The sequence below is a fragment of the Pelophylax lessonae genome (genome assembly GCF_965119305.1).
Source record: "Pelophylax lessonae genome assembly, chromosome: 12".
Lineage (NCBI taxonomy): Eukaryota > Metazoa > Chordata > Amphibia > Anura > Ranidae > Pelophylax > Pelophylax lessonae.
In genome coordinates, this window is record NC_138779.1 from 131,405,753 (window position 1) to 131,477,841 (window position 72,089).

General features: G+C 42.7%; 1 protein-coding gene across 1 annotated transcript; it reads right to left on the reverse strand.

Moving 5' to 3' along the window:
• Positions 1-1,065: 1,065 nt before the first annotated feature.
• Positions 1,066-44,012, reverse strand: SMIM35 (small integral membrane protein 35). Its single transcript, XM_082274067.1, has 3 exons — positions 43,903-44,012; positions 35,634-35,667; positions 1,066-1,418 (listed from the first exon to the last, which is right to left on the reverse strand). The coding sequence occupies exons 1-3, from the start codon at positions 44,009-44,011 to the stop codon at positions 1,301-1,303; spliced, it is 261 nt and encodes an 86-aa protein (XP_082130193.1). The 5' UTR covers position 44,012; the 3' UTR covers positions 1,066-1,300.
• Positions 44,013-72,089: the final 28,077 nt, after the last annotated feature.

Consider the following 72,089-nt stretch of genomic DNA (forward strand, 5'->3'; position numbering starts at 1 on the left):
TTCATTAATAAACACAAGTAGGCAAAGTTTGGTAATAGTCAAAGATGCTCACCAGCCATAAATCAACATGATTGCAAAAAGTTTTGAACTTGCATGACTAATTTACAGTATTTGTAATGTCTAATACACTAAATATCTTGTTTTATTTTTTTTAAAAATGATAATGGATAATATATAAAGAAAGAAAAAAACCTTTGTGCCAATTTTCACCATTACAAAGGTAGCAAAATCACTGTAAATTCATTTTATTATTGTTAAATTTGAAGCAGATAGAAAAATCACAAAAGAATGCAGCTCTGTATTCATTAATATATTACAAAGTGTATTTTTAAAATGCAAGAAATGTAAGTACCTGAATTCTACCTAATATAGATCTATTGTAGTCCCTATAAAGCAGGGCTCAAGCGTGAAAGGGAAAAAACAGCACAAGAAGCCAATCAGTTCATTTGCTGCCAAGGAGCATGCTAATAGGAGGAGAGGGTAGCAGGACAATCACTTGGAATATACGTTCTTAGCCTATTCGACAAGTTTTAACAAGGTAAATTAGTTCATGTCCCAGACACACAATTACTCAACTTTTTCACTGTTCTACTTCTCCCTTCACTGTCCAGTAATAGGCTGGGATGGGTCCTTTAAAACCTGGGCTCAGAGGGAGTAGGTTGAATGATGCTGGCCATCAGACTGAGGACATATAGTGGCAGAAAAGAAGAACTATAAAGGGCATCTCTGCATTGAAGGGGATTATTGCGACAAAATATGTTTTTTTTTATTACGGTATCTTTTAATAAGCTAATAATCGTTTCCTATCTATCTATTTTTGGCTGGGGTTCTGCTTTGAACCACATGATACAATAAAAACAATGAGAGTCATTGATTGATAAACCCTACCCTACCATATTTACACAGAACAGAACTATTTCATACGGATTTTCCATAGATACAGTAAATAGGATAAATCATCATTCCATGTAAATTCAGTATATAAGGAATGTATAAAAAAAACAGTATCATTGACAAAGATAAGAGGTATGGGAGCAACAAAGAACTATGGTTCTTTTATATCTTGTTTATTCCTATTGTAGTCACTACATGAGAAAAAGAACAGCGGTGGACACAAGTCTTTGGCTAACGTGTGTGGTACATTCACTGTGATGACTGGAAAGGTTCATTTAAACCCTGATTTTATACAATAAATTATACTCATTGTTTGCTTAGGTGTGCCATCTTACAACCAGTCAAGAGCAGGGTTTTCATCTTTGTATGTTCTGTGCTTACAATCATTTGAAGACCATTTGTAGTATTACACCTCATTGTCTTGGAATTGAGAATAATGATATGTATGGATGGAACCGTGGGCATGCATAGAGCCACTGACTGTAAACGGAGGTCCCAACTCCACGTCCATGGACTTTAGCTGTCTGAGATAAAGAGGAAAGAACTGTTAGTACATGTCATTACATGATCACCAACACCTGATCACCAACACCTGATCACCTCACAGGGAAGAAGTCTTACTTTTAAAAATATATTTAAAATTCACATCTGGCATCAAATAACTGTTTGCAAGCAAGGATTATTACCACTTTTAAGGAGACCCCCTACTGTGTGGATATTGTGGGTGGGCTGGTTTAGTCCTTTATAATCTAGTGTACAGGGTAATGGGAAGAGGCTAGCCCTAGCACACTGCCATGTAGGCTTGAAGCCCTAGGGATTGAACTCTTCAGGATAGGCTCCATTGGAGAACCCACCTATGGGAACCTACACAGAGGAAACAGAAAAAGCTGGTCTGCAATTCTTTGGCAAGGTTGAACTTCAACTGTGCAGTGTTTAGGGATGATCGAACTTTTGAAAAGTTAGTTTCGACCAGAACACCCGAACTTCCCAAAAGTTTGGCCCGGATTTCAGAACCCCATTGAAATGAATGGGACCCGAACTTCGGTAATAAAAAACACCATTTTGAAGCCCTAAAACCCAATAAATGCCCCTAAAAAGTGCCTAGGGTTCTGGGTCATGCCCCAGGGACTATTAATCACACAAAAAAGTTCTTAAAAATTGTCATTTTTGATAGAGAGCCAATTATTGAAAAAAAAAAAAATTTTGATTTAGTGTCTGGGTGGTCTAAAAAGTGTACCTGTGAAGTTTCAGATCTGTAGCATGTCCAGAACCATAAAAAAAAAGATTGTTTGTATTATGTCACTTATAGAACAGGGATATGGCTTCACTATTTTCACACCTTGCCGGTTTTGAAGCAAGCGTTGTTTGGGGCATTTTTTGGGGGTTATTGGAGGCAGGCATAACATCAGAACTTCTGTGTAGGGGTATATATACACACACACTTATATGTATTTTACACATATATAGGTGTGAAAGTAGGAGAACCCTATACTTGCGCTAATGAAATAATTAACACCAATATGGTTACGTTCCTATCACACCTATACATGTGTATGTGTAAAATACATATAAGTATGTGTGTATATATATACCCCTATACAGAAGTTCAGATGTTATGCCTGCCTCCAAAGAACCCAAAAAAATGCCCAAAAAAACGCCAGCGCCAAAAAAAAAACGCCCAGGTGTGTTTTTGCAGCAGCCGTTTTTTTGGGCATTTGTTTGGGGTCTTTGGAGGCAGGCAAAACATCTGAACTTCTGTATAGGGGTATATATACACACACACTTACTGCATATGTATTTTACACATATATAGGTGTGATAGGAGCGTAACCATATTGGTGTTAATTATTTCATTAGCGCAAGTATAGTGTTCTGCCACTTTCACACCTATATATGTGTATGGGTATATATACATATAGGTGTGTGTGTATATATACCCTTATACAGAAGTTCAGATGTTTTGCCTGCCTCCAAAAAAATGCCCAAAAAAATGCCTGCGCCAAAAAAAAACGCCCAGGTGTGTTATTGCAGGTTTTTTTTTGGGCATTTTTTTGGGTTCTTTGGGGGCAGGCATGACATCTCAACTTCTGTATAGGGGTATATATATACACACACACTTATATGTATTTTACACATACACATATATAGGTGTGATAGGAGCGTAACCATATTGGTGTTAATTATTTCATTAGCGCAAGTATAGTGTTCTGTTACTTTCACACCTATATATGTGTATGGGTATATATACATATAAGGGGGTGTGTATATATACTCCTAAACAGAAGATGAGATGTCATGCCTGCCTCCAAAGAACCCAAAAAAATGCCCAAAAAAACCCTGCAATAACACACTTGGGCATTTTTTTGGAGGCAGGCAAAACATCTGAACTTCTGTATAGGGGTATATATACACACACACACTTATATGTATATATACCCATACACATATATAGGTGTGAAAGTAGCAGAACACTACTTGCGCTAATGAAATAATTAGCACCAATATGGTTACGCTCCTATCACACCTATATATATATATATATATATATATATATATATATATATATACATATATATGTGTATGTGTAAAATACATATAAGTGTGTGTATATATATATATATATACCCCTATACAGAAGTTCAGATGTTTTGCCTGCCTCCAAAGACCCCAAAAAATGCCCAAAAAAACGGCTGCTGCAAAAACACACCTGGGCGTTTTTTTTTGGCGCTTGCGTTTTTTTGGGCATTTTTTTGGGTTCTTTGGAGGCAGGCAAAACATCTGAACTTCTGTATAGGGGTATATATACACACACACTTATATGTATATATACCCATACACATATATAGGTGTGAAAGTAGCAGAACACTACTTGCGCTAATGAAATAATTAGCACCAATATGGTTACGCTCCTATCACACCTATATATATATATATATATATATATATATATATATATATATACATATATATGTGTATGTGTAAAATACATATAAGTGTGTGTATATATATATATATATATACCCCTATACAGAAGTTCAGATGTTTTGCCTGCCTCCAAAGACCCCAAAAAATGCCCAAAAAAACGGCTGCTGCAAAAACACACCTGGGCGTTTTTTTTTGGCGCTGGCGTTTTTTTGGGCATTTTTTTGGGTTCTTTGGAGGCAGGCAAAACATCTGAACTTCTGTATAGGGGTTTATATATACACACACACTTATATGTATTTTACACATAAACATATATAGGTGTGATAGGAGCGTAACCATATTGGTGTTAATTATTTAATTAGCGCAAGTATAGTTTTCTGCTCCTTTCACACCTATATATGTGCAGGTGTATATATACAGACATGTGTGTGTATATATACCCCAATACACAAGTTTAGATGTAATGCCTGACTCCAAACTTGTCCTCAAAAAATCCCTAAAAACGCCTGCAGCCAAAAAGCAGGCTGACCGGCGAGAAGCCATATTAGTGCACTGAATGTGACCTAAGAGAAACAATGTTTTCTCTATAGCGGTCACCCTGATATGGAAGGGTTTGGTCACCCTGCCATAGCAGTCAGTGTCAGTTCACCCTACACTACATTACGGTCACCCTGGCACTTAACACTTTCCCTACAGAAACTAAACTTTTGCATCTAACTAAAGTGGAAAATAGCATCCTAACTACACTAGATATCCCTTTCCTCACACTAATAAAAGCTAAATGACACTTCTAAAGTAAAATTAACAGAACTGCTTCCACTCTCTACCATGTCCCTGTATTACAATGCTAGGAATTTGGCAGGGGCTATCTTATATACTGGGGGGGCGTATTCACTAATGATTGGCCTAGGGACCCCCTAGTCACTCCAATCACATTCCTAGCATTCTCCTGCCCCCTTATTTGGCTTTTACTAATGGTTCTGGTCCAATCACAGGCTTTTAAAGCCCATTTCCTGGCCCATTGCATTTTGGTCGGTTATGGTTGCCGAGTTCCGAACTTTTTCAGCAAAAAGTTCTAAATTTGGCCGAACCTCGAACAGTCAATGTTCGGGTCAAACCGATGGTCAACCCGAACCGTTCGATCATCCCTAGCAGTGTTCTAATTTCGGGACTTATGAGGCGAAGGGTGTTGTGGCAACGGACTGTACATTATGTGTCTGCTACAGTAAAGCGTTAAAAGGTTAAACGTGTGGACATTCCTTATTTTTGGAGGAGGGCATCAGGCCAGGGAGAGTATGAGTGACCAAGATGGCAATGATTCTCCTCGATTCCAGTGTGTGTGCCCTTTCTTGTTTCTGTTGCAGGAAGATAGTGGGAGGGGCCCTTGGTCAACATGGTCATTGCTGGTCAGCGAATCAGAGCCCTGCTAAAATTTACTATTGTTTTTTTTTTACCCTTTTTTTTATTAAGATATGGTTATTACAAATGTCATTAAATTTTGGAGGAAGTGATATACAAAAAATTTCTTAGAGTGTCCCCAGTGCTGCTCAAAGGTCTATCGATGTTACCACCCAAGCCATAGTCCACATAGTATAGTAGGGAGGAGCTGCATATGGCTCTTCCATTAGGCATAAAAACAAGCTTTAATGTTCTGGCACTGAGGACAATCCAACCAACTCCTCTCTCTGACATGTTTCACCCCCTGCTAGGGCTTATTGATTACCCATGTTGGAGAGAGTAGCTGGGTGGAGTGTCTTCAGCAGTAATCGAACAATAAAATTTGTTTTGATGCCTAATGAAACAGCAGTGTGTAGTTCCCTATTATGCTATTGGAAGTTATATACAGTGAAGGGTGAATTTTGATGGCTTAATTAGAGGTGAATTTTGGAGACATATTTTTAGCTATTATTGCAATAATTACACAATTAACCACATTTAACTTCAATATTGGGCCCTTTCACCCCCTTTCTGCCCAGGCCAATTTTCAGCTTTCAGCGCTGTCACATTTTGAATGACAATTGTGCGGTCATGCTACGCTGTACCCATATGACATTTTTTTTCATTTTTTTCACACAAATAGAGCTTTCTTTTGGTGGTATTTAATCACCGCTGGGTTTTTTGTCTCTTACAAAAATAAAAGAAAAATACAGAAAATGTTGGGAAAAAAAAGTTTTTCTTATTTTCTGTGAGTAAATTTTGAAAATAAGTAAATTTTCTCCTTCACTGATGTGCGCTGATGAGGTGGCACTGATGGGCATTGATAGGCTGCACTGATGGGCACTGATGAGGTGGCACTTATGGGCACTGATGAGGTGGCACTGATGAGGAGGTACTAATATGCCGCACTGATGAGCACATATAGGTGGCACTGAATAGACGGCACTGATGAGCACTGATAGGCGTCATTGATCGGCACTGAAAGGAGGCACTGATAGGCACTGAGAGGTGGCATTGACCGGCGGCACTGATGGGTGACACTGATGGGCACTGATGGGCAGCAGAGATAAGCAGGCACTGATGGGCACTGACTGGCAGCACTATGGGAACTGATTGTGGGCACTGACTGTGGGCACTTATGGGCACTGTTTTTTTTTTACTTTACAGTAATCAGGGCACTGATGATCAGTGCCCTGATTACCTGTCCTAGGCTCCCCTTTGAGGAGGAGCCGCTGATCGGCTCTCCCCGCCACACACTCTGACAGTGTGAGGCAAGGAGAGCCGATAAACAGCACTTCCTCATTTACATGTAACCGGCTGTGATTGGACACAGCTGATCACATGGGTAAAGAGCCATGTCATTGGTTCTTTACCAAGATCGGGGTCGCGCCATGTCCTAGCAACACGGCGCGGCCACGATCGCTGCGCCCACACGGGCACGCGAGAGAGGCCGTTTTGGGGCGCCATCATATGATGTTTTCCCAGAACGAGAGCCGCATCGCTCCGCCGTCATTTGACAGTGGGCGGGTGGCAAGTGGTTAAAATAAAAATTTCAATATTATCTGTGTGCACTAACGCCTTTAAAAACCTAGATATTAGTTTGCAAAATGAGTAGTGACATCATCACTGTACCACACATAGCCTGCAGAAACAGCAGAACTGTAGATGGATCCCAGTAGGGCCCATCCGCTACAGGCTGCCAGCAGAAAACGACATGGGAGTGGAAATAAAACCAGTCAACAGTGATTGGTCTCCGGTAAAGGAAGCTCCTACACAGAGGCAAAGCGAAGGAACTGTTTCATGCTGGATCTGAAAGAAATACACAAAGGAAACAAAGGTTTAGAAAAAATGGCACATGCCTCTTGTCGTGACTGACCACTGGACCCAACCCGACATTTAGTTCACTCATTTACGAGGAACAAAGACTTATTTTATTGTAATAACAAAGCTATTAATTTTAATAGCAATTCAAAGAAGAACTCATTCTGGCTTTTACAGTTTAAAGTTGGCCATACACTGTTCAAATTCTCTAAAGTCAGCCATGGATGGTTGGAATCTCGGCCAGTTCAGCAGAGACCGGCTGAGATTCGAACCACCAATGGGCAGGCTGAGTGTACCCAAGTTAATCCAGTACAACCAGCATGTCAGATTTTTCATGCAATTATGATGGGGAAATCAAGCAATATTTCTTTCCTGGAACCCAAAGGAGCTGGATGGATGGTGCAATTACATTATCTATGGCCAATTTAAGTGTGTAGGCAATTGCCTACATGTTTTTATTTAGACAGTGGCTGACCCAGGCTGGGAAGGGGTTAATGCTGTACATTGCTGTTCCTGGGGTTTTTGGGCCCAGCTTATCCAGCTGGTATTATTAAGAGGAGGAAGGCTGGGGTCCAAGGATTCCCACTCAAGAGAGTCCCGGGACTACTGCAGAGGAGGACTGCTGCGTCTTGCAATCCATCGAAAGGCCCCAAGAGTCCAGAGATCTATCGGTTCCTGGAGAACACCAAATATGGACTAATACTTTGTGGAGGAATGCCTGGGAAGCCTAATAGACATAGTTAGGGGACATGCTAATGTATTTGTTCACATTGGACTGTATTGTCAAAGTATTTAAGAAAAGTTGCATCAACTGTCCTAAGCCTGTTCTGAAGTCATTCAAAGGGGTGCATGATGGTTCCTGGTATATGTAAAGAACTAGGGTCAATAAAGCACCTGTGGGGTATGAAGTAGTGCCACTACTACAAGGTTAACTCAGCAACACAAGCAGGAGGAGTAATGCTGTTGCTATGGGTAACCAAGAACTAGTGCAAGGCACATGCAGCCAGTTGTGAGGCATGGTACCTGGTTTAGGTGATGGGTCCTCTGGTAGTGAGGGGGTTGGCGACTCGGCTCCCTCTCCCAGCGGTCAGTTTCCCAAAGCAACGGGGACCAAAATTGGTTTACAGAGACCTATGGCTTGGTCACATGGTACAGGAGTGAAAGCATTAACAAGTGTATGCATGACATCAGCACTAAGTACACTGCAGGACCCCATTCTGTCACTGGGAGTGAAGTGACAGAGGTATGCTGGACTGGCAGAAAGGGCATAGGCTTAGTAGTGTCCCTCCTAAATGCAACATACATCAAGCTAAAGTGTGTAGAGACACGGGGAAAAGACATTTCACAAACTCTGTACATTTTCTACTGCACACTGTACAAGGCTCATCTCTTAGTCTGGGAACCATCATAATGTTTGAGTCTCATGTAGCAGCCTCCTAGGTAGGTTCTAGAGAGAAAGTATAGTTTTGGGTCCTGTCTGCTTACCAGAAGGACTGCAGGTAAATCTATATTGTTCTCTGCTTACCAGAGAGCAGGATCTGTTAATGAGGTCTGCTCATTGTCCTTGGGTGCAACTCGTTCTGTCTGCAGAGTGTTTCACACTGGTCCAATAGGGAGGCATATTGTACAGTGGGAGGAAACCTGACAAATGAGTGCACAGGCATTTGGTACAGCCCTGGTGATTTGACAGAGGAAAAGTGTATCTGTGCATGCTGGGATACTGTATAAAAGCCAGGAGCACATGTGCTCGGGGTCTTTCGGCAGGATAGCGGAGTCCCGGAGGGAGGGGGCGGCTGCCTCCTCCTCTGTAGAAGGGTTGTGAGACCTCAGGTGGTTGACCTGAGGGCCTAGAGAGGGCTAGTGAGGAGATGATCCCAGAGGTCCAGGGAAGCTGACTGAAAGGGGAGACACTGGAGGATCTGATTCTGCAGTACAGTGAGTACAGATCTGTGTCAAGGGACCTGACTTGAGGGGGGCCTCCCCTGCAGCTAGAAGAGTCAGTGGATGGGTGACAGTAAAGGGGATGCTAGTGAGTGTCCCAAAGATAATGTAGATTCACCAAATCAATTGCTGGAGAAAAAAGAGCAAGGAGACTAACTTTTTCCATACAAGTGGCAGTATGGATTAAACAGCTCTGCTGTTTCCACAAGCAACCCATCGAGACAAGTGAGAGTTGTCCTTATCCATTGTGAATAGTTACAGTTGAAGTATCCCACTATTCCCTTCTCCCATCCAAGTTCCAAAATAAATACTAAAAACCAATATCCCTGGACTGTTTACTGCGTGAGGAGCCATCGGGAGTAAGGAGGGATATATACTGAACAAAATTATAAATGCAACACTTGTTTTTGCCCCCATTTTTTATGAGCTGAACTCAAAGATCTAAGAAAACTGAGATTCATCCGTGAAGAGAGCACCTCTCCAAAGTGCCAGACGCCATTGAATGTGAGCATTTGCACACTCAAGTTGGTTATGACGACGAACTGCAGTCAGTTCGAGACCCCCGATGAGGACGACGAGCATGCAGATGAGCTTCCCTGAGACGGTTTCTGACAGTTTGTGCAGAAATTCTTTGGTTATGCAAACCAATTGTTGCAGCAGCTTTCCAGGTGGTTGATCTCAGACCATCTTGGAGGTGAAGATGCTGGATGTGGAGGTCCTGCGCTGGTGTGGTTACACGTGGTCTGCGGTTGTGAGGCCAGTTGGATGTACTGCCAAATTCTCTGAAACGCCTTTGGAGATGGCTTATAGTAGAGAAATGAATATTTAATTCATGGGCAACAGCTCTGGTGGACATTCCTGCAGTCAGCATGCCAACTGCACGCTCCCTCAAAACTTGCGACATCTGTGGCATTGTACTGTGTGATAAAACTGTACATTTTAGAGTGGCCTTTTATTGTAACTAGCCTAAGGCACACCTGTGCAATAATCATGCTGTCTAAACAGCATCTTGATATGCCACACCTGTGAGGTGGATGGATTATCTCAGCAAAGGAGAAGTGCTCACTAACACAGATTTAGACAGATTTGTGAATAATATTTGAAAGAAATAGGCCTGTGTACATAAAAAAGTCATAGATCTTTGAGTTCAGCTCATGAAAAATGGGGGCAAAAACAAAAGAGTTGTATTTATAATTTTGTTCAGTATATGTACCATTCCTTAAGTGACTGTATGTTGGTAATCAGAGGAGGCCTGAGAAGTCATCTTACAGCAGGCCCTACCGGGACAGTGCTACACTCACATGAACAGTGTGCCCACCTGTTCCCGGGCATTGGTGAGCGCGGTCCACGTGAAAAGATACCCCCATGTGCAGGGCAATTGGGCCCGCCCACAAGGGCGTGGCCCTGCCAGCTGCCTTTCTGTACAACATCCATCAAATGAAAAATCGAAGAAGTTGGGCGGAAAATTGTCTGCCAAACAACGTATGCATCCAGATGCAGACACTGTTTAGGTCATTTAATAATACAATTGTGACAGTGGGAGATTTGTCCATGCGCACTGTTCAGCATGGATGGAGGAATCTTGGATTTTTTTCCGTTCAGTCTATATAAATATTGCCATCCTTGGAATCAGGTTTTTAAGGCAATTACATTAGCACATTCTAGAAATGAATGGAAATAAGACTACTAATAAGAAAATAACATAGACACCGAAAGGTTAACTGTTATATGCCTACCCAAAAAATAGCAGTTTAAATAATATGACACTCAGTTTTTGGTTCTATATGAAAAAAAAAATCATATAGAGATGGAGACTTGTGGCTGATATGAAATCATTCATCATCCCAAAATAGAGTCTTAGTCAGTAGTTAAAAGTATGTTTTTTTTTTATAAATATTTTGTACCAGACTGATAGGTGTGAAGAAATGTTATACTAATATTAACATAAAAACAATTTTTCTGCAATCAGACTTCTAAAGTGTGAAACCAACAAGACAAATCTCTATAGGAATACACTACCAAATGCTATAAATACAGGATGAATCATTACATTGTTCCATGCAAGGTGTTAAGAATCACAGAAAATGTCTATGTGTGGTCAAGCTACAGTATAAATTATGTGTGTGTGTGTGTGTGTGTGTGTGTGTATATGTATATATATACAGTGCCTTGCGAAAGTATTCAGCCCCCTTGAACTTTGTGACCTTTTGCCACATTTCAGGCTTCAAACATAAAGATATAAAACTGTAAATTTTGTGAAGAATCAACAACAAGTGGGACACAATCATGAATTGGAACGAAATTTATTGGATATTTCAAACTTTGTTAACAAATAAAAAACTGAAAAATTGGGCGTGCAAAATTATTCAGCCCCTTTATTTTCAGTGCAGCAAACTCTCTCCAGAAGTTCAGTGAGGATCTCTGAATAATCCAATGATGACTTAAATGACTAATGATGATAAATAGAATCCACCTGTGAGTGTTCAATTCTCCGTATACATGCACCTGCACTGTGATAGTCTCAGAGGTCCGTTTAAAGCGCAGAGAGCATCATGAAGAACAAGGAACACACCAGGCAGGTCCAAGATACTGTTGTGGAGAAGTTTAAAGCCGGATTTGGATAAAAAAAGATTTCCCAAGCTTTAAACATCCCAAGGAGCACTGTGCAAGCGATAATATTGAAATGAAAGGAGTATCAGACCACTGCAAATCTACGAAGACCTGGCCGTCCCTCTAAACTTTCAGCTCATACAAGGAGAAGACTGATCAGAGATGCAGCCAAGAGACCCATGATCACTCTGTATGAACTGCAGAGATCTACAGCTGAGGTGGGAGACTCTGTCCATAGGACAACAATCAGTCGTATACTGCACATATCTGGCCTTTATGGAAGAGTGGATAGGAGAAAGCCATTTCTTAAAGATATCCATAAAAAGTGTTGTTTAAAGTTTGCCACAAGCCACCTGGGAGACACACCAAACATGTGGAAGAAGGTGCTCTGGTCAGATGAAACCAAAATCAAACTTTTTGGCAACAATGCAAAACGTTATGTTTGGCGTAAAAACAACACAGCTCATCACCCTGAACACACCATCCCCACTGTCAAACATGGTGGTGGCAGCATCATGGTTTGGACCTGCTTTTCTTTAGCAGGGACAGGCAAGATGGTTAAAATTGATGGGAAGATGGATGGAGCCAAATACAGGACCATTCTGGAAGAAAACCTGATGGAGTCTGCAAAAGACCTGAGACTGGGACTGAGATTTGTCTTCCAACAAGACAATGATCCAAAACATAAAGCAAAATCTACAATGGAATGGTTCACAAATAAACATATCCAGGTGTTAGAATGGCCAAGTCAAAGTCCAGACCTGAATCCAATCGAGAATCTGTGGAAATAACTGAAAACTGCTGTTCACAAATGCTCTCCATCCAACCTCACTGAGCTCGAGCTGTTTTGCAAGGAGGAATGGGCAAAAATTTCAGTCTCTTGATGTGCAAAACTGATAGAGACATACCCCAAGCGACTTACAGCTGTAATCTCAGCAAAAGGTGTCGCTACAAAGTATTAACTTAAGGGGGCTGAATAATTTTGCACGCCCAATTTTTCAGTTTTTTAGTTGTTAAAAAAGTTTATCCAATAAATTTCATTCCACTTCATGATTGTGTCCCACTTGTTGTTGATTCTTCACAAAAAATTACAGTTTTATAACTTTATGTTTGAAGCCTGAAATGAGGCAAAAGGTCGAAAAGTTCAAGGGGGCCAAATACTTTCGCAAAGCACTGTGTGTGTGTATATATATATATATAATAGATAGATAGATAGATAGATAGATAGATAGATAGATAGATAGATAGATAGATAGATAGATAGATAGATAGATAGATAGATAGATAGATAGATAGATAGATAGATAGATAGATAGATAGATATCTTTTGTACTGATAGCAACATTCTTTATAAAATGGATGTGGTAAATACAATATGGATTACAGTCTCTAATATCTTGATCAGGGCAAAAGCCTTGCGGATTTTCTTTTCCTACACACTCTTGTATTTAAACAATATTTGGTTGCATCAAATTCCATCTGTTGCACTGCCCCCGTAGGGGTCGCTGAGCATAGATTTCCCTGGATCTCCCTCTAAATTATCTTGCAGCCAGTTGCTTGGATATTTTCACACAATCAGGTGCACATTCATCTGCTCGTTATCCAATGACTAGTCTAGGGGATTTGTTTTTTTGCAAGCTGTTTTGGACCAGTGTCTCTTAACAATTTTTTGTATATTATTCGAAAATTTTTTGTATATTAGTCGAAAAAATTTTATACAAAAAATTGTTAAGAGACACTGGTCCATATTGGGAGAGAATTATCCCAATATTCCGGAATTTCATGTACCCCCATTATCATCATACAGAAAAGGCAGAACCCTACGTTATAGGTTAGTGAAGACAGATCAGTATGTTGAACCCAATCCCATTGTGACATTTCTAGGAGGGGAGGAAATCGTGAATTACAACTTAGAAAGCGTGAGGTCCAGTGGATTAATTTCTTGGAAACTTTACAATTTAGGTTAAATTCAGAACTTGATTTATATTTATTTTTATAGATATCCTTTTTTGGTCTTTAAAACAACAGTGAATGTGTCTTACGCCTTCAACAGTGACAACTATATTTAATTCCTGAACATGTGATTAATGGTGTTATTTTAATAATTAAAATGTATGTTTTTTGGAGCTATCACATTGATAAACATTCCTCCTTTTTTTACTATTAGGACAGAATATACTGGATACTACTAATTGTATGGGGGGAAGGATCCAATCCTTATTACCTTATCTCAGTCTTCTTAATCAGTGTTCCCCAACCCCCGGGCCGCGGACCGGTGCCGGTCCATGGATCAATCGGCACCGGGCCGCCCGAGGAACTTCAAATCATTTCACTGTGGCGGGCAGTGGAGGCGCAGAGCATCGCGCCCACTCGAGCCCGCCCATTGTGTGACAATAGCGAATGAAAATTTGCTATTGTTACACTGATGCTCCTCCTGGCCAATCAGGGAGCGGGTCATCCCGCTTCCTGATTGGCTGAAAGGCAAACCTCACGCCATTGGCCGAGGAGGAAGCGCCGCTGGAGGACCGAGGACTCGAGGTCGGAGACGCGGGGACTGAAGACAAGAGAAGCTGCCGTGAGGTAAGTGCACGAGGGGGGTCGGACTCAGCACTATCAGCACTAACGGAAAGAGGAGCAGCAGTGCTTTTATTAAAATGCCCTCTCATTCACCCAGGCCTATTGCACTTATTTAGGACGGTCAAGAATTCCTGGGTCGAATGTGTTTGTGCGGGTTCAGGCATAAGTGCACGGAGGGGAGGGGGGGGCGGGGGTTCTCTGCTATTGAGGAGACTCAGCACTATGGCGCGATGATCTCTGCATTGAAAGGGGGAATGCTGGGGCATCTCTGTATTGAAAGGGGAAATGCTGGGGCATCTCTGTATTGAAAGGAGGAATGCTGGGGCATCTCTGTATTGAAAGGGGTAATGCTGGGGTACCTCTGTATTGAAAGGGGGAATGCTGGGGCATATCTGTATTAAAAGGAGAACGCTGGCATCTCTGTATTGAAAGGGGAACGCTGGCATCTCTGTATTGAAAGGGGAACGCTGGCATCTCTGTATTGAAAGGGGAACGCTGGCATCTCTGCATTGAAAGGGGAACGCTGGCATCTCTGTATTGAAAGGGGAACGCTGGCATCTCTGTATTGAAAGGGGAACGCTGGCATCTCTGCATTGAAAGGGGAACGCTGGCATCTCTGTATTGAAAGGGGAACGCTGGCATCTCTGTATTGAAAGGGGAACGCTGGCATCTCTGCATTGAAAGGGGAACGCTGGCATCTCTGTTTTGAAAGGGGAACGCTGGCATCTCTGTATTGAAAGGGGAACGCTGGCATCTCTGTATTGAAAGGGGAACGCTGGCATCTTTGTATTGTAAGGGGAACGCTGGCATCTCTGTATTGAAAGGGGAACGCTGGCATCTCTGTATTGAAAGGGGAACGCTGGCATCTCTGTATTGAAAGGGGAACGCTGGCATCTCTGCATTGAAAGGGGAACGCTGGCATCTCTGTATTGAAAGGGGAACGCTGGCATCTCTGTATTGAAAGGGGAACGCTGGCATCTCTGTATTGAAAGGGGAAAGCTGGCATCTCTGTATTGAAAGGGGAAAGCTGGCATCTCTGTATTGAAAGGGGAACGCTGGCATCTCTGCATTGAAAGGGGAACGCTGGCATCTCTGTATTGAAAGGGGAACGCTGGCATCTCTGTATTGAAAGGGGGCACAGTCATGTTTTGTGATTTATATATATATATTTCACAGTTATTTTATCTGGCGCAACACTATTTTATGTTTTTATTGTTTCCGATTGTGAGCACAGTTAAGTGTATGCTGCCGGATTAGTGCACTTTATCTGATTTTTTCACGTTATTTTGATATTTTTTTGATACACTGGTCATATATTTATAACACTGATTACATTTTTGCGCTGATAGTTGTTTGATTTACATTCAGATTTAGGTGACATCTGGAGCTGAGCGGCTGCAAGCAGCAGTGGAGTGAAGAGAAAGAGAAGGTATCACTCTTCTAGCTCTTCTATCTGTTCACCGGTACTCATGTGTGTACTGATGTGTTATTGTGTCTGCTTTAACCCACAAATTAGCAAAAATTAGTATGAAACAGACATCGTTAGAAAGTTTCCTTGGGAAGAAAAAAAGGCCCAGTGAACAGACAGAAGAAGAGCCATCAACATCAAAAAAACATGCAACTTTTAACAGACAATACCATGACTCCTATTTGAAATATGGATTTATTGGGACAGGTGATTCCCACGCACCAAAACCGTTCTGCATAGTTTGCGGCGAGAAGCTCTCTAATGAGGCAATGAAACCTTCAAAACTGCTTCGCCACTTGACCGCCAAGCACCCTAACATAAAAGACAAGCCCCTTGAGTATTTTGAAAGAAAAAAACGGGAGCACGAAGCACAGAAGAAATTTATGAGGGCCACCACATCAATAAAGGAGAATGCACTGAGAGCATCATATTTGGTGGCTAACCGCATTGCTAAGGCTAAAAAGCCATTTACTATTGGTGAAGAATTGATCTTGCCCTCCACTAAAGACATTTGCCATGAACTTCTAGGAGAGGCTGCTGTGGAAAAGGTAGCACATGTGCCTTTGTCAGCTAGCACTGTGACTAGGCGCATTGAGGAAATAGCCGAAGACATTGAGGCACAATTGTTGGAGAGGATTAATACATCACCGTGGTATGCACTCCAAGTTGACGAATCTACAGATATCGACAACAAGGCACTACTACTTGTTTATGTGCAATATCTATATCAGGAGGATGTGCATGAGGATTTGTTATGTGCACTATCTTTGCCAACCAACACCACAGGAGCAGAACTGTTCAAGTCACTGGATGGTTATATATCAGGAAAACTGAAATGGTCCTTTTGTGTCAGCATATGCACAGACGGAGCTGCTGCCATGACCGAACGACTGTCTGGTTTAACTGCTCGGATTAAGGAGGTTGCACCTGAGAGTGAATCTACGCATTGTCTCATTCACAGGGAAATGCTGGCAAGCCGAAAAATGTCACCGGAATTTAACAGCGTATTGATGGATGTCGTTAAAGTTATTAACCACATCAAAGCACACGCACTTAACTCGCGCCTGTTTGAGCAGCTTTGTGAGGAGATGGACGCAGAGTACAGATGCCTTCTCTTATACACAGAAATAAGATGGTTATCCAGAGGAAAATCGCTAACCAGAGTATTTGAATTACGAGAGCCATTGCAAAGATTTCTCCCAGAAAAGAAGTCACCGCTGGTAGCACATTTCAGTGACAAGGTATGGGTCGCAAAACTGGCTTACCTGTGTGACATATTCAGCCTGCTCAATGAACTCAATCTGGGCCTTCAGGGGAAAATGACAACTGTTTTCAAGTTGTCAGACAAAGTAGCTGCATTTAAAGCCAAACTGGAGTTGTGGGGACGGCGCGTGAACAGAGGCATTTTGGACATGTTTCAGACATTAGCAGGGATTGTAGGCGAGACTGAGCTTGAACATTCATTCTGCCAGTTGGTGCACGATCACCTGTCTTTGCTTTTAAAAGAGTTTGAGCGCTACTTCCCAACCACAAAAGACCCACGAACTGGTAAGGAATGGATCCGCGACCCATTTGTCAACAAATCAGGCGAATCTAGCATGTCTGTGCAAGAAGAAGAACAACTGCTGGAGATTGCAAATGACGGTGGCCTTAAAACAACTCTGCCAGTGTTCTGGATTAAAGTCATGGCGGAATACCCTGAGATTGCCACCACAGCACTTAAATCCCTATTGCCATTTCCAACAACCTATCTGTGTAAAGCGGGGTTTTCTGCAGTGACAGCAACCAAAACAAAACAACGGAATAAACTGGACATAAGCAACACACTTCGGGTGTCATTGTCTCCTATTACCCCCAGATGGAACCGTCTCGTTGCAAAGAAACAAGCTCAGGGTTCTCATTGATTTGGCATTCTAGTGAGTTAAATAAAATAAATCACTTTATATTCATTTTTTGGTGTAGCTGTATTTTATTTTGAAGGCACGTTTAAATACAATTAAATTAAAATTATTAAATCAAAACAAGCGGGCCACGGAAAAATTATCAAACATTTACCGGTCCGCAGCGATAAAAAGGTTGGGGAGCACTGTTCTTAATGACCAATTGGAGACACCCTGTGAATTAATTAATGATTGATGACTTAGTGGATTCTTAATTGATATGAAGCATATATATGCTTTTGTATTTGTATGAAGATTTAGATGTATTTTTGTATGAGGCAGGACGTTAACCTTAGAGTCCGAAACATTGCTAAATGAAATACTCTGCCATTGTACTGGTATGTACTTTTTGTTTTTTTCCAATAAAAGAAAGAATATTTGTGCAGCAATCCCTGTGGACTTTCCTCTTTATATATATATATATATATATATATATATATATATATATATACACACACACTATATATATATATATATATATATATATATATATATACACAGTATCTCACAAAAGTGAGTACACCCCTCACGTTTTTTGGAAGTTTTTTATTATATCTTTTCATGTGACAACACTGAAGTAATGACACTTTGCTACAATGTAAACTAGTGAGTGTGCAGCTTGTATAACATTGTAAATTTGCTGTCCCCTCAAAATAACTCAACATACAGCCATTAATGTCTAAAGCGCAGGCCAAAAAAGCGAGTACACCCCTAAGTCAAAATGTCCAAATTGGGCCCAATTAGCTATTTCCCTCCTCGGTGTCGTGTGACTCGTTAGTGTTACAAGGTCTCAGGTGTGAATGGGGAGCAGGTGTGTTAAATTTGGTGTTATCACTCTCACTTTCTCATACTGGTCATGTGATGTTCAACATGACACCTCATGGCAAAGAACTCTCTGAAAAAAAAGAATTGTTGCTCTACATCAGGGATCCTCAAACTACGGCCCTCCAGCTGTTGCGGAACTACACGTCCCATGAGGCATTGTAAAACTCTGACATTCACAGACATGACTAGGCATGATGGGAATTGTAGTTCCCAAACAACTGGAGGGCCATAGTTTGAAGACCCCCTGCTCTACATAATGATGGCCTAGGCTATAGGAAGATTGCCAAATCCCTGAAACTGAGCTGCAGCACGGTGGCCAAGACCATACAGCGGTTTAACAGGACAGGTTCCACTCAGAACAGGCCTTGCCATGGTCGACCAAAGAGGTTGAATGCACGTGCTCAGCGTCATATCCAGAGGTTGTTTTTTGAAAATAGACATACGAGTGCTGCCAGCATTGCTGCAGAGGTTGAAGAGGTGGGGGGGGGGGGGGTCAGCGTGTCAGTGCTCAGACCATGCGCCGCACACTGCATCAAATTGGTTTGCATGGCTGTCGTCCCAGAAGGAAGCCTCTTCAAAACGTGATGCACAAGAAAGCCCGCAAACAGTTTGCTGAAGACAAGCAGACTAAGAACATGGCTTACTGGAACCATGTCCTGTGGTCTGATGAGACCAAGATAAACTTATTTGGTACAGATGGTGTCAAGCATGTGTAGCGGCAACCAGGTGATGATTACAAAGACAAGTGTGTCTTGCCTACAGTTAAGCATGGTGGTGGGAGTGTCATGGTCTGGGGCTGCATGAGTGCTGCCAGCACAAGGGAGCTACAGTTCATTGAGGGAACCATGAATGCCAACATGTACTGTGACATTCTGAAGCAAAGCATGATCCCCTCCCTTCAGAGACTGGGCCACAGGGCAATATTCCAACATGATAACAACCACAAACACACCTCCAAGACAACCACTGCCTTGCTAAAGAAACTGAGGGTAAAGATGATGAACCCTATTGAGCATCTGTGGGGCATCCTCAAACGGAAGGTGGAGCATCGCAAGGTCTCTAACATCCACCAGCTCCGTGATGTCGTCATGGAGGAGGAGTGGAAGAGGACTCCGGGGGCAACCTGTGAAGCTCTGGTGAACTCCATGCCCAAGAGGGTTAAGGCAGTGCTGGAAAATAATGGTGGCCACACAAAATATTTATGCTTTGGATCTAATCTGGACATTTTCACTTAGTGGTGTACTCACTTTTGTTGCCAGTATTTCAGACATTAATAGCTGTGTGTTGAGTTATTTTGAAGAGACAGCACATTTACAGTGTTATACAAGCTGTACACTGTGAGGGGTGTACTCACTTTTGTGAGATACTGTATATATATATATATATACACACACACACACACATTTAAAGAAGAACTTCACCAAGTGCACTTTATTAGTGCACCCCCAGCCAAACATAAAATTATTGGTGGGGTAAAATGACTAAGCACTCTAACTAACTATGCTACAAGTATAGTATCATCACATATTTACAATGTATTACCATGGACTACCTCCACCGAGGCATAAGAACCCCTTGCAATCCGGCAAAGAAAAATACACATATACTTTACAATTATACAACCTAGAATGCTGATCGTGAGACTGCCCTCTTTGCAGAGATGACTTTCTCACCTAAACATGCATCTATCACTAACTTTCACGTAGAGATAGATTGTGCATTTAGTCCCCTAAGGGCAACTGTTGAAACGTCTTTCTGTTGTGTTCCTGTAAAAGACAAACAGAACAATCCACTATTCTGACTAGCTAAACACGCTCTGCAATAGCCCAAACTTTTAACCATATGACTTATAATAAATAAAGTCCCTTTCAAATACCAGGGAGCTCACTTTCCAATTAGTCAGACCCATGAGTTAGGGTGAAGTGTGGAGTCCATCTGACTGATGCCTGCAGCAACTTTCTTCCTGCAGCATCGGGGCAACACATCTACTCCAGTAGACCAGCCATCATTGCCGGAGCCCATAGCAATGGCTTGCCTACTTATAGTCAATCAACTTAATGTCAATTGTAGAAATTTGTTTGAGGAAGTCCTTTTCTTTGGCACCGCCTTTGTGAAAAGACAACATGCCACTGCCCTCTGACACGGCAGTGACACACACAAGCCTAACTTGGCGACAGTAATGGGTCACTGGCCATAGGATAAGACAGGAGAAGTCCTCTGCAGCAGAAGTCTCTTTCTCTTAGATGATGAAGTAAGTTTCAGACGCCCCTTCCTCTATTTGCAAGGATAGAAGGGAAAGGAAGTTTTGGAATGGGCTTCTAGCCCCATCGACAATGTGAACAACTGTAACAGGTGGTTCTTCAAACAACCTCTTCTTTTTATTTTTTCAATGAACAATAATTTTGGCTTCAACAGACGGTGAGTTTAAAACGGCTTAGTAATAGGGATCGGGATGTGGTATCCGGATCCTCCTTCCATCAGAACCCAGAATACTGCTAGACCATGCTTGACTTTCCTTGTCTGGACAATTGACCACCACACGATCAATGTGTATTGATCTCCCCAGACTCCAGTTATCTTTGACAGACAGAAATGTCTCCCAGAGCTGTGATTTAGATGGGTTTCGATGCAGCTTTGGAACATATAGAAAGTCCCAGACAGCTTCTTCACACCAAACATTTCCTTTGCTCTCTATCTCCTCCACCACTTTTCTGGGAGCGTAAGGGTAATCACACCCATACTCCATAGCTACTTTTTGTTGTACAAGTCTCTGGAAATTAGAGAACCTGGGTAACCTTTGCCTGTCACCCTTCCCAGGCAGGATATACAGTGTCTCCACTTTGGTGATCAGACTAGAGTAGGCCTCATTTTGAGCTCGGGCCCAAACATAAGTACGGGGTGGGGACAAATCTGGGACCCTGGTTGCATAGGCCTCACAGAACCCGAGGTTTCTTGCACATCTCATGTAAATGACTGCTGCCTCTTTACCTTCACTGTGCAAGCCTCCCCTTTCCTCAGTTCCCCAATCCCACTCTGTTTCCACCACTGATCCCCACTCTCTGATCCCTTCTTCCAGGGATACAAAATTACATTTGAAACTAGGCAACACCACATTGATGATTCCTTGCTCCTCCTCACCTGAATAGCTTGAGGACCCCAGCCTGGATCCATCAGCAGCAGCATTTCTCTGCAGTGCCCACACTGACCCCAAGCGCGCAGCCTCACAGTCAAACACTGGCATCTGCCTCATACCAGTCCAGGGAGGCTCTGTGTCTCCTCTGCTGCATAGCAACAACCTTCCGCAGGGCATCAACCGGACACCTGTGTCCATCAGTGTCGGGTTCTGCATTTCAGTCCACACCCCAGGCTCTCCGCCAACACGTGAAACAGCCCCTGTGCTGCGGTTCACTCTGGCATTTGCCATCTTGCCACTCCTCACATGTGTCTCCTTCTCAGCTACACCCGGAGGTGGAAGTGATGTCACAGCTCCCTCCCACTCACCGGATTGGCAGTCCGTGAGCATCGACTCCACGCGCGTCTCCAGACTAGCTGACTCTCTGGCAGTGGCTTTTCTTGTTGGGCAGATCTCTCTGGCGGTAAACAACTCTTTCGCTACTGCCACACAAATGTTGCTCAGCATACATGAACTGCACTGTGAAGCATTGTATTTATTGGTAGAACTTGGATAGGAGAAGAGATTAGTGGGATACTCCAACTTTAACTATGTACAAATGAGGACAACTCTTACTTGCCCTCACTTGGTTGAACTGAATAGCAGACCCTCTGCTGAACAATACAGCACTTGTATGGAAGAATACGTCCTTTGCTCACTCTGCAGCAGACTCAATGAACTCTGACTCTTCAGCAAACTAACCAGTATCCCCTATAGCTGGCGCTAAAAGTGACTTTACTAGCTTGAAGGGATGGTCCTCACACAAGAGGCCTCTAGACGTAGGTCTGTACTCACAGTATATAAACAAATGCGGAAAAAATAAATAACATAAGAAGTCTACATGCAGCGCTAAAAAAACACCTAGGTGTATATAGTCCAAATTTCAGTAGAAGGGAAGAGATGAAACCCCGCACCCACTTCAGTGTGAAACAGAAGCACACCACACCCCTGTGTAGTTATAATATCTGCTTACCTGATGAAAGGTGAAACGAGCAGTATATCAGGGGCCTTCCTACCACCAAACATCAGATGGATGATTCAACACTCTAGCCGGCAAGTATATGGCTCACACTGGATCAAAGATCAATGGAATGGATCCAGGATAGGTATCTAATAATAATCCTCCACTCGGCTAGACTCTCCAAACACAAGGAGAAAACCCACGTGACAGATATAAAAAGCTCATAGTGAAATATGTTTGGTCAAATGACAACGATTTTTGAAATTGTACTTACAATAACATGGGTAAAATAAGCATAAAGGGATATCCAATGCCGCGGCTCTAGCGTGCTTGTATCTCATAGGAAGCTAGGAAACGCCTGACGCGTTTCAACCAATAGACCATTGTAAAAGGCGTGGCCTACTGACACAAGCACTCCTCCTCATCCTAAAAAAACGGAACATGCGCCAATGGCCCGGAACTAGCATTAAGCGGACATTGACAACTGAAACTATTGAGACCTACATCCGATCTGTTCCAAAACATGGAAGTATTCTATATCGGGAAGTAGTCAACCAGAATTCCCCAGTCCAAATCACATACAAACAGACAAGAAATGGAACAAGAAGGTGCTTAAACCTAGCGCTTTATGTGTGCCACATCCCTAGTAACAATGTACAGAAAATGAGGTTCCCCTTATTGGGACTTTATAGGCACATAAAATTATATGAAAAATAGTAATTTAGAAAAATAATTTTTATTTTATCAACACAAATGATAAGTTAAAATCAGAGTGCAAAGCAAATACAGACAGGTAGATCAACCACATATAGTCTGAACTATAAACCCGACATGTTTCGAAGCCAGAGAAATTTGCTTCTTCTTCAGGGGATGGTTCAAACGGTACTCTAGTAAATAGATAAATTAACATGTAAAAAACCATGAATTTTTTAAAAGGTTTTAAACATTAAAGAGTGACTATAAAAGTTCACATAATAAATACAGTAACATTGGCGAGTACTCACAGGGTTGAAACATGACTGTACTTAGGTAGCCTGCACAGTTTAAAAACATCTGATGGGTGCGAGTGTCCTTGCGACAAAATGCAATGTAGATGGTAAGTAAGATGTACTGGTTGATAGACCACAGTTGTTTAGGTTAGGTGTGCGGCCTGCAATCAACTGGGCATCTGAAGTCCTCAAATTGAAGAAGCCAGGGACAGTCTTTTATCATAGGTATATGTCAAACATAGGTATCACCAATCTAAAACAATAGGCAGATCAGGGCTTATTAGCATACTATGTATCCATCTCTGATTTGCTATTATTACTAAAACTATTCACGTCCCAATCGACGTTAAGTCTGAAAGGGACGTAACACTTTAAGTCCTAAATCCAGCAGGACTTCAATCTCGAAATTTCCCACCTGACAAAACTCCGCCTCCAATGTGGGGTGAATCTGTCGATAGCAATAAAAGTGGTACCCGCTTAATTTTTGTCATGACACTGTAAATAGTGCTTAGAGACACTATGTTTGGGAATTCCTCTCCTTATGTTTGCTAAATGCTCACCAATCCTAACATTCATGACTCTAACAGTATGGCCCATATACTGAAGGCCATAAGGACAAAACAACATACTGTATGGTCGGGATCCACCCAAAAGCCTGGACTGGCAGCTGGTTCATCCTCTCAGTGAGCCGCTGAGAGCCTGAACCAGCTGCCCCTGCCCCCTCCACAGCTCAGTACTCCAGTGAATGCTGGAGGGGCAGAGCAGAGAGCCAGTAACTGATAATTACCAGATTTCTGTTTACAGAACACAGAACTGAGCGATCACTGGTGTTTGATCGCTCAGTTCTCAGTCTTAGAGCCAGTGGGGGACAGATGCAGCATCAGACCGATGCTGCATCCACCTAGATGAGTATACATTTGTTATTGTTAACCCATACTTCTGTTTTAATTTTGATTTGTTTAGAAAAGGGAATGGGTAACGCTTGCTATACACTAGTAGTTTTTCAAACATTCGTACAAATTTGCGTATAATTGACGTTCTTCAAAAAGAAGACTTCCAGGACACATTCCAGAAGTGGCAGGAACGCTGAGAGTGCTGTATTGCTGTGCAAGAGGACTATTTTGAAGGTGATAGTGTGTAAATATAGATTAACAAAGTACTTTCTTGTGTAGCAGTATTTCCAGGCCTGTGGCCTGAGGTGGGTCTGCCATTGTTACCGGTTACCTCTCCAGCCCTTGTGAGCTGCGGCCCTGGGTGTGAGAACTGAGACATGGACAACTCCGGCATCTTTGTTTGGTTGTTATATTGTAGTTTTAGGGGATGGGAGAAGGGAATGAGTGGGATACTCCTTTGGCTCCGACTATGTACAATTCTGGAACTTTTATACAAAAAATGCCGTTAGCGCTGTCTTGACGCCAGCCAACGCTTACTGATGCTTTGAACACACTGTATCTCTGAAAGCTGTGCTGGAACTCCGACTTAAGTCCAGAAGATCCAGGACTGTGGAACATTGAACATCGGACACTGACTACTCCCTCCAGCCTTGCCCTGGCTTCAGGTAGCTTGCTGTGTATTCCTATATGGCTGCAACTCTCAACCGATGCACTCACACTGTGCATTAACTCTTCAGGGCCCAAACTGCAGGCGCCCCCTTTACCACTTCAGGGTTCTCAAACTAGGTACCCCCTCTATCACTTCAGGGACCTCTGACTAGGTACTCCCTTTACAGCTAGCTGACACTTGGATCCTAGAACCTTCCCTGGAGTGATCCCCACTGACTCTAGGCAGACCCCCAGGGGCAATCCTCAGTACTCACGACCTGTGTAGGCTTTCCTGGGACTGGACCCCTCTCGCTCTCCGCTGGTTCTCAGCACACCGGATCCCCCTCAACTCAGCACTCTCTGGATTCTCAGGCAGCACCCTAGACATCCGCTTCCTCTGACAGGAGGAGAGACAGCCGTCCTCTCCCTCTTGGGACTCTGCTTCCCGCCAAAGACAATGAGTCATGCCCTCCCTCAAACTTATACCCACTCCCAGAATCCTTTGCAGCAGAATCTGCCTTCTGGGGTAGTTACAAGCCTAAATGTATCCCTGATTGGGTTTCCTCCACTGCCCTATAAGAAGCCTCTCACAGAGCCAGTGGGGAGACAGCAGACACACCTGGAAGCCATGACACCCTACCAAAAAGAAATCATGGCCCTGCTGTTAGGCAGACAAAGCCCGCTATACATTTACCTAGCGCCTACCTATAGGGTGCTTCACTTGTAAACTGAGCTAGTCCTGAAACTTTCTGATACCACCTCGTACATATGAAAGCTCTTTACACATCTGATCACTGAGTAAATGTCAAAACAAAAAATATTGTTTGTATTTAACATTTGATTTTGGAATGAATGCAATTAGCCAAATAAAAACCACATAAACTGTTCAATTTAAATCTGTTTGTTCAAGAAAAAAAGTCAATCCCACTACTTTGACTTTATCATCACTGTGATGGAAAACAAATGTCTTTTTGACCTCACTAATGAATAGAAAATTGAACAAATGTTCTTAAAATACAATTTCCAAAAGACGTTCTATTAGTGTGCAGCCAGCTTTATTTCGCTGAATATCTTTCAGTTGCTTCACATACAAGCATCACACCTGTTCCCTGGCAGTCAATTCCCTCCCAGAGTCACGAAGCTCACACTTCACTGCCCTGGATTGCCATGCAGCTTGTGAGTCACATAGTGACATTCTCTGTTTAAAAAAGTATTATTAGCAAGACAGCAGTCACACTTAATTCACACTCTCTCTTGTTTTCTATGTTTTTATAAATGTGAGGAAGCACATTTTTAATTATGGGGTTGGTAAATTTATGTTGTGTTGTAATATTGGATATGATTAGGAGGACTAAACAATTGTAGAGGAAATGAGAATTGGAAAGAAGGAAGGAAACAGATGCTGCTGACACAACTTGCTGTTTCATTCTTTGTCATTTGTCTCATATACCGTATTCACATAAAATAAAGTTAATGTACTATAACAAGGTTCAATAGTAATTCAGACATACTGTTCAGCAGAGACCTAAATAAAGTAGAAAAGATTAGCATCATAAGTCTTCATGAAATCCTACTGTAAAATGTTTAGTAAAGATTTGTAGTGACCCAAACATACCTGGGTTTGGAAAAACATTAAAATCCAGGTGCCAAATTTGAACCTCATTGAAGTCAATAGGAGTTAAATGTTAAAAAACAGTGATGTCCATTTTCTACGCTAATAGGCAAGGGATTGTCAAAAAATGGCAGGGGGCTGGGCACCCCCTGATGAACATATACTTTGTTCCCCTGGGTTACGCATAGAAACAACACAATAGTTTAGTGAATCTGAAGTGCTTGGCTCAGTCAAGAAACAGTCTAGGGGTTTGGTTTTTTGTAGTTTTATTTGAGAACTTGGATAGGAAAAGGGATGAGTGGGATACTCCAACTTGTATAAACCATGCACAGTTTGCTAAGACGACTAGATATTGTTGATTGCGGCAAGGCCGCTGCTTCACCTTGTCACTAACTTTAGATAAGCTGTACTATACTGCAGAACACTCTTCAGGACCCTCCCTGGCACCCCCTTTGTTCCTATTCCTCAGAGCTTTCTAAATGGCACCCCTTTACTGTATCACTCTCTGTGTGAGCTAGCTCCTTGATCTCTTGACTTCACTGGAGTGGTCCCCCTTCCTAGGCAGACCCTTAGGCAAATCTCTTGGTACTCACGGACACTGTTTTTCTTGAGAGACTCTGCCAGCAACTCCACTGTCAGCTCCACTGGATATTCTGCAGCTCAGCTCCAAACCTGGTTCACTAGGCCGACCGCCTAAGTCCACCTTCCTTACACACTGCAGGAGGAGAGACAGCCGTCCCCCTCCTCCTGGGACTCTGCTTCTCGCCAAAGACGCCCTGTCACGCTTCCACTCAGTATTTATGGTCAATTTCAGGATGAATTGCAGGAATGTCCTCCCACTGGGACTGCTATAAACCCTAATGTGTCACTGGCTGGTTTTCCTCCACTGTCCAACAAGCTCCCTCATTGGATACAGTGGGGACACTCCCTCAGACCCAGTGAATCACACCTGGAGACATGCAACAGGCAACCTAACTGATCAGGCTCCCCTGATAAGCAGAAGGAGCAAATAGATGCGTTTTCCTAGCACCTAGCTAGGAGGGTGCTACATCCGTTTTCAGGGAACAGCCATTTTAGTAACGCTTAAAGGGTTAGTTCAGCTTTACAGAAGAAATGCAAATATGAACTGGCACTGGACACCCTCTCCTGACCCCCCCCCCCCCCCCCCAGTCCCTGCTGTACTTTCCTCCAGGGTTGCTGAGCTGTCCTCTCTTCTCCATACAGCATTTCTGGGACATACCAGATCAATTGATCTGGTTAGGGGTTTGGGGAAGGGTGTCTAGTGTTACATTTTGTTCTGTAAAAGATTACCGTAATTAACACTTTAAAATGAAACATTATAAATGTAAAACTCCAAGAAATAACATGCCAGGGGGGGTCCAGACCCTGCCCGTGAAGTGGCACCCAGACCCTGCCCGTGAAGTGGCACCCAGACCCTGCCCGTGAAGTGGCACATCTGTACGTTGTATACATCCTACTACAGTAAAACCAAAATTTCTAAAGAAAAAAATGTGTTTAAATTGCCAGCAAATGACAGCTTCAGCTGCTTGCTTCTGTCTGCAAAGAATATGAACAGGGATTCCCTTCATCTATACCAGACCCTTATCCTAGATAAGCTTCTGGGGTAGATGTTAATAGGGGACACCCACACAAAAAAATAAAAAAAATAAAAGCATGGGGTTCCCCTCCATAATTCATACCAGGTCCGTCAAGACTTGTATAAATTTCATTGAGAACCCCACGCAAAAAAACCTCCCAAAAAAAAAAACAACCTGAGGTTCCCTCAAATTCCACATCAGAAAAAATTGTAACGTTCCCCCTTCAGGTCTAGTATAGATTTTGAGGGTAACTTCATGCAAAAATAAAGAAAAAAAAGGTGTGACGTCCCCCCAAAAAAATTCACACCGATTGGCATCCGAGCAAGCAGCCTGACAGGCCAGGAAAGGTGGGGGATTGAGCACGCCCCCCCATCCTGAACTTTACCAGGCCCCATGCCCAGGGACACCCCTGGCAAAGCACTTTGTCTCCATGTTGACACGGCAGGGGACCTTATTAGAGTTTGGAAGCTTCGTTTAACAATAAGGGACACCCAGATTCCATCTTTCTATGTAAATATGTAAGGGATACATAATACATAATACTCCTACTAATTCACAAAAAAGAAAAAATGTAAAATTAAATAGGCACACAAACACAGGTTTGACAAGTCCTTTATTAAAAAAAAAAAAAAAAAAATTGACAATATAATCGAAGCGCAGTGATACTACTGCCATGCCAAAGCTAGCCATGGCCAAGTTTTGTTAATGTTGCTGCCCAAATATAGCCATGTGGCCATGTTTAAGCAATATTGTCACTCCCTCTATCTGCCCCTTTGCTTACATTGCCAGGGTAAATATTCGGCCGACGACCGATCGGCCGATTGTAGGCTTGTTAGTATGATGCTTCCGACAGCCGACAACGCATTTTCGGCCGAACAGAATCTGTCGTGCAGACTTTAAAATTTTTGTTGGCCGTCACCAGAACGGCCGATTGTTCGCCAGTCAGTACAGATTTCGGCCGACAGACAGCAGATGAGCAAGACTGGGCATGCTCAGAGAAGAAAAAAGACAAGGAAAGTTAACCATCACATGACATCACTTCTGCAGTCGGCTGTTGTTGGCCGACAAAATTCGTGTGCAGTCTTTTGCAGTTTTCAACAGACACGACAGCCCTGGACAAAAGATGGCCGATCGTTCGGCCGACGATCGGTACGTGTGTACGAGGCTTAAGTTCATGAGCTGAGTGATGTTAGTGGTGTTCCATCCAAATGCAGGCAATCCCATTCATGTCAATTGGAATGCAGCAGCTAGACGGAAACAGCTACTGTTCCTATCCTGATATCTGTGTGAGTATGGGTGATTCTTCCCAAATGTACATTGTCGGTGTTCAGGGACACACCCACACCCAACATTGATGTCAAATGTTGTAACCTGTAATTATGTCTTTAATATTAATTATCTAAATGTTATAATATTTTGTTGGAATTAGGAAGTAGATGTAGCCTTCATTAGACATAATGCAGGCCTTTTACTCCACTCACCTCAGCCCTCTGCTTCATTTGGTGTATTTGTATTTAACATACACCCTAAGGTATTGATCAAACCAGGAAGAGTGAAATATGCAGTTAGTTAGTTAGTTAAAGTGGTTGTAAAGCCTTAAGTTTTTTCATCTAAACCACTTAAAGTGGAGTTCCACCCTATTTTTATACTTACCTCCATCTTCTCGCTCCGGGTCACCTGAAAAAGAAATGGATAATCGCATATTTTTTTTTTTTTTACTTACCTCGTAGCGAAGAAAATATACTTACCTTACTTCCTTCTTCCTCCTTCCTCGGCCACGGCCCGTCGTCACTTCCTGGCTCTGCAATGATTCCTGGGAGCTGGACGTCATAGCTCCCAGGAATCATTGCGCCTGCACCGGCCCCGACGTCAGTTCCGGGTCGCGCACGTCATCCCCTTCTGAACAGCTTCTGGGCATGCCCAGAAGCTGTGGAGGGATGACGCGCGCGACCCGGAAGTGACGTCGGGGCCGGCGCAGAGCATCGTGGGACCAAAGAAGGCGGAAGAAGACGCCGAAGAGGACGCGCTGGCTTCAAGCTGCCCACATCTGAGATGGCAGCGCTGGACAAGACGTTTGCAAGGTAAGTATTTGTCCTAACAGGTAAGTGCAACCCGGGACAGATCAGAGGCTAGCCATTGTGGAATGCACTAGCCCTGACTGTCCCGGGGGTATTAAAAAAAAAAAATCCAGGGTGGAACTCCGCTTTAAGCCCCGGAAGATTTTACCCCCTTCCTGACCAGGGCCTATTTTGCGATTCGGCACTGCGTGACTTTAACATGCAATTGCACGGTCGTGCGACGCTGTACCTAAACGAATTTGACGTCCTTTTTTCCCCACAAACAGAGCTTTCTTTTGGTGGTATTTGATCACCTGTGCGATTTTTTTGATCATGCGCTATAAACAAAAAAAGAGCATCAATTTTGCAAAAATAACAATATTTTTCACATTTTTTATATGAAATTCCCAAAAAAAAATGTACAAATCAAAATTTTTTAACATCTTAGGCCAATTTGTTTTATGCTACATATTTTTGGTAAAAAAAAAAATCGCAAAAAGCGGATTTTGTTTGGTTTGCGCAAAAGTTATTGCGTTTACCAACTAAGGGAAAGATTTTTGTCATTTTTGTTGTTTTTTTTTTAACGCGTAATGGCGGCGATCTGCGATTTTTTTTGCGGTACTGCGACATTGCGGCGGACAGATCGGACCCTTGACTGACATTTTTGACACTTTTGGGGTTACCAGTGACATTTCTACAGTAATCAGTGCTATAAATATGCACTGTTACTGTAAATTTAGACTGGCAGTGAAGGGGTTAACTTTTTTGAGAGGGAGGGGCTGTGTGTGTCCCTAGGGGCGTGATTATAACTGTGATTGGCTGTGGCTTGAGGTGTAGGAACAATGATCAACGGTCCTACATAGTAGAACCGTATGATCATTGTTTCTCCCCCGACGATCGCCGAGTGACCGGCGGACATTGCGGGGGGGTCCGTGACCGCGCGGGGGGGTCCGTGACCGCACGGGAGCGCGCCTCCGGCGGCGCGCGCTCGCTCCCCAGAGCCTCACAGGCTAGCGACGTAGACCTACGTCACTCTGCCTGTGAGGGGCTGACTGCCGCAGTAAATATACTGTCGGCAAGTGGTTAAGTAATACCTAACTACAGTACATGGATGTACTCTCTTCACATTATTGTGAGTCAAGACTGGGGAAAACATTGTGAAATCTTTGTCCATGCCCTCATTACCTCTTCATAGCTCCAACTGTCCCTGATTCGAGGGACTGTCCCTGATTTGAAACAAAGTCCCTTTGTCCCTCTTTCCTCCTCATTTGTCCCTCATTTTGGTCTGATCTATATAGTTGTATATAAAATGCACTTTTTACCTTTCAAAACGTGTTTCCCAGTGCTATACTTTTCATCCAAATTCTACATTTCTGCATTTGTAAATTTCAAAAGCCGGTATAAAGGAATAGTAGTGGGTGGGTTTAACTAATCACTTTTTTGTATAATTCTCCTCTAAGTGGATGTGGCAGGGGGTGTGTCCTATGCCTACACACATTTTCGCAATTGGGTGTCCCTCGTTCCCATCTCAAACGGTTGGGAGGTATGCCTCTTGTCTTGACTACTGCAAAATCTTCCAGTCTAATATTTCACTAGCAAGACTCCCACCTCCACAGTCTATTATGAATGATACAGCGTCATTTTTACTGGCTTCCTATCAATTTGAGAATAAAATTTGAGTTAGAAAGCTTTTCCTTCATAGTTCTTTTTTTTTTTTTTTTTTACTTTTCTAACTATATTTCTTTTTTTATTTATTTTATTTTTTTTATTTAAACTTTATTTAGTTTTCTATATAAAAAATGTCCATACAGTAAAGTAATACCCTCCCCAGTACCCTTCCCTTATTTCGCCACTCATTCTTCTACACCTCCAACTCCCCCGCCTTCCTACTCCCTCCTTCTACTTCTATTTCCTATTTCCTAGTCTATCATTATCTCCGCATATTTTTTAGATCTCTTAAATTGTATCCAACTGTCCAATATACTGGCAAATCTTTCTGCATGGTCCTTTTCCCTACTACTCAAATACTCCATTTTATATAGGAATTCAATCCTTTTAAACCATTCTCTTATTGTGGGTTTATTTATTTAATATGGCACTGCTGTACTTTTATATTGTTTTTTTTTAGTGGTGCTTATATTATAGAATAGACAGAACCGTGGATTATTGGGGATCTCGGTTCCTGTAATTTCCCCTATGTATTGCTGTACCTCCTGCCAATATTCCCATATCTTTGTGCACTCCCACCAAAGATGCATCATGGTACCTGTCTGATTACAACCTTTCCAGCACAAGGGAGATTTTTCTGACTGATATTGTGATGCCCTATCAGGAGTCATGTACCATCTTGCCAGGCATTTTTAGTTCATTTCTATCGTACGGTATTTATGTTTGTTGCCAGCCCATGTACAGCCCTCAATACTTTACTCACTTGTTTCTCTTTTATACTTGTCCCTAGCTCCTTTTCCCATTTTTCGATGAATAGAGGTATTTTTGGTCCTTCCAACATCGTGAGAATCTTATAGATCCGGGATATATTATGTTTTAATTCTGGCTGTGAATTACATAGTTGTTCAATTGGGTTTAAGTTCTCCTTGGATCTAATTTTTTGCGGTAAAATTGTCACAAAGTGTTTCAGTTGCAAATACCTCCATTCATCTAATTTCTTCCATTCTCTTTTATGTCTCAATTCTTAGCATGAACATATTTTCCCTTTTTTTGTTGAATCTTTTAATTGTGTATTTTTAATCCATTCCCCAAAGTTTGCACGATTTCTGGGTAAAAAAAAAAAATTGTGCCCGCTAGTGAGATTAGTGGCAAATTGTATTCCTATTTTGCATGTCTATAAATTATATCCCAAACTTTAAAAACATTTCCAGTCATTTTGTGTATATTTTCGTCAAACATTCAATATCTTGGAGGAATCCATATATTCCTATTTAATTGTGTTCCGCTTAATGTATTTTCTATCTTCACCCAACTGTTGCAACTATTTATATTTGTCCATTCTATCATTCATGTTAATATTATAGCATTATAATATATTTTGATATCTGGTGCTGGTAATCCCCCCTGTGCTTTACCCCTACTAATCAAGAACTGTACTCTTGGCTTCTTGTTTTGCCATATGAACTTTAAGATCATTGCCTTCATTGTTTTAAAGAATATTTGAGGGAGGGTTATTGGTACCATTTGAAACGTATACAGGATCTTTGGGAGTATTGCCATCTTTATCAAATTTATACGTCTCACCCATGACAATGGTCTTGTTGATATTTTTTTCATCTCTTTTATCAGTGGGATATAATTTGCCTGGTGTAAATTCCCCAGGGATGATGTTAATTTTATCCCAGGGTATTTTAGTTCTTCCCCCCCCCCCACCCCCATGTAAATGGAAATTCCCTTTTTAATGCTAACTTCTTCTTTATTCAAATTTATATTCAAAATGAACGATTTTATGGGATTGATCGTTAGATTTGAGAGTTCTCCATATTTCTTCAATTCTTTTATTAAATTTGGGAGCGTTATTTTTGGGTTAAACACTGTATATAAAAGAGGACAGCATCTGCGTATGCCGCTACTTTATGTTCTTCATCCCCTATCTTCAACCCCCATATAGCCATACTATTTCATATAGTGGCCAATAATGGCTCCAGCACATATAAAAAAGGTGAAAGTGGGCATCCCTGTCTTGTTCCATTGAACATTTCGAAGAATGGTGATAGGTTTCCATTCACCTTTACTGATGCTGTGAGATAATTATATAACGTTTTTACACGTGTAGTAGTGTTCTTATGCCATTATTCTTACTCTCCCTTCCTGGAATAAACCCTGTTTGATCTACATGTATCAAACTGGGCATCACTTATTTTAATCTTGTGGCTAGAACTTTTGCAAATCATTTTGTTTTGATATTTAACAATGCTCTTGGTCTAAAGTTGGAACACAGAGTCTTTCCCTTCATTAGGTATAACTGTGATGTATTCCTGCAGTGATTCTTTCCTCATCTCCACCCCTTCTCCTAATTTGTTCATTTACGTGCACATTTTTGATATTAATTGTTCTCCAAATTTTTTGTAATATCTTATCGTAAATCCATCTGGGCTTGGACTCTTCCCTGTCGCTGTACTCATTATTGCTGCCCTTATCTCCTCTTGTGTTATTGGTTCCTCCAGGGCTTGCCATTTTTCTGATGATATTTTAACTAGATTTCTGACCCCATAGACAAATACTTTCCAAGCTACCCTCTACGCTCCTTTACTGAACCACAAAGTCCTCCTCACTTATAACTTCATCCCATGCATGACTGCAGGAGTTCACTAGAACAGCCTATTCCTCTATAAGGACCCTTTCACATGGGGCAAACTGTTTTGATCACCAGGGGATCTACCCACTGATCCCCTGCTAATCAGAGCAGAGTGGACGAATGACAGGTCCGTGTCAGCTCAGTTTCTGCAGAGCGGACATGGACAGAGCCTGCTCTGTTCTATGGGCCCTAACACAGGGGAAATCTGTACTCCCCACTGTAGGTGGCACTCGACCAAAGCAGCAATGAAGTAGGGCAAGGAAGTTGTGAGAAGCTTGGTTCCTCTATGATTTCCTTTTGTCTCCTGGGGAATAGCTGTCCGATTGGACGCAGGTGCCCCTTATGACCTTGATTACCATTTTTTGTCAGGGCAGTGTTTTTTTTACCCTGGCTTCCAGGTTTGGCATGCTTTTGGGGAGTGGCTAGTCTACAGACAGGTTCCCTGTCTGTCAGGGACAGTGTATAGCAGTAGAGAGGGGTTCCAGAGGAATAGGGTCATTCCACTGAAGAAGTCTATTGAAGACGATACGATTCTGGAGGCAGGAGCTGACATCTGAACATCACCCATGTCCATTACTATACTGACGGCTGCGAGCCAGAGGATTGTATCTCATGCTGTTCACAGCTGGAAGGGCTCATAGTGCTGCTCAATGTGAGTGAGCTTATTTTACTGTGTGGCATAATAAAATTGTTTTTACTGAGTGCACTAGACACTTTGTTTTTATTTTATATGGCCGATTATTATAAAAGCACCTGAAAAAAGAAAATGTGGGATCCTGATAGATCCAGGGACATTCATCTATCCCCACTGAGCTCGGCTATACCCAAAGGGGAACAAAGCACATTGACTCCCTGGTCAAAGCTGCAGCCAAACCACAGTGCTGCAGTGTAAAACAGGTCTAAATATATTGGAATTAGTTAATATCTAAATATAGATGTAACATAATTCTTTTACCTACCTTATATTGTATAAATTGAAGACGAAGCTTGTCTCTGTAAATTAAAAAAAAAAAAAAAACAGGGTAAGTCAAATTGATAAAAAACAAAAAAAACTGAAATGCTTATCTGTTATTATGGACAAAAACACAGAAGTTGAGGAATAGGAATAGAAAGATTATAAGAAAGAAATAATATGGAAAGAAAGATAGGACTGCAAGAGAAAGAACAGTTGCCCCCATCCTTAAAAGGTCAGTCTGCCCCAAAGTGTTTTTTTAATTAAAAATGAAGTCTGATGGGCTGACTCTTTGGTGTTGATTTACTAAGGCAAATAGGCTGTTCGTGTTGAAAGGAAAGTTGTGCTTTGCAAGAAAATTATCCCTAGAGCTTAATGAATAACCACCATAATACTGCAGTGCGTACAGTATAGATATGGCCTCATATTGAGGTGGTTGTACCAGGATCGTGGTTGGGGCTGCAACCATGATCTTTTTTTTATTCTCTTTAGTCGGTGATTACCTATCTTGTAAAGGTAATCCTAGCGGTTTTACGCCCACTTGATCACTTTTACAGATGCTTGAAGGGGGTCCCCCTTCCTACTGCCATTGCCTTTTCCCAGGCTCTCCTGTCCCACTAGAGAGCACAGGACCAATCCGACTGGTGGCTTCAGCTGTTGTTCACAGAGTGAAAGGAGCTTCTGTACTTCTTCCCCCATGTGATGTCACATCCCTTGTTAAAGCAATAAAGTTGAGTTAAAAAATAAATAAATAAATAAATAAAGAGACAGTTTAAAAAAATGGAATTAAAAAAAAATACATAAAAAAAAAAATGTAAGTCCCCCCCCCCCCCTCCCCTTCCTGCTCATGCACAAAGGCACACACATACATAGGCTCCTCACGCATATGTAAAAGGTGATTGCACCACAAAACATGTGAGGTATCGCTGCGAACATCAGAGTGACTGAGTGAGAGCAATAATTTCAGCACCAGACCTCCTATGTAACTCTAAACTGGTATCCTGTAAAGGCTTTTAAGCCATTGGCTATGGAGATTTTTAGGTACCATAGTTTGTCGCCATTCCACGTGCATATGCAATTTTAAGGTGCAACATGTTAGGTATCTATTTACTCGGCGTAACATCATCTTTTATATTTTAACAAGAAATTGGGTATTATATTATGTTTGTGTGCAAAAGAATTCATTAAAGTGCATTTTTTCCTGAAAATTAGCATTTGATAAACGGCTGCGCAAATATCATGCAACATTGTATTCTCCACGGCCTCGCCTTAAAAATTACATAATGTTTGGGTATTCTATCAAAAAAAAAATGCAGATTTTTACATGTACGTGAGAAATGTCAGAATTGGCCCAGTTTTGAAGTAGAAAAAGGGAAGCCCTCCTGACTTCTGTCATCCAAGCACGTGCAAGCACAAATTCAGCTTTTTTTTCCTTGCACGTGCTTGGGTATTCTTTGCAAACTTCACCACATTCACTAAGCACAGTGTTACTTCCTTTGCAAAGTGAACAGCCTATTTTCCTTTGGTTAAAAAGCCCTTTGTATGTGTTTTGAATGTTCTATTAGTGTGCTCTACCTATCATAGTTTCCAACTCTGTTCTTGTCCACCTGGGAGTTGTGAGTATTCCCGTCCAACTCTTTGTAATTCAGTGACTTCTTTTACATTCTATCTCATAAAATTGATAGTTAAAATCTAACAGATAAAATGGTAACCCCTCATTATGGCAATATATACTGGACCGAGCCAGGACAAGGGGGGTTAGGAGGGGCAGCTGCCCTGGCCACTGTGGTATAATGTGAGGTGGGGGGGGATATTTGTGTTTGTAGGTGGAATTTGGAGGGCAGCAGGGGGTAAGAATTGTACTAGGAGGGGAAATTTGGGGTTGGTGTGGTTAGAGTGGGGATTTGGGGAGATTTGTGTTGGGATGGGGGATGGGGAAAAAGATTTCTGCTAGGAGTGCAGATTTTAAGGGTCTATGGTAGAACAGTTGATATGGTAGAGGGGGGAAGGGAATTTATACTAAGAGGGGACTTTCTTTTAGGGGGGGATTTAAGCAGGGGGGCAGATTTGTACTTAGAGGAAGGGAAAGCATGCATGCAGATTAATGCTTTTTTTTTGGGGGGGGGGGGGTGGGTTTGCTGACACATGGAGCTCATATATCTTGGGGGGGGTGTGGCACAGTTTGGCATGTTCGCCCTGTAAATGACCTTGTCCCGGCACTGATACTGGATACCATAACTTAAGTGCAAATACCTGATCAAGACATTCGAGATGGACAAGGATTTGTCAAATTATTAACTAGTTTGCACTTTTTAGGTACTATCAAAATGTAAGAGTAGCAGGATTTCCAGGCATTGGGCCTGACATGGGTCTGCCTTTGTTACCGGTAGGGATGATCGAACGGTTCGGGTCCACCATCGGTTCGGCCCGAACATTGGGTGTTCGAGGTTCGGCCGAATTTAGAACTTTTTGCCCAAAAAGTTCGGAATTCGGCAACCAGAACCGCCCAAAATGCAATGCTTCAGGAAATGGGCTTTAAAAGCCCGTGATTGGACCAGAACCATTAGCAAAAGCCAATTGAGGGGGCAGGAGAATGCTAGGAATGTGATTGGAGTGACTAGGGGGTCCCTAGACCAATCATTAGTGAATACGCCCCCCAGTATATAAGATCGCCCCCGCCATATTCCCAGCATTGTTATACTGGACATGGAAGAGAGTGGAAGCAGTTCTGTTAATTTTACTTTAAAAGTGTCATTTAGCTATTTTTAGTGTGAGGAAAGGGATATCTAGTGTAGTTAGAGTGCTCCTTTACACTTAAGTTAGCTTCAAAAATTTAGTTTCTGTAGGGAAAGTGTTAAGTGTCAGGGGACCGTAGTGTAGTGTAGGGTTAACTGACGGTGACTGCTATGGCAGGGTGACAAAACCCTTCCATAGCAGGGTGACCGCTATAGAGAAATGATCATTTCTCTGAGTTGCTTCGGGACAGGTATGTGGCTTCTCACCAGCAAGCATTTTTTATGCTGCAGGGGCTGCCACTGCCAGTGTTTTTTTGAGGACATGTTTGATGTCAGACATGACATCTGAACATGTGTATAGGGGGTATATATAGACATATATGTCTGAATATATACCCCTAGACATATATAGGTGTGATAGTAGCAGAAATAAATGCTTGCGCTAATGAAATCATTTACAGTAATATATTTCTGCTACTATCACACCTATATATGTCTAGGGGTATATATTCAGACATATATGCCTATATATACCCCCTATACACATGTTCAGATGTTTTGCCTGCCTCAAAAGAACCCCAAAAAATGCCAAAAAACGCTAGCGTCAAAAAAAAAAAATGCCCAGGTGTGTTTTTGCTGGCATTTTTTGGGGGGTTTTGGAGGCAGGCAAAACATCAGAACTTGTGCACAGTACCACTATACACAAGTTCAGATGTTTTTCCTGACTGCAAAGAGCCCAAAAAATGCCTGCTATTAAACCGGCAAGGTGTTACAGCAGAGAAGCCATATTCCTGTGCTTAAAGTTTTCTAATACAAACAATCTTTTTTTTTATGGTTCTGGACATGCTACAGAGCTGAAACTTCACAGGTACACCTTTTAGACCCCCCAGACACAAAATCACACAAAAAAAAGTTCTTAAAAATTGTCATTTTTGATAAAAAAGCCAATGATTGAAAAATTATAAAAAAAAAAATAAAAAAAATAAAAAGAGATTTTTTCATTTTTACTTTGGATTTAGTATCTGGGGGGTCTAAAAAGTGTACATGTGAAGTTTCAGCTCTGTAGCATGTCCAGAACCCCCCAAAAATTAGCATTTTCTTATAATTTTTATTAGAACAGGTATACGGCTTCTCTACGGCGCTTTTTCTTGCATTTATCGGGCATTTTTGGAGGCAGGCATGACTTTTTTTGGATTTAGTGTCTGGGGGGTCTAAAAAGTGTACCTGTGAAGTTTCAGCTCTGTAGCATGTCCAGAACCAGAAAAAAGATCATTTTTCAGTAGAGCAGGGATGGTGGGACCCCTCTTTTACACTTATATGATTTTTTTTTGGGGTTCTGGACATGCTACAGAGCTGAAACTTCACAGGTACACCTTTTAGACCCCCCAGACACAAAATCACACAAAAAAAGTTCTTAAAAATTGTCATTTTTGATAAAAAAAGCCAATGATTGAAAAATTATAAAAAAAAAAAAAAAAAAAAAAAAGAGATTTTTTTATTTTTACTTTGGATTTCAGATCTGGGGGGTCTAAAAAGTGTACATGTGAAGTTTCAGCTCTGTAGCATGTCCAGGACCATGAAAAAAAAGATCGTTTGTATTAGAAAACTTTAAGCACAGGAATATGGCTTCTCTGCTGTAACACCTTGCCGGTTTAATAGAAGGCATTTTTTTGGGTTCTTTGCAGTCAGGAAAAACATCTGAACTTGTGTATAGTGGTACTGTGCACAAGTTCTGATGTTTTGCCTGCCTCCAAAACCCCCCAAAAAATGCCAGCAAAAACACACCTGGGCATTTTTTTTTTGACGCTAGCGTTTTTTTTGGCATTTTTTGGGGTTCTTTTGAGGCAGGCAAAACATCTGAACTTGTGTATAGTGGTACTGTGCACAAGTTCTGATGTTTTGCCTGCCTCCAAAACCCCCCAAAAAATGCCAGCAAAAACACACCTGGGCATTTTTTTTTTTTGACGCTAGCGTTTTTTTTGGCATTTTTTGGGGTTCTTTTGAGGCAGGCAAAACATCTGAACATGTGTATAGGGGGTATATATAGGCATATATGTCTGAATATATACCCCTAGACATATATAGGTGTGATAGTAGCAGAAATAAATGCTTGCGCTAATGAAATCATTTACAGTAATATATTTCTGCTACTATCACACCTATATATGTCTAGGGGTATATATTCAGACATATATGCCTATATATACCCCCTATACACATGTTCAGATGTTTTGCCTGCCTCAAAAGAACCCCAAAAAATGCCAAAAAAACGCTAGCGTCAAAAAAAAAAAATGCCCAGGTGTGTTTTTGCTGGCATTTTTTGGGGGGTTTTGGAGGCAGGCAAAACATCAGAACTTGTGCACAGTACCACTATACACAAGTTCAGATGTTTTTCCTGACTGCAAAGAACCCAAAAAAATGCCTTCTATTAAACCAGCAAGGTGTTACAGCAGAGAAGCCATATTCCTGTGCTTAAAGTTTTCTAATACAAACAATCTTTTTTTTTTCTGGTTCTGGACATGCTACAGAGCTGAAACTTCACATGTACACTTTTTAGACCCCCCAGATCTGAAATCCAAAGTAAAAATAAAAAAATCTCTTTTTTTTTTTTTTTTTATAATTTTTCAATCATTGGCTTTTTTATCAAAAATGACAATTTTTAAGAACTTTTTTTTTGTGTGATTTTGTGTCTGGGGGGTCTAAAAGGTGTACCTGTGAAGTTTCAGCTCTGTAGCATGTCCAGAACCAGAAAAAAAGATCATATAGGTGTTAAAGTTAAAGGAGGCTCCCGAACCACATCCCTGTTCTACTGAAAAATTATCTCTTTTTTTTCATGGTTCTGGACATGCTACAGAGCTGAAACTTCACATGCACACCTTTTAGACCCCCCAGATACTAAATCCAAAGTAAAAATCAAAAAATCTCTTTTTTTTTTTTTTTTTTTTTAATTTTTCAATAATTGGCTTTTTTATCAAAAATGACAATTTTTAAGAACTTTTTTTTGTGTGATTAATAGTTAATGGGGCATGACCCAGAACCCTAGGCACTTTTTAGGGGCATTTATTGGGTTTTGGGGCTTCAAAATGGTGTTTTTTGATTACCGAAGTTCGGGTCCCATTGATTTCAATGGGGTTCTGAAATCCGAACCGAACTTTCGTGAAGTTCGGGTGTTCTGGTCGAACCGAACTTTTCAAAAGTTCGATCATCCCTAGTTACCGGTAACACTTCCAACCCATTTAAGTTGAAAACCCAAGTGTGAGAGCTGAGACAATGACCATTCCGGCATCTTTGGTTTGTTTTGTTTATTTTGTAATGAGGATGGGAGAAGGGAATGAGTGGGATACTCCTCTGGCTCAACTAGGTTTAAACTGGGACTCATTGCAGAAAATGCCAGTTGGTGCTGTTCTGACGCCAGCTGGATGCCGACCAACGCTTCCTGGCGCTTGAAAATACGGTTTTGCTGAACTGTGCTGGAACTTTAATTTTAACTCCTTGGTTAATTAAGAAGATCCAGGACTGTAGTAACACTTGACTCTTGGCACTCTGTCTAGCTCAAAAGTCCGACGGATAGCTCCCTCCAGCCCTTCACTGACTGAGGTAGCTCCTTGTAACTGCTTGTGCTGCTGCAACTCTCAACACTGTACACTGCACACTGTACACTTAACTCTTCAGGGCCCAACTGCTGGCGCCACCTTTACACTTCAGGGTCCTCTGACTAGGGACCCCCTCTAACACTTCAGGGTCCTCTGACTAGGCACCCCCTCTAACACTTCAGGGTCCTCTGATAGGCACCCCCTTTACACTAGCTGGCTCCTGGATCCCTGGGACCTTTTCCAGAGTGGTCCCCTCTACACTAGGCAGACCCCCAGTGGCAATTCACAGTACTCACAAACTTGGAATGCTTTCCTGGAACTGAACTCCTCTATCTCCACTTGTCCTCGGCACACCGGATCCTCTCTGCAGCTCAGCTCAGCTCTCTCTGTACTCTCAGACAGCCACTGGAGACACCTGATCCTTCTGACAGGAGGAGAGACAGCCGTACTCTCCCTCCTGGGACTCTGCTTCCCGCCAAAGATGCTGCGTCATGTGCTCAAACTTATACCCACTTCCAGAATCCTCTGCGGCAGAATCTGCCTTCTGGGGTAGATACAGGCCTGAATGAGCCACTGATTGGGTTTCCTCCACTGCCCAATGAGAATCCTCTCATGGAGCCAGTGGAGAGTCTCGCCTCTCAGCAACCACCCCAGGGAGAAATGAAAGCCCAGCTGAAAATCATGGCCCTGCTGTTAGACAGCCAAGGCCCACTATACTTTTGCCTAGCACCTACCTTGTAGTGTGCTACATTAGGCATATCTAAAATATCTACAACCTAACAATGAACTCTTCTTATTTGTTCCCTTATGCTCTGTGTTATATTTTATTAAACTTTTTGTTATATCTGTTTGATAATTTAAAAAAATACATGTCAATTTTAGCAGAAATCTTGTTGTTTGCCTGATAACTTCCGATGCTTTCTGCCTGTGCTGACTGTTATCAGTTACATTGTATTAGACTATCTTTGAGGACTACAGAGCCCCTAAAACTCTATGTTATAGAGGAGAGGGGCTGAGTTCTGAAGACCTCTCGTGTTGTTCTGATATAGCAGGGTGAGTGAGCGTTGTCATCCTTAAGCTGGCCACACACCAGTAGAATTTTGTTCAAAATTTTTTAACATTTTAGGCCAATTTGTTTTCTGCTACATATTTTGGTGAAAAAAAATCGCAATAAGCGTATTTTGATTGGTTTGCGCAAAAGTTATTGCAATTACTAACTACGGGAAAGATTTAAGCTCTTTTTTTTTGTTTTTGTTTTTTTAACTAGTAATGGCGGCGAGCTGCGGTTTTTTATGCAGGACTGCGACATTGCGGCGGACAGATCGGACCCCTGACTGACATTTTTGACACTTTTGGGGGTACCAGTGACATTACTACAGTAATCAGTGCTATAAATATGCACTGTTACTGTAAAAATGACACTGGCAGGCAAGGGGTTAACTTTATTGGTGATCAAGGGGTTAAGTGTGTCCCTAGGGGCGTGATTCTAACTGTTAGGGGACGTGGCTAGTGAAGTAATCACAGAGACATACGATCCTACATAGCAGGATCATATAGCCTCTGTCATTACTTCAGGGAGAATGACAGACGGCTGTGTTTACATCAGCCGTCTGTCTTTCTCCCACTCCTGATGGAGACCGCGTGTGGCCGGCGGACATCGGAACCGCCAGTCACACGTGCTGGCTACGCAGGAAAAACGAGCCGGAGTGGGAGCGCACCGGCGGCGGCGCGCACTCGCCCCCTACAGGTTAGTGGGCGAGCAACGTACCCCTACGTCACTTTGTCTGTAGGGGGTTGACTGCCACAGTAAATAGTCGTGCGGCAGTCGGCAAGTGGTTAAGGGAAGTTCATCATGAAGGCAGATTGTTTGCACAATGGTTATTTACAATAATTTTATGGGAGTTCCCAGTTTTTGAGCACTACACAAAGTAGATGATATTATTCTTACCATGGCAGCAACGCCCACTTTGATACCAGCGTATAAGAATGTACAGGGCAGTAGCTCCAAGCATTACTGTCAGACTGCTGCCCAACACTACACCAAGAGCATCCACCATGACTGAAATAGAGAAAACAACACATGGTTAGATATATGCAATTTACCAATCCAATCTTGACAAGGGGCCCAAGGACCAGAAGGGCCTACAATTATACTACACAGTGGTATTAAAGCACACATTCATTACCACCCCCCCCCCCCCGGTAGGGTGTAGGTCTTTGAGCTTGCCCAAAAAGTCAAGGGGGGCACTTGGCCTTTTGGTCAGGTTCTCACCTTCCCATGGGGTCTTGCCCCGCCTAGTATTTGTGTGGTCCTTACTTTGGTAGTCCTCCTGAAGAAAGGGGTCCATCTGGCTTCGGCTAGGTGTACCATGAGTATCCCAGTCCCTGTCAGGAACCTTGTGCCCTGATGGAGAGCCAGAGTTCTTTCTCTTCACAGGACGACCATATGTACAACTTGGGCACTTTTTTGTGTACTTCACTTTCATGTTCTCACTTTTTAATGCACTTGGTGTTTAGCATGTGTGTACTCACTGCACCACGGAGCTTAAAAAAAGAAAAAAAAAATTGAATTTCACTCTTGTATTCAAGAGATCAAACTCATGGAAGCCCTTACGGCCCAACTAAACAATGCATTTTTTTATTCTTATGAATGAGTTTAGGACCCGTGGACCCACTTCAAGGCCCAAGATATCTTGCAACCATCGTCCCTCTCCACGTTCCTTTGCAGCTCCCCGCTAACCTTCTCTTCTATTTTTTACTTATGTTTATCTCTCCTTTCCTACCTTTCTTTTCTTCTCTTTTTTATGTTTTCCTCTTTTCTTAAATTCATTGTATTGTTGTTTTCTATAGCATGAATACAGCTCTTAGACATGTTATGAGAATGGAATGACAAGCTATTGCCCTGTGTGTTATTATGTTATAACTACATGTTACCTATATGACCTGAAGGACAGGTCTTGAGATGATTTCTGCATTACTAGAAGCCAGGTACCTCACCTACATTTTTTAATTGTTTCCTGGAAATGCTGAATGTTTGATTTTTTCCTTGCCTATCTCTTACTCTTACTGTGATTATTGTAACATAAGAAACCTTATTGCCTTGAAGCTCTGGAAAATAATTTTCTAATTTTGTAATAATTACAATCTCACATTAAAAAATACACCAATTTTGGGGGCGTGACCGGCATCCTGAGGTGATGGATGCTTAGTTCTGAGCTCTGGTTGAGCGGGATTGTTTAGGCGGCTCAAAGCAACGGGGAAGGTGACAAATTCATCGCTAGACACCTCTACTATTGCCCCACAACTTTACTTTTCACATGGGGAAATGCAAGTCGCAGGAAGGACCCCGCAAACGTAAAAATTTCTTCAGTACAGCAGGGCCTCAGAGGAGTCAAAATGGCACCGGCTCCGCAGCGCTGCCACACAGACACAGAGCAGCGGCTGCTGCTGTGTCTCATGAGACAGATTCCTTAAGGCAGGAATATACACAAGAGGGGAATGGTCACCCTGGCACCTTGGTTTTCCAGAACCCGATGAAACAGAAGAGGAAGCTGGACATTACAACTACTCAAGCGAGTACCTCTCCCTCCTCTATAATTACTCCACCTGAAACAAATCTCTTTGGGGAACAACTGGATGCTTTTCCCACTGCTGGCCAGCCCATAATTGATTCCACAATGAAGGATATGCTTATTACACTGCGGGGAGCTTTGCAACATGACATGTCAAGCTTTATGAAACAAACTAAAGTTGAAATGAAAGCTCTAGGTAATAGGGTTGATCAAGTGGAATTTAATATGAGTGATTATGCTCAGGCTCACAACGAATTAGTAGATGCCCATGATAGATAAAATGCGCACCATGAAAATAAAAATGGCGGACTTGGAGGACGTCTCCCTCCGCAACAATATTAAGTTTCGCGGCATTGCTGAGTCGGTTCCTGCGGCAGAACTCCGCTCCTATCTACAAAAGATGATTGCTGAACTCCTCCCTGATGTGCAAGGTCAGGATTTGACAATTGACAGAGCTCAAAGGCTCCCTAAGCCGTCCTTTTTGCCTGAGAGAGTACCTAGAGACGTCATTTTTCATGTGAAAGATCGCTTGATGCAATATACAAGACAACGTGCCTCCCTGCCTGAACCATATGCAGGTATCTCACTCTACACAGATCTTTCCCAAGCCACTGTAGCTGGCAGAAAAAATCTTAACACCGTCACAAAAATCCTGCGCAACAATAACATCAAGTACAGGTGGAAGTTCCCTACTAAACTTGAAATTGAAAGGAACAACAGGACCGTATGGATTTCTGACCTGGATGATGGCCTCCTCTTAATGAGAAAATGGGGACTACTCCCCCCAGAGGATGATGAAGACATCGCGGACCAACCGTCTCAAGCGGGCAATTCGGGTCGCTGACCCTCCTACCACACCACGCTGTGGTTCCTCCACCCTGGAATTATTACACCAAGCTCTCGGGACCCCTACCTGCCCATATTCCCTTGAGTTGCTTTTCCCCTCCTAAATTAACAGATCCCGTCCGGCTGGACTATTGATCTTAACACCTTAGGGATGCATATAGGATTTGCCTGTACAATGGGCTGCTGGAGGCCCTCCGTTGCCAGGGCGGCTGTCTGTATGTTCAAATTTTCCCCTTTTTTGTTGTCTTATTAGTCATTTCATCAGCAAACCTTTTATTGGTGCACCGTGCACTTCTTTATCACCTGACGTGACTTTGTGGCACTCCCTTTGTATACTTATTCTATGGTGTTGCCATGGTACTGAAACTAGTATCTATTAATACAAAGGGGCTAAATAGCCCACACAAAAGGAGATCTCTTTGGAAAGACGCTGTCAACAAACAAGCAGATATTCTATGCGTACAAGAGACGCACTTCACAGCATTGAACCCACCTAAATGCTCTCACAGATCGTTTCCACATATCTTTCAGGCAAACTTTTCTAAAAAACAAAGGGGTGTCCTGATGGCATTCAGGGACACTCTGTCCTTTCACTTACTGGACCTAGTTACGGATGTCAACGGCCGGTTCCTGATTATTGTGGCAACCGTCAATAGCATTACCTATACCCTGGTCACACTTTATGCTCCTAATACCCATCAACAAAAGTTTGTTCGGAAAGTGATGAAGAAGGAGAGATCAGTCCAGAGGGGGTACGTTCTTCTTTGTGGAGACTTTAATATCACCATGGACCCATCTATAGATTCCACAGCTAGAACTCGCAAGAAAAAGTTGGGTCTGGCTCCCTATGTTTTTCAAGAGGACTTCCACGATCCCTGGAGGTGTTTGAATCCCACTGGACGGGATTTCACTTTTTTCTCTAATCCGCATTCCTCTTATAGCAGAATTGACTATTTCCTGGTTGATCGTAAGCTGTTGTTGAAAGTATCTGATGCAAAAATTGATAACATTTCCTGGTCTGACCATGCGCCGATCTCTCTTGAGATTGCGGATGGTGACCCCAGGTTCAATACCTCTTTATGGAAGAATAATACCTTTTTGCTGGCTGATCTGGCTTGCACTGAGAAATTGAAGGTCCGCCTTCAGGAGTTCTTTTTCTTCAATGCAGGGGGCTCGTCAATATATTTAATCTATGGTGTGCTCACAAGGCATTCGTTCGGGGTTTGCTAATACAGATAAATGCCAGAATTAAATGTAAAAAAATACAATATATATCGTCTCTTCTAGCGGAGATTGTCCGGCTGGAGAATTTGCATAAAATTAAAGGACTCGGTACTGACAGAACTCACTAAGGTTAGATCTGATCTTAGATTTTCCCTGTTAGATAACTATGATAGGTATATCCTGAAATTAAAAGCATCCTCCTATTCGCAGAGAAATAAAGCAGGGAAATGGTTAGCCAGACAGTTGCAACAACAACGCACTAGAACCCGGATCTCCCAACTGGCTCATCACGCCAAAGGTACCTTGGCTATTAGCCCACATGACATAGCACAGAACTACTACTCCTCATTGTATAATTTGCGGGAGGACCCTGGTGTACATCAGCCCTCTCTAGAGGAAATTAACACTTTCTTGGACAAACTGAGGTTACCCGCAATAGATGCATCGACCCTAGAATTCGTAAATAGACCTATAGACCCTCAAGAAATCATCAAGGTAATTAAAGATCTTCCATCCCATAAAGCGCCTGGCGCAGATGGCCTATCCTCAGAGTATTATAAAGCATTCTCTGACATTCTCACTCCTCACTTGTCTAATGTTTTAATGAGGCAGTCTCCACCGAGCAATTTCCCAAGGAAATGATGGAAGCTATTATTATTATTACTCTTCCGAAACCGGGGAAAGACCCCACTCTCCCTCAACACTACCGGCCTATATCTTTACTAAATTCTGATGTGAAGATATATGCAAAGGTACTCGCAAATAGGCTCTTGGAAGTTACCCCGACTCTTATAAGTCCTGAACAGGTAGGCTTTGTTAAAGGCAGACAAGCACCGGACATCACTAGGAGGATGATTCATTTAATTCACCAGGCTGGAACCTGTCAATTGCCTTCCGTGCTCCTTACTTTGGACGCAGAAAAGGCTTTTGATAGGGTCCATTGGCAGTACCTGGACAGAGTCTTATATAAAGTCGGCATTTCAGGCCGGCTTTACTCTGCCATAATGACCTTATACATTATGCAAAGGTATTTACCTCTGGTTCTTTATCTAGATCTTTTGACCTATCCAATGGCACCTGACAGGGCTGTCTGTTGTCCCCAATCATATTCTACTGTTAGCCGCAGCTATTAGAGCAGATCCTCTTATTAGAGGGATAACAATAGGTAACCAGGAGCACAAAATAGGGCTTTTTGCAGACAATGTTATTCTGTCGCTTTCTGATCCACAAACATCTCTCGCCCAAGTTCAACAAGCAATAGACACCTTTGGCCAAGTATCATACTACAAACTTAACACAACCAAATGCCAAGCACTCCCACATTATTTAACCCAAGATAACTTGGCCTATTTGAAACCTCAATTCCCCTTTCAATGGGGACATAACTGTAACGCTCCTGCGTTTTTATATGGTGTGGATTTTCAGCTGCAGAAATAGTTCCACGTCAGTAGCCATGTAAGAGATATGCTGAGATACCATTCCCAACCTCAATGACTCATCATGTGTGGAAGGTCTTATTTCAGCCAGTAAATACACACAATTAGCAAGCTGGTTCTTAGAGTGACTTTATGTATGTGGTAACACAATGATGAAGGTTGAGGGATAGGTTGAGTGGAGGTGGTAGGTGATAGACACTTGAAGGTGAGACAGTAGCAGATGGATGCAGGAAGGTTTAGCAATGTTGTATGATAGCAGATGATAGAATAGCAGGTGGACATACAAAAGAGATCAACCCAGTGCAGAAAAGTAGCAGTAGTCTCAAGAGCTAGCAATCTAGTTTATGCAGATGTGATAAACAGTCTCTACTATGCAGAGCTAGATAGTGTAAGCTTAGTATAAGTTTATAGAGAATTCCCCTGCGGGGTACTTAGCACTATTAGCGATACAGCCGAAGGGTGGTTCAGGAGAGGCGGATGATCCAGTAGCGGGATACAGGGATCAGCGCAGCGAGGTTCCGTCAGCGAAGTAAGCTTGCAAGCATGGAAGCTTCAAGCAAGGTTAGCATCCAGATAAGGGTGTTTGAACGAACACATGTGAGTGAGAACCGACGCCTTAAATAGCCATCTAGTCCGGCGCTGAGTGATGACAGCTCCAGTCTTAAAGGTGTATGCGCACCTTTCCAAAAGTAAATGGTAAGGCGCATACACTTGTGGAAAGTGTAATTTAGGGTACCAAAAGGTACCGGAACATTACAATACCCCCCCCTTAAGGCCTGCTCCTGAAGGCCTCTGGAGCTGGTTTGTCTGGGTATCTCGCATGAAAATTGCGGATTAATCTAGGGGCATGTATGTCAGAGGTGTTTAGCCAGGTGTCGTCTTGGGGCCCATAGTTCTTCCATCGAACTAAGTACTGAAGTCTTCTTCTGTAGATACGAGAATCCAGAATCTCTTTTATCTCGTATTCTTCTCCACCTTCAACTTGTACAGGAGGGGCAGGTGGAATATTAGGCCTTATTCCTTGGTCCGGAACATGGGGTTTTAGTAGCGACACATGGAAAATGGGATGGATTTTTAGGTCCATTGGCAATGTAAGCTGCACTGCAGCTTTTCCAATAAGTTTCTTGATTGGGAAAGGTCCCAAGAACAGAGGTCCAAGCTTTTTGCTAGGGATCTTCAGTCTCAAGTTTTTTGTTGAGAGCCAAACGAGGTCCCCGATAGTATACTGTGGAGAAGGTCTTCTACGAAGATCATAGTACTTCTTTTGTTGACTGTGAGCGTGTGCAATGGTAGTATTTAGTAAACCCAGAGAATCCTTTATTTGGGAAAGATAGTCTGAGGCTACTGGGTTATTTGAAGGAAGGATGCGTGGAGGGAGAATAGAGGGATGGAACCCATAGTTCAAGTAGAACGGACTCTGCTTGGTTGTACTGTGAGTTGCGTTGTTGTAGGCAAATTCTGCCAGGGGGAGAAGATCCAACCAATCATCCTGTTGGTAAGAAGTGTAACAACGTAAATACTGCTCGATGCATTGGTTGACTCTTTCAGTCTGTCCGTTGGTCTGCGGATGGTAAGGAGAAGTGAGCTTCCGCTCAATCCGTAGTATGTGACATAGTTCTTGCCAGAATTTAGAAATAAATTGGGATCCACGGTCAGACAAAAGAGTTTTTGGGATACCATGTAATCTGAAGACATGTTTCATCAGGAGTTCTGCCGTTTGTTTGGACGAAGGTAGTCTGCGAATAGCAATGAAATGTGCCATCTTTGTCAGATGGTCCACTGACACCAAGATGGTATTAAATCCTTTGGAAGGAGGCAATTCTACGATGAAGTCCAATGACAGAACCTCCCATGGAGTTTGGGGTATTGGTAGACTGCATAGTAGACCGGATGGTCTCGTAGTGTCAATTTTGGACCTGGCACAGACATTGCATGAAGAGACGAATTTTTGTATAGATGTTTTCATGTCAGGCCACCAGAATTGCCGAGAAATCAAATTGAAAGTCTTTGTCATACCCATATGTCCTGCATAGGCACATCATGTGATAATTCCAAGATCTTGGTGCGTAGGGTAGGTGGTATGTAAAGTTTGTCGTTGTAGTAGAGGAAGCCTTCTGCATCGGTAGTTAGTTGTGGTGGGGGTGAATCCAACCTTATACCATGCAGAACCTCTTCCTTCAAGGAACGGACAACTCCAATAATGCGTTTGTGAGGTATTATAGGAACGGAAGGAATTTCAAAGTAGTTTTCTTCAGTTAGTCGTGATAGTGCATCCGCCTTTTTGTTCTTATCTGCAGGTGTGTAGGTCACTAGGAAGTTAAACCTTAGAAAGAATAGTGACCATCGTACCTGTCGATGCGAGAGAGTTTTGCTAGTCTGAAGATATTGGAGGTTTTTATGGTCCGTGTATATAATTATTGGTAATTGGGTGCCTTCGAGTAAATGTCGCCAATTCTCCAGAGCCAATTTTATAGCAAGCAGTTCCTTCTCACCCACGGGGTAATTTATCTCGGGACTGCTCAGGGATTTAGAAAAAAAGGCGACTGGATGAAGTGGTGAAGTGGAGGTAGGTCGTTGGGAGAGTATTGCTCCTACTGCCAGGTTTGACGCATCTACCTCCAGAATGTATTGGAGGGATGGGTCTGGATGGCGTAATATGGGAGCGGAAGTAAACCTTGTCTTTAACAAGTGGAAAGCCTTATTTGCTTCTTCTGACCATTTAAATGGTATTTTTATGCTAGTGAGCTGTGTGAGGGGTCTCACAATAGCAGAAAAGTTTTTTATGAACTTCCTGTAGAAATTTGAAAATCCCAGGAATCGCTGTAGCTCCTTGCGTGTAGTTGGTGTAGGCCAATCCTGAATGCAGGATATTTTACTCATGTCCATCTCGATTCCTGTTTTGGATATGATGTAGCCTAGAAAGAGTACCTCATCTTTATGGAACAAGCATTTCTTCAGCTTCACATAAAGATTATGTGCAAGCAATCTCGATAATACAAGTCTTACATGTCTTATGTGTTCAGACAGGGTCCGTGAATATATAAGTATATCGTGCAGATATACCACAACACAGACATCTAGTAAGTCTTTAAAAATATCGTTTATAAATCGTTGGAAAACTGCAGGGGCATTGCATAGGCCGAATGGCATCACAAGATATTCGAACAATCCGTATCTAGTTCTGAACGCAGTCTTCCACTCGTGTCCATCACGGATTCGAATGAGATTGTATGCTCCTTTCAGGTCTAATTTTGAAAAATAGGTAGCTCCACGCACCTGCTCAATGAGCTCAGGGATAAGCGGTAGAGGATAGCGATCTTTTATTGTGATAGCATTCAATTTCCTGTAGTCGATGATAGGTCTGAGACTTGAATCTTTATTGCGAACAAAAAAGAGTCCTGCTGCTGTGGAAGAAGTGGAAGGTCTAATAAAACCTTTTTCCAAGTTCTCATCCAAATAGGTTTTGAGATGGGCAAGTTCATCCTGTGAAAGAGGATAAACATGACCGAACGGCAATTTGCTATTTGGGAGTAGATCAATGCTACAATCATAGTCTCGATGAGGAGGTAATGCTTGAGCATTTTTCTCAAGAAAAACCTCAGAAAGATCCTGATAACATAGTGGTGCAATCTCATCTGTCACCACAGACAGAATCTTCCCGGAAAACGGGAGGTTACACGTTTCCTCGCAATAACAAGAAGGGAAGGTCAAGGACCGTTTCTTCCAATCTATGGTTGGTTGGTGTGTGTGCAACCAGGGAAGTCCCAACACAATGGGAAAGTGGGGTGATGGTATTAAATCGAAGGTAGAAGTCTCCCTATGAGACTCGTTAATAGTGACTAGAAGTGCTTGTGTCTGATCGGTGATCGGACCAGAGGATAACGGAACACCGGTAATAAGACTTACTGAGACAGGTTTGAGTTTAGAAATAATAGGAATTTTATTTAAAGCAGCAAAACATATATCCATATAATTTCCACAAGATCCTGTGTCAATCATGGCCTTAGTAGTAATCCTGTTCTGGTCCCACTGTAATGTCAGAAAAACAGAAATGTAGGGGTTAGTGAATGAAGTTGTCAATCCTCCTAGGGAGACATGTGAACACTCACCCTTCTTTTTGTTGACTAGGGGACAGACGTTTATCTTGTGATCCGGGGATGCACAGTACAAGCAGAGATTTTCATTTCGTCTTTTGGCTTTTTCCATAGTTGATAGCGGTGGGCGTATGGTTCCTACCTCCATAGGAACGGCCAGACTCCGAGAGTAAACGGAAAATGGCATTCCCATCTTTTCAGCCTTTCTTTCTCGTAGTCTTCTATCTATGGTAATACTGAGTTGTATTAATGCATCCAGGGTTTTTGGCAGATCCGCTCGGGCGAGCTCGTCCTTAACGGCTTCTGATAGGCCAAGCCTAAATTGGGTTTTCAGAGATGCATCATTCCATTCTGAATCAAGGGTCCATCTCTTGAACTCTGCGACAAAGTCTTCCACAGGCCTCCTTCCTTGTTTCAAGGATCTTAACTGAAGATCAGCAGTACTCTGCCTATTGGGGTCATCATATAGGCTAGTGAGCTCTGCCAGGAACAAGGCATAGGAGTTGAGAAGCTGGTCGTTTTTCTCAAAAAGAGAATCTGCCCAGGCTCGAGGATCGCTTGATAGGTAAGAAATAATAGTACAAACCTTAATGTGATCAGTAAGGTAGGTACGAGGTTTAGCAAAAAAAGTAACTCACATGCGTTTTTAAATTTGCGAAAATTTTTGCGATCGCCTGTAAATACCAAAGGGGGATTTATCTTGGGTTCAGGGGACTGAGCAGAGGTAAGTTGTGTCAGTCTAATTACCTGCTGCGACAGAGCCTGATTGTCTTCTTTTAATTCAGCAAGTGCGTGTATTAACGCAGATACTTGCTGTTTTAATTGTGTCACCTGAGTGGTTATTTCTGGAACTATTTCTGCTGAATCCATTTTTTGGTTCGTTCAATCTGTAACGCTCCTGCGTTTTTATATGGTGTGGATTTTCAGCTGCAGAAATAGTTCCACGTCAGTAGCCATGTAAGAGATATGCTGAGATACCATTCACAACCTCAATGACTCATCATGTGTGGAAGGTCTTATTTCAGCCAGTAAATACACACAATTAGCAAGCTGGTTCTTAGAGTGACTTTATGTATGTGGTAACACAATGATGAAGGTTGAGGGATAGGTTGAGTGGAGGTGGTAGGTGATAGACACTTGAAGGTGAGACAGTAGCAGATGGATGCAGGAAGGTTTAGCAATGTTGTATGATAGCAGATGATAGAATAGCAGGTGGACATACAAAAGAGATCAACCCAGTGCAGAAAAGTAGCAGTAGTCTCAAGAGCTAGCAATCTAGTTTATGCAGATGTGATAAACAGTCTCTACTATGCAGAGCTAGATAGTGTAAGCTTAGTATAAGTTTATAGAGAATTCCCCTGCGGGGTACTTAGCACTATTAGCGATACAGCCGAAGGGTGGTTCAGGAGAGGCGGATGATCCAGTAGCGGGATACAGGGATCAGCGCAGCGAGGTTCCGTCAGCGAAGTAAGCTTGCAAGCATGGAAGCTTCAAGCAAGGTTAGCATCCAGATAAGGGTGTTTGAACGAACACATGTGAGTGAGAACCGACGCCTTAAATAGCCGTCTAGTCCGGCGCTGAGTGATGACAGCTCCAGTCTTAAAGGTGTATGCGCACCTTTCCAAAAGTAAATGGTAAGGCGCATACACTTGTGGAAAGTGTAATTTAGGGTACCAAAAGGTACCGGAACATTACAATAACACCATTTCCTACCTAGGCATCCAGCTGACACCATCCACCTCTGAACTATATGAGGCTAATTTCCCACCTCTACTCCGTAACATAGAACATGATATGAAGCAGATAAATAAAGCACAATTATCCTGGCTAGGTAAAATGGCTGCATTTAAGATGCAGCTTCTTCCCAAACTCTTATATTTTTTCCGCACCCTCCCAATTTCACTACCATCTAGTTTCTTTGCGAAATGTAATACCCATTTTAGGACCTTGATATGGTCTGGCAAAAGATCGAGAACAGCCCTTAAAATGCTGGTGAGTCGGAGAACCGCGGAGGCGCGGGGCTCCACAACATCCCCTTCTATCATACCGCCTCACTCCTTGACCAAATGCAATATTGGCTACAGGAACCACTGGACAAACTTTGGGTTTTCATGGAGAGCTCCCTACTAGTGCACCAGGATCTAGGGGCACTGTTAGCTGCCTCATCCTTGTCCTTCTCGACCCACCGCATGCAACATCCTACTATTACGGCCACACTAACTGCCTGGCGATCCTTACTGTCTATTCGCCATCAGAACCTTGAAAGGCGTAACTTCCATCGGGGGCTTACGAATGGATCATTCTATCCTTCTCAACGTTAGATTGGAAAAAGAGTGGACACAACTATTGGCTCAGCGTTAAGGATACCTCTCTCCCCGCAGACTGCTTTAAAACCGCACAAATTCGCCATTTTCACAAAACTAACAAACTCGCCTTCCAGTTATCCATCCCTGCTACAGCATGGGACTTCCTTAGGGGCCATGCTATGTCTGGCACACGGGGCATATCTTTTTTTTACAACTTGTATATGGACACTTAATGCCTCATAGGCTGTCTAAAATCTATCCCTCCTCCAGTGCATTGTGTTGGAGACGGTGCAATAAGGTAGGAACACTGTATCATATCTTTTGGGATTGCACCTTTATTCAAACCCTTTTGGAAGGAAGTGGAGGTTTTGCTTGGATTTTTTCTGGGCACGACCTTCTCTATCTGGCCGGCTTTGGCACTTTTGAACTTGGGAATAGATCTGATCCCTCCGAAGTACCAGACTATAGTACTCCACATCTTGTTTGCTGCTAGATTGACCATCACTCATTATTGGAAATCACCTGAGTCACCAAAAATTCAGGAACTTACTTCACGGGTAAACACACAATGTCGTTTTGAGAAGTTACTAGCTGTTAAAGATCATAGAATGCCTATTTTTAGCAAACGATGGATTCACTGGTTAACCATCCTAATGCCGCTCCTGGTCTCAAGCCCAATTAGCCTGCTTTGATTTACCACCAAAGAGTATTCCCTTTACTTTACCTTTCATATATTCTCTGTTAGGGTCACAAATAACATCTTGTAGAACTACATACATGTCAGTCTAATATATGGTGGTCCGCGGATGTTTAGCTGTTGGAGGGTCTACCCCCCCAACTGGACACAGTGTGTACCCATTTGGGGTGTTCAGGGGGGTTGGGGTGGCCCTATTAGAGAACGGCCATCAGCGACCCCATCTTATAAGTATTAATGCTATTCGTATATTTGGATGGCTTATCAACATGGGCATAAAGTTAGATTGCATAACTGCACCTATGTACTACTGGCCATAATATCAATGTTTTTTTGAGTTTGCTTTCCTCTGTTATTATTATGATTTCCTTTCCCTGTTTGTTACTATTTGAAAAATTCTTAATAAAATCTATTTAACAAGAAAAAATACACCAATTTTATTGTCTCCTTTCACACCTCTTGTGTAAAAATAGTTCAATAAACAAAATACTACTTCAAACAAATACTCAGTGCAGGGACTCTGGGTGTCTTTTTATGCTATTTGGGTGACAACAGCCTGTCCAGCAGCCCTTCCAAAGAGCATTTTTGGCATCATCAGAATGTGTCCACTAGGAACTCCAATGCAATTTAAAATTGAGTTTGCCAAATTTTTCTAGAATTAAAAAAATTTGAGCCCAGCTTAATTACTGTCAATTTATTCATCGTTGTGTATGAGGAATTACACTTGTTTTATTCTCATAAAGTGTTGCTGTGTTAGCCCAAGCAGCTGCTAAGTCATTGAAAAACTCATTGTACTAATCAGAAGCATTGTAAACCACAGAGCTCTGAGGGCATCTAGTGGTATTCTTAATAAATGTACAATATACAGTATATATAGTAGGCATAAGTATGTGTCATCTCCCATATCAGTTCCTTCATATATTAACCAGTTCAGCTCTGGATGGTTTTAACCCCTTAATGACTAGGCCATTTTTTTGCGATACGGTTATGTGTTACTTTGACTGACAATGGCGCGATCGTTCGGCGCTGTACAAAAATAAAATTGATGTCCTTTTTTTCCCATAAATAGAGCTTTCTTTTGGTGGTATTTGATGTGTTGGGCGCTTGTGCCGATGGATAGGACCCGCACTGAACTGTAGATGGAATGGAGGGATGTTGATCCTAATGTGGCAAAATCCAATGTTGGTTCCTGAAGGCAGCACTGTAAGCAGGCAGAAGCCGGAATCCCGCTGGCACATATGTAACAAGAAAGGACAGGCGCCACTCAGTAATGCAACCACGATTTATTATACAAAAAACATAGTACACTTACATGAGAGTAATGTATGGGCTTCTCCTGTTAATTCCTCAACCCCGTGGCATGGCGCTCTCTTCCTCACAGCCGGACCAGCAGCCGGGAGATTACTCTCATGTAAGTGTACTATGTTTTTTGTATAATAAATCGTGGTTGCATTACTGAGTGGCGCCTGTCCTTTCTTGTTACTTTTGGTGGTATTTGATCACCTCTGTGGTTTTTATTGTTTGCGCTATAAACAAAAAAGTGCGAAAATTTCGAAAAAAAATTATATTTTTTAACTTCTGCTATAAAACAAAGCCAATAAAAAAAATTAAACAATCATTTTTTTTTCATCATTTTAGGCCAATATGTATTCTGCTATTTATTTTTGGTAAAAAAAAAATCCCAATAAGTGTATATTGATTGGCTTGCACAAGAGTTATTATTTCTACAAACTAGGGGATAGATTTATGGCATTTTCATTTTTTTTACTAGTAATGGCGGCAATCAGCGATTTTTAGCAGGACTGTGACATTGTGGCAGACAGATCGGACACCTAACTGACACTTTTGAGGGAACCAGTGACACTACTACAGTAATCAGTGCTAAAAATATGCACTGTTACTGTACTAATGACATTGGCAGGGAAGGGGTTAACAGCAGGGGCGATCAAAGGGTTAAGTGTGTCCCAAGGGGGTGCTTTCTGTGATGGGGATGGAATTATTAGATGAACACAGAGATCTATGCTAAATAGCAGAAACACAAGATTCCTGTGTCCATCTCTGACAGAAGGGCAGTCTGCCTTGTTTGCATCGGCAGATTGCCATTCTGTCTCTCTGGGGAGCGATCGCGGGCGGCCGGCAGACATCACATCCGCCGGACCCCTTGATTTACTCCCCCTGTGGCCAATCAGCGCAGGTACATTGTTTTGCGCAATCGAGCCGACCTACCGTAGTATATGTACTGTGGTCGGTTGGCAAGTGGTAAAGAATTATCTTTATTTTCTATGATATGGAGAAGTCTGGCTACTGAAATGGCTACTGAAAGTGATATTAAACATTCAGCTGTTGATTTATTCACTTACAACTTGTTTAAACTTGTGGTTAGGGGAGGTAAAATCATGTGGTTGAGAAGCTTTTTGGCCCCTCCCTCCTGCCTGGTGCCCAGCTTGTTATGGGGGCACCCGAGTAGGCTGACTCTCAAGCTGCAACTCTGTTTGTCCATTCACACAGAAACGTGGCTCGGCCCTGCCCTCTTTTCATTGGCTCACTGGCTGTGATTGACAGTAGCGGGAGCCAATGGCTTCCGCTGTTAACTCAGCCAAAAAGGAGGGAGAGACCCGGGAAAGCTGAGGCTCTCGTGCACATTGCTGGATCAAGATGGGACTCAGGTAGGTATTGCAGGGTGGGGGGGGTCTGCTGCATAGAATGCATAAAGGTACAAACCTTGAGCCTTTACAACCACTTTAACTCACAACAGTACCTTCAATTGCTGTCAGCCTCCTCCACATCTCCAGAGTCCAGCTGTCAATTAATAAGATATTCCTAACACAGAGTATAATCATTGATGGTAATCATGGATGCTTTCGATGACTGCACTAGTCTGGTGATACTGGGACTGGCTTAGCAGCAATCAGGGAATCTGTAGATGGTTGCACTGGTCTGATGACACTGGCACTGGTGTAGCAGTGAACAGCACAATGTTGCTTACTTCACTGGCTCTGGTGACACTGGCACTGGTATGGCCAGCAATCAGAACAATGTTCCTGGCTTATGCTGCCTCTGGGGATACTGACCTGGTGTGGCAGTAACCAGGACACTGTTGCTGGCTAACAATGGCACTGGTGCTAGCGCTAGGGGAATATTGTTGTTTGAATTAGAAGCAGCTATCAAGCCCCTGATGTCGATGTCGCTGCTTAAGTGCTTTCTGGATCTCACATTTCTGAAAGACTGGGTGTTGATTTCCTCTGGAAGAAGCTTGTTGGTGTAGGTTTCATGGGCACAATTAACACCTAAGGACCAATTTTTCCCCACCCGTTTCATAGGTGCATATCATTGCAATTTGTGACAGCAAGGTTAATTCTTGTTTTCATCAAGAGTACCTGTATAAGGCTACGGTGTGAAGACACCACCGACACTCAAAGACCAATTTCTCTGCCCCTTTCTGACAGGTGCATATCAATGCAATTTTTAAAGCAAGGTAAATTCTTGCTTTGTCAAGTGTACCTGTATAGGGTTATGGTGTGAAGGCCCCATCGACACCCAAAGACCAATTTTTCCACACCTGTTTGACAAGTGCATATCATTGCAATTTTTGACAGCAAGGCTAATTCTTGCTTTCATCAAGAGTACCTCAATAGGGTTACAGTGTGAAGGCACCCCTGCACCCAAAGACTAATTTTTCCGCACCTGTTACTGCTATCCAAAGTCTGCGAAAGAGACACCAGATTTTATCCAAAAAATCTCTAATCTGGTTCCGAATGCATTAAATTTGTGACCTCATCATATAGAATGGCTCCCCAAGTCGTTGTCTATAAAATAAAGAAAGCTTGAATGGAAAATGTCAATATTTTGGGCTTTATAATTGTCATTATTGCTGCAGCAGGCTCTATGCACGGTAAAGATGTGCCACATCACAGGCAGCTAAGGGAACCCCCCAGGCACTACATTTAGGAATTTTTAATTTTTCTTGTTCATTTTTATGGATTCACTTTAAGCATCAGTAAATCACTGCTCATTCTGGGGCAGATCCAGAGTCTAGTCTAAGGAGGGGCACTGCCAGAAAATAGGGTGTTGCTTACAGAACTGTTCTTAATGTATCATACAGTCCTAACCTTGTTTAAAACAGTGACATGTTTAAAATGATGCCACTTCAGCGCAGAGGAGGTAGGGAAGAATAGTTAGACCTGTCAACCACAGTGATGAAAAGTGTTAAGTCTGGCTGCCACAGTGGCGGTGTTCCTTATACTTTTATCAACTTCACGGGAAATCTTCAAGAGTTCGGGTCTTCGGATGCACTACAGTACAGTGCACCTCTCCATCAGGGACTCCGTCCCTCCGCCACACACCACAGCAAAACGAAGGGGGGGAGGCTGCTACAGTGCACCTCTCCATCCGGGACTCATGCCTTTCCAGCAGGGGTGGCCAACCTTTTGAGGAGCGAGAGCCACTTTAATGACTAAGTAAGCAGTCGCAGGCCACAATGAGTGGAGCAGGCAGATGACAGGTCCGTGTCCACTCAGCATATGCAGAGTAGACACAGACACGGCCCGCTCTACTCTATGTGCCCTCCGATCCAATCTGCCCAGACAAAAGGGGACGGATCCCCTTCTGTTTTTTTAAGTGGATCGGATTGGAGATAGGCGGGTGTAAATGGACACAAGTCTATTTACATCTGCCGCTCTATAGAGTTGAACGGAGGGTCCGATTAGGTCCACCTGAAAAACAGACAGGTGGACTTGATCAGAACGATTGTGTGAAAGGGGCCTAAGGCTGCTTTCACATGGATGTACTGTGGTTTACCTGCGCCTCAGCTGACCTCAATGTTTACTTCCTCCTCAGGATTCCTGCAGGTATCGCTGGCTGCTGCTGTCCCCCAGGGCTGGTACTGCTAGTGGGTACTGCTGGTGGGTACTGCTGGCTGGTTCCCGACCCACTTTTTTTCCTGAGCATCAATGTGACAGGAGGTGGCGCTAGAGGAAGCATGCAGCTGCAGTAGAGAGCAGAGCCGATGTTTCCTATATTGCTCCTGTCACAGGCATTTGGTATCACTCCGCCTGTGGCAGTAGCAAGCGCTATACAGGAAGCATTGGCTCTGCTTCCTGTAGTGCCGACTCAGTTGTTCACTCTGATGCTGGGGGATGCCAGGTTGGGAACCCGCAATCTGGGCTTACCGACTCGCCATTCCAGAGCAGGAGGTGGCGCCAGGATCCTTGGAGTCAAAAATATTTTCTCAGGGGGAGCAATTGCCCTTTTGTCCGCCTCTGGATCCGCCCCTGTGCTCATTTAAAAATGATTTTTACAAAGGTATTTTTCATTGATACATGTCCCCAGGTCAGTACCTGGACCCCCATAACCATTGCATGCCCAAAAATGAGCACTGTTTTTTTTTCCAGTTTGGGTACCATAGAGCTTAATAGGGTTCGTTATTCGGTTCCGAACTTTTGCAATGTTCTAAAGTGCTGCATTGAAATGAACAGGGGGTCATTCGGCCCATCTCTAATCAGGAACACTGTGACTGGCTGAAACTGTCTGCTCACACTGAAACAGGTGTACAAAGCACTCAGGGACTCTGTGGCTGGCTGTACTAGTTCTGGTGACACTGTTACTGGTGTTGCTAATGATTGGGCTTTGCCTGGCTCTAGGGCAAGTGTAACATATGCTGCTGTGATCATAGTACAGTCTGTCTCTTCTTATACTCTGTTTCCTCTCATGCACTGAATGGCTTTGGAAAGAAGCAGAGTGCTAACTGAAAAATGCAGCTTTTGTTTCACTGATCACAGTGATTGGTCACATTTGTAGCGCTACCCCTGTAGGAGCTGCTGGATAGGATGGGTCCCTTGTTTCATGCTTCAAGAACCTCAGCCCCTCTGCATGCTTATGTGAGTGTATAAACATGCAATAGCACAGAAAATCACTGAAAGTAGCACTTGGCATTCAGCAATAATACCTTGTCAAGGAAGCAAGGCACTAGGCAAGTTAGTAAAAACAAACCTAATATATTGTCACTAAACAAAGTTGGTAATAGAGCAAGCATAAAGTTGAATCAATGATGCTAGTAACACCCTTTAGAATACAGAATGGTAAAAGGTATAGACTAAGCACAAGATGATATTTGGTGTCCAGGTCATCATAAACCATAGTAGGGCTACCTTAGGTGCAGTCATAGGTGTATGCAGCCTAATTATGGCGTCTACCCCAAAGTTCAAACACACATGCTTTCCTCTGCAACCTCAGCTGCATGGGGTAGTGAATAAACTGGAAGTGCTCTGTGGCTTCCTGTTCATTCACAAACTGAAGCATAGTAAACACAGTTTACTAGTTTACTAAACACAACTTTTTGGGAAAAAATACACTTTTTTGAATTACAAAATAAGAAAACAGTAACGTTAACCATATTTTTTTTCTACAATGTGAAAGATAGTTACGCCGAGTAAATAGATACCCAACATGTCATGCTTCAAAATTGCGCACGTTCATGGAATGGAGACAAACATTGGTACTTAAAAATCTTCATAGGCAACGCTTTAAAAATGTCTGCAGGTTACCAGTTTAGAGGTGCAGAGGAGGTCTAGGGCTAGAATTATTGCTCTTGCTCTAATGATCGCAGTGATACCTCACAAGTGTGGTTTTAACACCTTTTACATATGTGGGCGTGGCTTGAGTATGCATTTGCATCTGCTCGCAAGCTCGGAGGGACTGGGCGCTTTAATTTTTTTTTTTCTTATTTATTTTACCATATTTTTACTCTGTTCCTTTTAAAAAAACAATGTTTTAATCACTTTTATTTCTATTACAAGTAATGTAAACATCCATTGTAATAGTAATAAGCAGGACAAGTCCTCTTTAATGTGAGATCTGGGGTCAAAAAGACCTCAGATCTCACATCTACCCTTAAAAGCATAAAAAAAAATCAGTTATTGTTTGCTTCTGCCTGCTGCTGGAGAGTGTCTATTGCAATAGTGTAGGAGGCTGTAAAAATGTAAGTTATGAATATTTATATCTCCTTGGCCAACCACAAGGACGTTCATTGCTAGTGATGCATGCTGAGAAAGAGTTTAAAGATTTAGAAGGAACCTTGTGGAAGTTCTCTTGCCTCCCATGCTCTGCCTGTGCAGGGTGTGCTGCTGAGATTTTTGTCCTCCCAGGGCTGCCTGGGGAGGTGATTTGCTGAGATGCTAGCGATAATTGCAACTGAATTTGGCAGGCTGGTTGTACCATAGTTGATGGATCGATCAACTTGGTACATTCAGCCTGCCCATACACAGTTCGAATCTCAGCTGATTCATACTGAACTGGCTGAGATTCGACCCATCTATGGCCGGCCTAAGTGCTTTCCTGTGACCCCCAGGAGAAATATGGCCAAAAAAAGCTTTGGCCATACTTCTCTTAACAGAGTAAAAAAAGAGCAGATAAGTGAAGTTCAATGTTAAAATGTATTTGTGCTTAAGCAGAATCCACGCCCTCTTGTTGGGGACTACACTTTAAATATCAGCCTTTATTCCTCTAAGCAATGTAAACAAGAGCGGACAAGGGTCCCACTGTGGTTTATAGAAAGTGACAACATCATGTTACCAAAGTGAAGGCTTTTTCACACCATAGGGCAGATTGGTATGCATTTTTCTCCTTTTTTGTCAGCGTTCAGCAACTAAACACATTGGTATACACTAAAATTATAGAAAATAAAGCTATTTGCTTGTCTTTGTGTTAAGACTGCATTGGGCAACAAAGCCCAACTCTTCTGGTGTGAATAAGCCCTGAGAGGTTAGAAGCACATACTGCACTTCAATTTACAGACATTGTGGACAATGTATATGTAGCACTACTCCCTTGGGAGCTGCTGGTTATGGGTTCCCCTGGGTTACCATTAGCAACAATATGACATAGCTCCACACCTGGTTCACTAGGCCGACTGCCTGAACCACCTTCCTCACACTTGCAGGAGGAGAGACAGCCATCCACCTCCTCCTGGGACTTTGCTCCCGCCAAAAGACACCCTGTCATATGCTCCCTCAAGATTTATTACCCATCCCAGGATGCACTGCGGCAAAGCCCGCCCACAGGGACAGCCATAAACCCTGGTGTGCTACTGGTCAGGTTTCCTCCACTGTCCAACAAGCTCCCTTATTGGATACAGCGGGGAGACTCCCTTAGACCCAATAAATCACACATGGAAACATGTGACAGACCAAACTAACAGATCAGGCTCTCCTGAGAAGCAGAAAAGAGTCACCAAATGCGTTTAACTAGCACCGACCTAGGAGAGTGCTACATATAATATATTGAAAGCAGTGGTACATACTGCACATGGATCACTGTAATATGTGGTGATTGAGAAGCTGAGAGTAGACATAATTGTGGATACAATTGCCTACTTTCACATCTGTGCACATCATTTAAGAGTTTTTTCTGTAATTATTCTCAATGTTCTAATTATGCTATTTGTGGTACATTAATTTGATTAACCACAGTACAGCCATTTATTAGTTACTAGGTTCACTCTCTGAGTAAATATCCCAGTTGCTAGAACTGGTATATTGCGAATAGCCTACAAATTCTCTAAATTTCACTGGCTGTATTCCAGTCCTACTGATACTCCTACGTCACCTCCCTAAAATCTTTGCTCTCGCTTGACCTATTTCCGCTTCCAAATTCATGACAGCACGTGAGGGTCCAGAATTTGACACAGAATTCTTAGTGATTCATCACATACCAAGTTTGTCATGCAGGACAGGGCACGCACTTGTTGAACATGTTTCCCTTCCGTCACACATAATCTAACCCAATATGTAGGAAAAACACAGTAAGGGAGGCAGGAAGATAGGAGTACCCAAAAATAAGTGCAAATAAACACTATCCTATGTACACCCGTACACACAGAATTATTTATGAATATTAAAGTTGCTGTAAATTATTTTTTTTTAAATAACAAACATGTTATACATGCTCCTGTGTTTTTGCACAGAGCAGCCCAGAACCTCCTCTTCTGGATTCCCCTTTCAGCTTTCTCCCCCCCGCCTAGTGTCCCCATAGCATGCCACTTGCTACGGGGGCACTCATGCATGCTCTCTCCCAAGCCCCGCTCTTGCGATGAGGGCACATGTGCAGGCTTGATCCTAATGCCTCGTACACACACATCGATTATTGGCCGGGAATTTTCGGCCAACCTCCGATCGGCCGATTTTCGGCTTGTTAGTATGATGCTTTCGACAACCGACTCCGACTTTTCGGCCGAATAAAATCTGGTGTGCAGGCTATAAAATTTTTGTTGGCCGTCAACACAACGGCCGATTTTCCGTCAGTCAGTACAGATTTCGGCAGACAAAAATCTGATGAGCAAGACTGGGCATGCTCAGAGAAGAAAAAACACACGGAAAGTAAACCAGCACATGACATCACTTCTGAAGTAGATTTTTGTTGGCCGAGAAAATTCGTGTGCAGTCTAGGCACATTCCAACCAACAAAAAACAACTCTGGACAAAAGTCGGACGATCGGTCGGCCGATAAACGTTGCGTGTGTACGAGGCATAAGTCAGGCTGTGTCTGTCTTTAGGCACACAGCACTGATTGACCCCAATCCCCCCCCCCCCCCCCCCGCTCCCCCCAGGACTTCTTGTACCCTGTGGGATGAAAAAAGTTAGGTAAAAACATTTTTTTAAATCGTCACGCCAAAGCACATAAACCTACCCCCCAAAACATTTTTAAGGCCACCACACATATCTGTGGATACAAACGTAAATGCATGCGTCGGGGCGCCTGCGCATGAAAATGTAGATTGCAATACACATGTTACATATCACCACGCACGCCTGGGTGAGAGCAATATTTCTAGCAATAGGCCTCCTCCGTCCTGCTAAACTGAGGTCCTAGAAGGGGCTTTTAAAGTGTCACCTGTAGAATTTATAGGGTACTGAAATTTGTCATCATTTCATGGGCGCACACAAATTTAAGGTTTAAAAGGGGGTAATCTATTTACTCGATGCAACCTCATCTTTTATATTTTACCAAAAAATGTATTTAGTTTGTGTGCCCTAAAATTAACGTTAGTGTATTTTTCTTTAAATTTTGCGTTTCCTAGACCTTTGCAGTAACATCGTGTAACATAAAAAAATTGTACCTACCACTTTTTTATCCTCTAGTGTGTCCTGCTTTTAGAAAATATCCAATGTTTTGGGAGTTTTATGCAATGATTTTTTAAATATGTGTCCAAAAAACACAAAAACGGCTCTGGCAGTGAAAGGGTTATAGTGCCAATATGGAGAACATATTGGTGCTTAAAGTGAAACAATAAAAATGAAAAATTCCTTTAAATATAGTGTCTGGGGGGTCCCTTTACTCTGCCTGTAAAATGGCGCATCTGTACCGTGCATAGAACCTGCTGCAGCAAAAATTGAAATCACATTTATAAAGGCAAATAATGGACATGAAATCAGTCAACCTTTGAACTTGCCTTGAAGTACACAACTGGACTTGATAAATGAAGATTAAAGTAAGTAAACTGCCTGAAATATTTTTTTCTGTGAATAATAACATGTCTAGATCATGCATATATCAAGATACTGTTGAATGCATTGATAATATTAGATGTTGAGCTTGTTATGTCTTTGTTGTGATTTTACAACGTTGGGTTAAAGGAGTAGCAGAATTTGCCTGTGCGCCTTGCAGTTTTCAACTGTTCCATGTGGTAAAAAACATAGAAATACTGTTTTTGATCATTCACAATACCATTGTCATTGATGCCATCCAAAATGGGGACAGTGATTTTGAGATGGGCTCAGAAGATACTGATATTAATGATGAAGATGAATGTAAAATTGTCTGTGAACTGGAAAAGGAAAATAAAAGACCAAATGATTGCCCATCTGATGATATTGTGGACATCACACCAACAAACCAAGCCACTCCAGCACACAGAGCATGCCCTGTGACAGGTATTCCTGGAGGAAAAAGGATTTTATCAGTTCAAACACTGATATTTCTGGTCAGGATATCACTAATGATGCTGTCTCCATCAATATACACCATTGGAGTACTTCCGAAGGTTTGTGTCAGAAGACATGATCCAGGCTCTGACAGATCACACCAATGAGTTCAGCATTCTTAACCACTTGCCCCCCGCCCTATAGTGGATTGACGCCAGCAATGTGGTTGTATTATCCTGACTGGCCATCATATGAGCAGGATCCAGCAGGATACAGCACTCTGCGCGCCCCCGGGAGGCATGCAGAACGGCGATCGGTACTGCGGCGTCACTCTGACACACAACTCATCTCTGATCTCGGTAAAGAGCCTACTGACGTAGGCTCTTTACCATGTGACCAGTTGTGTCCAATCACAGCTGGTCACATAGTAAATAGGAAGAGCCGTTGATCGGCTTTCCTCAGTTCATGCCTGACAGGCACTAGTAGAGGAGAACCGATATGCGGCTCTCCTGACAGGGGGCCTCCACACTTCCACAAGGTCACAACTACAAGATCTATGTAGACAACTATTTAATCCTGCGTCCCGCTGATTGTTAGGCTGCTTGACCAGGGAATTTATTACACTGGAACAATCAGGCAAGTATGCCTTACCAACTGTTACCTTGATGGTGAGAAAAGCCTAAAGAAAAAGTGCAGAGGAAACTTTGATGTCAAAGTGGAGGCGAGCCACAACATCTGAGCAGTGAAATGGTATGATAACACGGAGGTCACACTTGTGTCATCCTTTGCTGGCCCAGAACCTCTTGAGAAGATTCAATGCTGGGACAAAGCCACCAAAAGATATACTGAAGTTGAGAGGCCTTACATTGTGGGTGTCTATAACAAATTCATGGGTGGTGTGGATATGTTGCACTCATTTGCAGCAAAAAAATTATTTTTTAATACAGACTTACCTGTAAAATCAATTTCTTGAAGTACATCACGGAGCCATAAATCATAACATATGTGTTATATAGCCACCTACAGGTGAGGACACTGGCAACCAATCAGAAAGGATGACCCCTTATATAATCCCTCCCACACAGGAAGTACCTCAGTTTTGTAGCAAGCAATAAAGTCCCCATAAAATAGGGGAGGGACCTCTGTGTCCCGTGATGTACTTCAAGAAATGGATTTTACAGGTAAGTCTGTATTAAAAAAATATTTTTTTTCTTTTTGTACATTACAGGACATAGAACCATAAATCATAACATAACACTTCGGCCAAATGCAGATTCCTCCTGGGTCCCAACATCCACTCGATAGAAACGAGTGAACGTAAGCACAGACGACCAGGTGGCTGCCTTGCAAATCTGAGCCATAGAGGTTTGATGGCGATGTGCCCAAGAGGCACCTACTCCTCTGGTAGAATGTGCCTTTACAGGAAAATCATACACCTGGGCAATAGCCTGGTGAATCCAATGAGAAATCGTAGACTTAGGTGCTGCCAACCCCTTTCTGGGCCCTTCTAGCAGCACAAACAAGCTCTCCGTTTTACAAATCCGAGCTGATCTCTCCAAGTAAAAGTACACGCATTACATCAAGAGAATACAATAACTTTTCCTCCTCTGAGTGAGGATCTGGAAAAAAGGAAGGTAGTATAATGTCCTGATTCAAAAGAAAGGCGGACACCACCTTGGGCAAAAAATCTGGGTGTGGACGTAGAATCACCCTATCTTGATGAAAAATCAAGAATGGCTCTTTACAAGAAAGAGCTGCTAGTGCTTTTACCCTTCTAGCCGAAGTTATCACAATCAAAAATACCAGTTTTCTGGTCAGAAGAACCAGGGGAACCTGCCCCAGAGGTTCAAACAGCTGTTTTTGTAAAACTGCCAGCACCAAATTTAAGTTTCAAGGACACAATGGTGGTTAATGAAGGTCTGAACCAACAAATGGGAAGCGATTGGTTCTTGGAAGAAAATCGATAAGGCTGAAATTTCGCCCTTTAATAGTGCTCAAGGCTAATTTCATATCTACTCCTGCTTGAAGGAAAGCTAGAATTGTCCCGATTATATATTTGCGGGGGTGCCATTTCTTGGCTTCACACCAGGCAATGTAGGATTTCCAGACTCTGTAATAAATGTTTATAGAGAATGGTTTCCTAGCATTTATCAGCATATAAACTGCAGGGCTTCAATAGCCAAGCCATCAAATTTAGAGTCTGTACAGCAGGGTGGAATATCGGACCTTGAGTGAGTAGGTCCGGACGGAAAGGAAGAGCCCAAGGCCTCGTCACTGCCAACCTTTGGATTTGTGCATATTAACCCTCCTCGGCCATGCCGGAGCTACCAGGATTACTGATTTCCCCTCTAGCTGGATCCTCGCAACAGACGTGATATCAGCGGCATAAATAAGGGAATACTCCTCCCAAGGAGTCACCAAAGCATCCAGTCCTGCTGCGAGTGGATCGCTGGTCCTGGACACAACCCTTTTCAACTTGTTGTTGAACCTGGATGCTAACAGATTTATGTCTGGGATCCCCCCAGCGTAGGCAGATTAACTGAAAATTCTCAGGATGTAAGGATCATTCCCCCGTAAACATCTGTTGACAGCTCAAAAAATCTGCCAGCCAGTTTTCTATTTCTGGAATAAAAACTGCTTGATGGTTGATATAAGCCACGGCCGTGGCATTGTCAGATTGCACCCTGACAGGGTGGCCCTGAAGTCTGGGTGTCCAGTATTTCAAAGCCTGACTGACTGCTCGGATTTCCAGATTGTTGATGGGGATACCTCTCTGTACCCACCACCAATTCCCCTGGACGGTGGCTTCCTCCAGAACCACCCCCAGCCGGAGAGATTGGCATCTGAAGTTACCACTTTCCAGGTCACTGGAAGAAAGGATTTCCCCTTCTCCAGATTTCTGGTCAACAACCACCTATTCAGACTTTGACATACTCTTGGTACCAGAGACATGGACCAGTCCGGAGACTGAACCCTTCCCGTTCATGTAGACAGAATGTTGTTCTGTAAGGGTCTGGCATGAAATTAAGCATAGGGAATTGCCTTTGAATGCGGACACCATCTTCCCCAGTAACATCATACAAAGACATATAGAAGGATATCTCAGCCTTACAACGGACCGAACCAGATCCTTCAGGTCTGTGACCTTTCTTGTTGGCAAAAATATCTTTGCCTGTACTGTGTCCAAGACCCAGGTATTCCAGACGCTGGACCTGCTGTAATGCAGCCTTTGCCAAGTTCAGTATCCAACCCAGACTTTCTCGGAACTGTACTGTCTGTAGGACATTTCGGGTAAGAGCCTAAGCCGATCGATCTATTAGTAATAGATCGTCCAGATATTCTATTACAGATATCCCTCGGGACCTTAGAGCAGCCAATACTGGAGCTAGGATCTTTGTGAACACTCTTGGAGCTGTAGCTAACCCGATGGGCAGGGTCACAAACTGAAAATTACGATTTTCTATTGCAAAGCGTAGAAACCTTTGATGAGCCTGGAATATGGGTACGTGAAGATATGCATCCTTGATGTCTATGGATGCTAGAAATTCCTCTCCCTGCAGGGAGGCTATGAATGAATGAATTGAACCCATACGGAAAGTATGAACGTTCAGAAATTGGTTTAGAGCTTTGAGATCCAGAATAGGTCTCACATCCCCGCTTGGTTTGTGGATTATAAGCAGGTTTGAGTAAAAACCCCTGAACCTTTCATTCTCTGGATCCTCTGTTATCACTTTTTGGGCCCTCAGCGCCAGAAAGAGAGACCTTCTTTTTAGTGGCTCTGTCGGTATACTTGACTTTATAAACCAAGGATATGGGAACACCCGAAATTCCAGTTTGTACCCCTGCAAAATGGTGGAGATAACCCAGCTGTCTTGGATTGTTTCCACCCAAACCTTTGAGAACCGCAGCAGCCTTCCCCCCCGCCCAAGTGAGTGTGGGCGCACCTTCACAGAGTAGGGTTAGAGGAAGACTTGGCTGATCTCTGGGCCCTGGGCTTTTTCTGACCCTGTCCTGAAGACTTGGTTCCGGACTCAGATGGTTGAGGCCGTCGTAACCGTCTGGAGTTAAAAGCACTGGTAGTATGAGTGCTGGGGATCTCACCTTTTCACAGGTGGGAATGTACTCTTCCCCCCCCCCCCCCCCAGATCTTTTGGATATACTTATCCAGATCATCACCAAGAAGGCATTCTCCCTGAAAAGGAAGCCAGCCAGTAACTTTTTACATGGTAAATCCACACACAAGCTCTTTAACTAAAGGATTCTGTGCATATGCACTGTCATCAGAGCAACTCATAACATTTGCCTTATGGAGTCCGTAAGAGCATCCACTGCGAAACATAAAGTGCGAGGCAGATCTGACAGATCTTACACGGACTCTCCTTGAGAAGGAACTGTCTTGGACACTCGCTTCATACAGTCTTTTACAGACTGACAAACTCCTATGGCCGCTACTGCTGGTTGTATCGTAGATCCTGCAACCGCAAAGGAGGCTTCCAATAAAGATTCCAACTTCTTATCTGCTGGATATTTAAAAATCTGGGCATTATCCATAGGGCAGGTTAAACTCTTGTTAACCAAAGAAATGGCAGAATCCACAGTGGATATATTCCATTTCTTAGTAAACTTTTCCTCCATAGGATACAATCGTGAAAACCTTTTAGGAGGAACAAAAATCAGGATTATCCCAATCATTATACATTTCTTGCTCCAAGAGCAGATGTATGGGAAACACCTGAAGACTATGAGGAGGGTACAATGAGCCTAGAGAGGAAAACGAGACTTCAGCTGTCTCTAAGGGAGGAAATTTGTATCCAGATCGGACCAGTTCAGTAAGAGACTGAATTAACAATCTCTGGGTTTGAGAGGCTGATAGAGACTCCTCTGACCCTGACTCCCCAGAAGTGGAAACCTCAGCTTGACCTTCCATAGGGTCATCATCAGCTACTTCTTCCACATCCTCTGCTCAAACCTGAACTGATTCAGCTTAGGTGAGGGGAATCTATCACGTTTCCTCCCTCCTTGTAATGCTGCAATCATGCCAGCAATC

Bases quoted from the DNA above. Each gene is read 5' to 3' on its own strand.
- SMIM35 (XM_082274067.1), bottom strand. From the start codon at position 44,011: ATGGTGGATGCTCTTGGTGTAGTGTTGGGCAGCAGTCTGACAGTAATG. The intron at 35,668-43,902 runs GTAAGAATAATA...TTTAATTTACAG, and splicing joins AAGTGGGCGTTGCTGCCATG to AGACAAGCTTCGTCTTCAAT. The intron at 1,419-35,633 runs GTAGGTAAAAGA...TCTTTATCTCAG, and splicing joins TTCAATTTATACAATATAAG to ACAGCTAAAGTCCATGGACG.